Here is a 50,545-nt window from a genome sequence, read left to right on the forward strand (position 1 = left end):
GTGGCTGGGAGGATTAAGAGAGATGAACACAACTAGACCCTCAGGTCCTCAGGATCTGTGGTTGCTGAGGGGACGTGAAGAGCAAATGGGACAGGGTATGTGGCTCAGCTGGCCCCAGCTAGCCGGGTAAGCATTCCAAGGCCTGGGAATCAAAAAGGGCCTGAGGAATCCAGGAATGGGGTGGGGCAAGTGGGTGGCTGAGGGACTTGAGGCCAGCTAAGAAGCATGGACTATTTAAGGATCAAATGCAAGAGCGACTGACTACTTGTTCAAGCTTTGCTCTGACATTATTTCCATCAAAACTGTCAGGCGTTCTTGAAATTCTCTCTCTTCCCCTCCGTTTTATTAGGGCCAAACGGAGAGGACAGGCGACCGCCCCAGACGGGCCAGCCCGTCGTTCGCCGCTCGCGGCGCTCTATAGGGGGCGCTGCCCCGAGCCGGGCAGGAAGGAAAAGAAGGCGGCGCGAAAACGCGTTGGAACTTGGGCCCCGCCGCGGCCCGTAGCCGGCGTCTCCAACATGGCGGCCCCCCAAGATGTCCACGTCCGGATCTGCAACCAGGAGATCGTCAAGTTCGACCTGGAGGTGAAAGCGCTTATCCAGGTACCGGCCTCGGGCGCTGCGGCCTCCCCATCCCGCGGTGCTGGGCGCGGCTCCTCGGGGCTCCCTCGCGCCCTTCCCAGCGCGCCCGGCGCCTGCTCGCCACCCCCGCGCCGGTGGCGTCCCCGCGGGCAACCGCCGCCCCTCGTTGTGTTTTGTGAATGGAGAAATCGAGTAGCGAGCCCGAGGCGGACCGTGGCAAACCCACGGAAGGGCCGGGGGAAGGGCCGGCAGCGGGCACCAGGGGGCTTCGCCGAGCCGTTCGAGGGTCCTGGGCTGGGGAGCGCGAGCAGCCGACGTCTGGCGAGAGTGGAGCAGGAAGAAACCAAGAGCCTAAGCTGTTTCCCTTTGCGACAGGTGCCAGCAGACATCAGAGGTAGACTCAGGAGCCGGCGGCCCGCGGTGGCAGAGAGGGAAGGAGGGTCTGCCCAGTACCGCGCGCAGAGTGGTGCGGGGACGCGCGATTGAGTGAACCCCAGAACAAGAGGCGTGAGCAAGCGTTTAGGTGTCTCGAACTTCTGTTCTCCGACGTGTGATCTACAGAAGGCCGGGCCAATTTTAGAGGAAGAAATTTAGGGTTGGATTAACACAAATGAATCACCAGGGACTAGGCTCAGTGGTGGAGTGTGTGCTCAGCATGTGCAAGGCCCTCCGTTTGATCTGCAGCACCAAAAAAGAAAGAAAGAAGAAGTGACCTTTTCACGCTATCTGAATTGTGTACACCCCTCTTATACCCTTCTAGCATGTGGGTTCTTGTGGTTGCCAAGGAGAAAGAGTGGTTATAACTAGATGCATTGCACTCTTACCACGTTCCAGCTGCTCCATTAAGTGCTTTACACTGATATATGACCTCAAGGTGGGTACTGTGATGAGGATACTGAGGCACAGAGAACTTAAGTAACTTCTTAAGATTGCACAACCAATAAGTTCCCCCAGCCAGAATTTGCACATAATCTGGATCTAGAGTCTGCTTTAAAACCTGGCCCCAGTGATTCTGAATTTATTTTCAGAAACGAATTCTAAATCTACCCTTAAACATGTCTGTAAACACTGTGTCTTATAACAGATGGTTTGTAAAATGAGATCAAGTTAATCTTGTCATACTTTGCAGGAATTTAAGCATTCTGGTTTTCGAATTGGAAGGATCTAAAGTTACAGTATCACTTTCGGATGTCCATTCTTATTGGGCATGCAAGCTGCTTTATGTGTTCATACTGATTGGGCAATGCTTTGTTAAACTTAAGGGACTAATAATTAGGTCAGGGCATAGTTACGATTCTCTGTTCTTGATTTTTTTTTTTTTTTTTTTTTTTTTTTTTTGTGGTGCTGGGGATCAAATTCAGGGCCTTACACATGCTAGGCAAATGCTCCACTACTGAGCTATACCCCTAACCTACTCTCACATTATTTGTTCAACATTAATCTAAAGAGAGATGAGGAAAATGCGAGAGAGAATGGTTTTGCTTTTGTCACAGAGGGGAACAGCAGAAATGAGGATGAATTATAGTCAGGCCAACCTTAGTGGTCTGAGCCAGCTTTCTCACTGTACAGATGGTATGATTTCATTTCATTGCCACAGGAAAGGCCCATCATCTCTTCCATGTCTCCTAGGATATCCGAGACTGTTCTGGACCCTTAAGTGCACTCACCAAACTGAACACTGAAGTGAAAGAGAAGTTTCAGCAGCTGCGCCACAGAATACAGGTGAGGGCGGCTGCAGAACTGGGACGCGGAGAATGGGTCACAACAAGGGAGCTGTGTTCCCTCTAGCCTCTGCTTGAAAGCCGTCCAGGCCTTCAGACACCAGCTGGAGGGAGTGGTAAACATCTGGCCAGCTAGGTGACTGCTAAGCTGCTCCCCAGCGAGGGAGCAGTGAGTAACTTGAATGCAAATTGGAATTTTTCAACTTGAAAACCCTAAAGTCACTTCAACTATTTTCTCTTGTTTACTGCTCTCTCCAGCCCACTTGTTCTCCACCTCAGTCTGTCACCAGCCTCTCTTGCATGTGTCTTCCTGTTCCTGGAGTCCTGGGTCACATGTGCACATTAGGATACCTGCATTCAGGGCATGAGAAGGAACAGTTGGAGTAGCGTAGGCTTTCCACTGCCTGCCCCAGTGAGTGCCAGGGGAGTGGCGGGGTCTGCCCATCCCTGGTGACTCTGTAGGACCTGGTCTCGATGCCAGTGGTGAAGACTTGTGCTTTGTGTATGACGTCACCCAAAGCCAGCCAGCAGCTTTGTTGATGCTCAGCAGATGAAGACAGTCTGTTCCGAAGCTGGCAGAAAACCGGCCTGCTGGTTCGCAAAGCAACAGGGTGTTGTGTCCAATGTGGCCTTCCTGTGGGGGTCTCAAGAAGTTCAGTCCAAAATGTGTTGTTTTTTCCATAGAGTTACCTTTAGAATTTTAGCAGTCACTATACCTAGCTCATCTCTCTGTCTCCATCTCCAGCACTCATAATAACCATCTTAATTTTTGAAATATTGTTACTTTCACATGTTTTACATATGTGTGCATATGTGCATACAAGCTTACATAAAAAGTTTCTCAGTTATACCCACAGGTTACTATTTCCATTTGTTACTTATATATCTTTCCAGAATTTCTCTACTCAGATATTTAAAAAGACAAATGTATTTTCTTATTTCTTTTCCATTTCTCATTTAAAAATTGGACTAACTATAACACCACTTTTCTAAATTTACAATGTATATCTGAAGCCTTTCCACATCAGGAACTAGAGAGCTTCCTCAGTCTTTTTGTATAGCTGTGATTTTTTTTTTAGCCTTTTCTCTATCAAGGAGGATTGATTTGGATTGCTTCTACTTTTTTTTTTTCTTTCTAAGCTAATTTTTTCTTAAAAGGCCTTTCTTCAGCTCATCCACTATACCCACTACCTTCAACATGAGTATGTCCTTGTCCACGTAAGTATTTGCAGGCTTACCTAGTGTTTATTTCCTTCACTAATTTATATAAATTACCTCACTAATATATTTACGTATTTACTATGCTCCCTGCCCCCATTAGCTCCTCGGCACAGGTGTGTCTGCATCTGTCGAAGTGATAGGCACATAGCCAGTGAATGAATAACCCCACCCCAGTTCTAATCTGCATCCCTAAGCATGTACATGTTCTCTTCATACCTGGAATTATACAAGAGATTTCTGTTTGTTTGATGTTTTTTAGCTCTTGTGTCAATGTCTTTTTTGTGCATTTGCAACAAAATTGTGATACTAGAAGAGAAATGGTCATATATTATCAAAATACACTGTTCTACACGTAGTCGGTGTTGACTATGTGTCAATAAATGTCTGTGTGTTTGTCTTCAGATATATGGTTCTCAACCTGGAATTTGAGAATTACTCTACCCTCTTGCTTTTCTCCAGAACTGATGCTGGTTCTCTGACCAACTTCATGAGGAAATCATACTTTGCTCCCTCCCGTCCTCCCTGTGTCTCCTCTCTTCCTGTGCTTCCGTTCTTCCATTCAGTAATCGAGTGCCTATTATATGCCAGGCTTAAGGGATAAAGGTAGTGAACAGTACCAGACACAGTTTTGCTTTCAGTTTACATTCTACTAGGGAAATTTAAACAAATAATCATGCAAATAACTGATAATATTTACAAAAATTTTCGAATTCACAATTGATTATTTCTCCTTTTCTCTGCTTTAGCAGTATATGGGGAAATCAATTGGAAGGAATTTCTGAGCTACTGAAATAGTGAATACATGTTCCAAATTAGCATGTGCAAATAAGTATGTAAATAAATTAGTATACAGAGGAGCTTACAAAGAGGTTTTAGATCAATAGCTTGATTGAAACTGGAACTTGTTTCAATTTGTAAAGAAAACAGTGTGACTTGACATTTGAGGTATTGGGACATCCTTAATTACTGCGTGTGCTGTTCCGCTCTCTGAAGTTGGGGGGTCTGATACTGCTGGTTGGCCTGCTGCTCCCACTCAGGCTGCAGTGTGTGCTGCTGGTGGTGCTTCGGGCTGTGAGCCTCGCCTTCTGCGGACCTTACCTGGGAGGCTGCAGCCTGGTCCAGGGCAAGTCCCTCCAGGGGCTTTCTGCTTCTGCCTATCTCCGGGGATTAGCAAACCTGGGGGTGCTTTCTTTATTAATTTCTCTAAATTTGAACCCCAGATCAATGTGAGAGCAGCTCTCTGATTGTAAATGCTCAGGGGAGTCTTATACATCTCTATATAGAACCCCTAGTGCCCCCACCAAAAAGAAAAAAAGCAAGTGCCGTGATTTCATCTGATGGGCAGATGTTTTCCTAGACGTTTTGCCAAGGGTGTAGCCTTTCACGGGTCCTGGATCTGTGATGTTTCCAGTTCCGAGTCTCAGTCTCAGATGGCCTGAATCTTCATTTTTCTGTCCTTACATGAGCTTTCAAACTCTCCAACTCTTTGTAACCCATCTCTGGTGAACCCGAGCCAGTAGTTGGGACAGCATTTGGAAATGTGGCCATTTGAAATTCCTGTGCTGGGTGTGGGTCTGTGGCTCATCTTCTGTGCGTTCTCCCTTCCATCCCGGCCTGCCCTGGCTCCTAGGAGCGGGGCTGTCTCGGGCAGCGAGCCCTCTGGCTTGAGTTCACTACTCACTTTGACCCTAGGGATTTTCCTTATTTTTTGCAGCTTGGCTGTAAACTTAAAAAGATATGTTATTATATGTTCCCCATCCTCTCTAGGTATTCTGTTTTGAAGCGAGGACTTCAAGTGTCCTTTCGTGCCCTGCTAGGAAGAGAAGTCAGTGCTCTTCTGTTTTTGTGTTGATGTTAAAAATCATTTAACACAGAGCTGTTTTCTCCTTGAAGGAACTTGAGCAGTCGGCTAAGGAGCAAGACAAGGAGTCGGAGAAGCAGCTTCTACTGCAGGAAGTGGAGAATCACAAAAAGCAGATGCTGAGGTAGCAGGACCTGGCCTCACACCGGCCGCCTCCGGGTCTCTTGCTCTCATGAAGCTTATGCGAGTATTTGCCTCGTAAACCCAGGCCACGGTGCCTCAGCTGTGTGGTTTACACAGGGCCAAGTGTGCTCCCGGACCGGGACTCTCTGGTGGGGAGGGGAGGGAACAGTGAGCGGAGCTGTGCATGGTTCACAGAAGCACATTTAATGTCATGCTGTTTTTTATGTTTTTGAAACAAAATAAAACCCACGATTAATTTTGTAATATAGGGTCAATTTTATCCAAGAGAAATTGGTACTAGAAAAACCCCACTGGAAATGAATCTACTTAAGGGAACAAAATGTGGAAGGTTTGAAGGGGACGTTATCTGAAAACACTGACATGCAAAGATGTAAATGAGCTTGTTCCGTTCAACAGAATTGAATCTTAGTCCAGCTCTGTGCCAATCCTTGATTACAGAACTGCAACCGTGTGCTATTTTTTTAAATCATAACCTTTGTTCCTGTGTTTATTTATTTACGAGGTGCTGGGGTGACCCAGGGCCTCGTGTGCTAGGCAAGTGCTCTGCCCCTGACTACACCCCAGCCCTGAGCTGTCTTGATGTGAATGGAGGAGGAATAACTTCTGACCAGATGGTCTGAAGCGGCACCTCTCCCTTCTCATTTGACTTCTGTGCAGTAATCACAGGGGCTGTTCCTGCAGAGACCTGAGGGCTCCTCAGCTTTCCCAGGCCACCGGTCTTCGGGGCCTTCTCCCTGGAAGCCCTGCTGTGTCAGCGTTCCTGCAGGTTTCTCTGGGGCCCTGCTCCTTGGTGTTGTTTCTGAGTATTCCCCAGCAGTGTCCAGCTACGTGCCTGCGGGAAGGCGTTGGCTGGTGGACATGGGCCCGGGGAGGCTGACGTGAGTGCGCGGGGTTCTGGTGCTTGACACGTAGTGACTGCTTTGTGTCCTGTTACTTTTGCTTTCCTGTTCTACCAAGTAAACATAGCTCGTGAGCCCGGAATAGAGAGGCGCCTGTGTGAAGTTCAGCAAGCTACGCCAAACACCGCCAGCTTAGGACAGGCCCAGGCTGCGAGTGGCCATGCAGACTTGGAGGCCAGAAGGCTGCACCTGAGTGCATGCTGTTGGCCACTGTGGTTGGACAGTGCCTGGGCTGGCTTGTCACCCTGTGCGGCGAGTGTCTGCTCGCTTGTCTTCACCTGGAAGGGCAGGCACACCAGGGCCCTGCAGAACTCCTGCGAATGCTTTGAAGACGCAGTTGACGCAGGCATGAAATGGCGTGGCAGGTGCTGCGTGGGCATCCGAGAGCCCTCGGCAGACCTTGGGCGCGGAGGTGTTACTGGAAGCCACCCTGAGTTCACATGCTCTGCTGCGGTTTTGGATATTTCCAGGGGTTAGTACAGTTGACTTGAGCTGGTGCGTGAGAGTCCAGAGCACGGGTGTCATTCCCACAGGGGCACAGTTGAGATGCTAGGCAGGCGCTCTACCGCTGAGCTGTGTGCCCACTCGGCCCCACAGTTAGCTTTCCTGTGCTCTGTCAGTGAAGGCTGTCTTTCTGACCTCAGGGACTGTTCACTGGGTGTGAGTTGTAGCTCACACAGTAGGTTAGGCGAGATGTAACTAAATCATGTCACTGAGGCCCCTGCCGATGCAGTACGTCTGTGTTGTTGTTGACGGGTCTGTCGTCATGAAGAAGCGCGGTCTTGGAGACACACGGACGAAGCTGGGTCCTTGGTCTCTGCCTCCTGTGACAACATGCATTCACTGAGAGCCGAGGGGCAGAGACGGTCCTTCTAGGCTGGGCTGGGAAGATGTGTAGTAGGGGGCTGGGGCTGGGGCTCAGTGGCAGAGTTTGATGCTTAGCATCACATAAAAAAATAAAATAAAGGTATTGTGTTCATCTACAACTAAAAATATTTTAAAAAGAAACAAAAACGAAGTGTAGTAGGTTGGGGTTCTCAAGGAATGGCCGCACCAGGACACAGCAGTGCAGTACTGCCTTAGGTCACTTGATGGACCGGGGCCTTGCGTGCCCAGCTGGCGGGTGGAGGCGGCCCTGCTGTCTGAGGTGTCATGGGGCTGTAGACGGTGCCTGCAGATGGCACCATCCTGGAGACGGCCTCTGGGTCCAGAGGACCTGAGCTACATCAGTTCCCAGCGCAGCTGAGAGGCCGCAGTGGCAGGAGGTAGGGACAGACACCACACACCGCACTTGGAAGGATGGACCGCCGACGGCAGCGGCTAACAGCCTGTGGGGTCCAGGGCATCTCACACGGGCCCTTCTCTTCCAGCAATCAGACCTCGTGGAGGAAAGCCAATCTCACTTGCAAAATCGCCATCGACAACCTAGAGAAGGCAGAGCTTCTCCAGGGGGGAGACCCCCTGAGGCAAAGGTAACCCGCCTCTTGTCTTTCTGGGCTGGGGTAACAGTTGGCATGCTGTCTGACCCTCTGTGGGACAATGTTTGCGCTTAATGTATTATTAATGTAAGTAATATTTAAAGTATGAAAGAAGTATATGGTTATTTGTCGTAAACAAGTAAAATAAAGGAAACTCTCACTTGCTGATGAGCATAGCTGTGGTCGCGGCTCATAAACACTTGGTATACTGCCTCCCCTGTTATTTTTTCTTTCATATTTTTTACAAAGTCAGAATCGTACTATGTATAAAATTTAGCATCCTACACATCTTCCTTTTGTATTATAGCACAAAGACTTGTTTAAAAATAATGCAATAAACAGTGCCCGGTGTTCCATCGTTCACCAACCCGCTGTGGCTGAGTGTCTGGATTTTGAGTGTTGTATGCACTGCAACGTGGCGTCCTGGAGTGAGAGGCTTTGTCCACATTTGGGTGGTTCTTTGGAGGGATTGCCAGGGATGAGATGACTGTCCAGGCCCCTGTATGAACTGCAGCCTTCCTGCAGACGGCAGCGCTGACTGTTGCTGCCGGCACCGAGGGATCGTCTTCGACACCTGCTGATGTGATAGGCCAAGAACTGGGAGCTCCCTCTTGAGGGTGGCTTAGTTGACTTTCCTCCTCCCTCCTCTGGGCTTTTAGGAAAACCACCAAAGAGAGCCTGGCCCAGACGTCGAGTGTCATCACGGAGAGCCTCATGGGGATCAGCAGGATGATGTCACAGCAGGTGCAGCAGAGTGAGGAGGCCATGCAGACTCTAGGTAAGCCCAGCGCGGAGTGGGAGCTTCCCCAGGCTGCCTGCCCCACCACGTGTCCAGGGCTCCTCCACCTCAGCCCCCTGAAGCTTCCTGGCTTATGTGGCACCTTGCTCGTGAGGGGAGGTGACGTCTCGGCCCTGCCCTGGGGAGGTGCGCTGCCCCGGGCCCTCTGGGTTGCAGGTGCTGCGGACTGCCCCCAGGCACCGGCGCATCCACTGGAGGCATTTGGCACCCAGGCAGCACTGGGCAAGAGGCCTGGCATCGGCTCTCAGTGAGGGCTCGGTCCTGTGTGACCAGGCAGGCTTGGGAGTCGTGACTGCTGTCAGGACGCTCAGCCCCGTCTACAGCTGCGCTCCTGAGAGTTTCTGACTGAGTTCCTTTGCAGAGGTGCCAGTCAGAGGCTGCGGAACTCGGAAGGGGCACAGTAGACAAGGACAGCGAGCGTGGCGGTGTGGAGCCCCGGCCCCTTGCCTCGCTGCAGCCCGCCTTGTCACGTCCTGCTTGCTTTGAAGCCAACCCAGATGTCATCCACAAGTCTCTCAACTCTCCTCTCCAAAAAATAATACACCAGGGTCTCTGGGGAAAACAAATGCAGAACCACAGTGCCATCACTACCCAATATTATCTGTAAATCCCAACCATTTTATTTCTTCTTTTCACCTTTCAAACAGGAACAAAAAGAAAGCAAGCCTGTGTCCCAGAGCTCGCCTCGGGTGCTGGGCGCTGTTTGAGCACTGCGACCCAGGATGGACCAGGCCCTTGCCCCGTGGTGCACCATGGCGTGGGAGGGCTGGGAGCAGAACAGGGTGCAGGGGGAGCCGGGCCCAGCAGTGCTTCCGCCTGGGCGTTGCTACTCTGGCGGGGACGGGGCAGGCGCCGCTGAGGGCCTCCGGTGTGCAGAGGGGTCCCCTCGTGTGCGAGTGGTTCTTGGGCACGTTTTATAGGAGAAGTATCTAGTGAAGATGCTTCCTGCCCCTTATCATGACCGAAAGGCCTGTTAGGACCACAGTTCTGAAACAAGGCACGCTGGGATGGGGTCTGCAGCGGGATCGCGCGGGGGGCTGAGTTGGGGTGGCGGGTCCTGGGTGGAGGCAGGACAGCACTCCGGGATGCTCGTCGTCTGCTTCGGTGGCACGTCCAAATCCTCCAAAAATGAAGTGTATAAAAAGGAAGGCCTATCAAGGTTTACCTGTTTTTTTTTTTTTTGGTACCAGGGGTTGCACCCAGGGGTGCTCTGCCCCTAAGGCACATCTTCAGTTCTTATCCAGACTGGCCTCAGCCTCCTGAGTCACTGTGATTGTGTTGGTGTCCCCGGGCTGAGCAGTTTTCTCTTAAGTTCTTACCTGCATTTTTGAAAGAGGTGAAGAAAGAGGGCTGAGAGGGACTTTGTTCCCTGAGTATTTTTGCCTCTTATCTGTCATTTTCAAAATGCTGTTTCCTCTGATAATTTATTAGCTTAATTTGGTGAAAAGTTAAAACACGTGACTTGGTTAAAGGAAAAGTACCATCCTAGCGCTGCTGGATAGAAACGTAAGGGGAGCCAGGCATGAAACCTTAAGTGTTCTAGCAGGTACACGTATTCGGTAAAGAGAAGCGTGAAATTAATTCAAGTGACTTACTTCAGCCATTATATGTGAAATAGTCCCATGTCATCAGGCAATTAATAGTAAAATTATTGAAAAGTCACCACTCAGTATCCATGAGGGACTGGTCCAGGAACCCCATGGACATCAAGATCCGAGGATGCTCAGGTCCCTTCTGTAAAATGGCATCGTATTTGCAAACCCCCCCGCATGCCCCTGTGTGCTTTTCGGCATCGCTGATGACTTGTGATGCCTAGCACAGTGTGGGTGCCATGCAGGTAGCCATTACGCGGTGTCGTTCGGGGGAGCAGACAAGGAGGTCTCTTCGTGTTTACAGGTGCGTTTTTTCCACAAGTTTTCATTTGAGGTGGGTGGAAGCCCCGGGTGAGGAGCCTGTGGACGTGCTGGACTTGCCTTCCCTCCTGCTGTCTGCGACCATGCGTGTGTTCACACTTACAGATCTCAGTTGGGATCAGCCACATTTGTATGGTCAGGCGCCTGAGGGTGCTGCGGCTGCTGTGTGGTGGGAGCAAAAGGTGCCATCTGAGTAGACAGACAGAAACTGCAGCGCGTTCTCCTGAGAGGCCGGAGACCCCTGGCCTTCCTCCTCCGGGCCCTCCCCAGAGCCCACCTGGCTTCCCGTTTCTCGTGTCCCTGGCGCTGGCTCCTGCCCAGGCGCAGCAGCTCACGGCCCTGTCTGCCCTTGTGGCACTCATCAGTGGATGTTCCGAGGACGCCTTGCCAGGCTTTGCAGGAGAGACTGGCCAGGCGGACCTTCTCCCCGTTGTGGGGCCCACAGTCTGCACTCAGGACTCCTGGCTCAGGGAGCCGTGGTTATCCCCCAGGCTGGGGCACAAGTACAAGTGTTCGTTCCGTCTTGAGAGCTGCGGCCAGTGGCCCAGCACTGAAGGGCTGGTGCAGGGGGTGCTCTCGCCAGCACCCAGGCTGTCCTTGCCTTTGTGTGACCTGCAAAGAGCGGGTCTGACCTCAGGTGTCCTGGGGGCCACAGCTCACCGGTAGAAGGTACCAGTGCCCCCCGCCTGTGAGCAGCCTCACAGCACCTGTCCGTGGTCACCTGGTTGGTCTGGTGGCTGGCGGGTCTTGGCAGAGCCTGTCTGCTTTGGAGAGCTGAGTTTGGTGCTTAGCCAGCCCCTTGCTGCCCTTCTCCCTGCCTGTGTCCACCTTCTAGACCCCCGAGCAAACGCCATCAGCTGGCTGGGGCCTGGGAGGAGCCTTTCCTGCCAGGGCCTTGTTCCCTGCTCGCTGAGGGGCCGTGGTGGCCTGCCCTGGCTCAGCGCAGTATGTCATATTGGCAGCCAGCCAGCAGCAAGCCCCTGGTCACCTGCGCTGAACAGTCTGAGTCAGGCCCCTGCCTCTTGTGTTTCAGTCAACTCCTCCCGCACCATCCTGGACGCAAATGAAGAGTTTAAGTCCATGTCGGGCACCATCCAGCTGGGCCGGAAACTCATCACGAAGTACAACCGCCGGGAGCTGACCGACAAGCTCCTCATCTTCCTCGCGCTGGCCCTCTTTCTTGCTACGGTCCTGTACATCGTGAAAAAGCGCCTCTTTCCTTTTTTGTAATGTCTGAGGGGCCGGCTTTGGCTCTTCTTAGGCTCCTGTTTCAGAACCTTCTAGGCCGAGCTCCAGCCAGGCTGCCCGACTGAGCCAATCTCACCTGCTTCCGTGCTCAGTGGGTCAAGGAGACTCGGCTCCCGGCTGCCTGCGAGACACAGGGACTCAGGGCACTGCAGGTGACCACCCTGGGAGCACTCGGACCCACTCTGATGCCCCTCACTCATTGAGGCTTGATGCCCAGTCTGGTGGGGGACGAGCGAAGAGATGGGAAGAAGGTGACGTAAACTCCTGTCACTCCTTGAATAAACCTGACTTCTCAGCAGAACGCGGTGTCTGGTTTCAAGGGTTCCCCTGGGAGGTTTCTGCGCCTCCTCTCTGTCCTGCTTCTCAGACATGGAGTCACATCATCTGGTCACCTGCTCAGCAGACACGGGTGGGCAGCTGCGGCACGCTGCGACCTGACACTGCTGTCCTTACACAGGTTGGTGAGAGGCGTGGCTGCCCCCTGGAACGGCACGAGCGTCTGTAGGAGGGGTGCCAGCCTGTCCAGCGAGGCGGCTCCTGCTGACGTCTGAAAAGCTGGAGGTGCGGCTGTCTCCACCACAGCAGCCTGGCCGGCCCGGGCTGGGCAGTGACTGCCACCGGCTGACCCCTTTCTCTGAGATCCAGACCAGTGTAAGCAAGGGGAGAAGCCACTTGGACCTGAGTTCTGCCATGGCCGGGGGCAGAGCCCGGGCCTGGCCAGCCCTGGAGGGCCAGTGTCTTCTCGTGCAGGCGGCCTGGTCGGCCTCACTCTCGAAGTTCCCCTCCCCACACCCACAGCCCAGGGGGCCTGGAGCGGGCGTGGAGGAAGGAGGGTCAGGGAAGAGAACATGGATTTTGGACCTTGGTTGAAGCGCTTGGTGTTGAGTTTGGGGCTCTATTATTGAGTCGATACATGACCATGAGTGAGTTACCTTATGTAACAGCCTCAGTTTCCCCATTTTAAAGCAGGGTTGATCGTTCATATACACCTTGGTAGAGTCAATTGAGAATCAACAGATAACGTCAGGAAGCGGATGTAGACCCCTTTATGACTGGACCTCCTAAATGCTGCCACCCAGGGCTCTGGGCCCTCAAGTGTCCTACAGCACACAGCCCATGGGCTTCCGAGTAGGTTCCGAGTTGGTGTGTTGTGTGTTTCCGTGTTTTAGTTACTTGTGGTCAACCATGATCTGGAAATACTCGATGGAAAGTTCTGGAAATGAATTCGTAAGCTTTGAATTGCAGCTGTTCTGAGTGGCACGATGGACTCCGCCATTCTGCTCAGTCCTTCCCAGGATGTGAGTCGTCCCTTTGTCCAGCAGGCCTACCCCCTGCATGCTGCCCTCCCATTGGCCCCTTAACGACCTTCTCAGTTGGCAGATGACTGCTGGGGAGTCACAGTGCTGGCACGTGGGGCCTGTGCTGCTCAGCATCTCAGTGTCCACTAGGGGAAGAGCCCTCTGAGGGGCTCCTGTGTTGACCACTGAGATGGAAATGCACACTTTACATAGATCGTCCATAACTCCTGGCCCCAAAAGACATTCGGCACAAACCATAGACATGTGTCTCTGTGGGCCCTGTCTCCTGGAAGGAGGCCTGTGTGGCCAAACAGGCCACTCGGGGACTAGGGCCCTGCCCTGTCCCCTGGAGGAGCCAACATGGCGCGTGGGGCCTGGGCCCCCCCCTCCTCTCCTGTGTTCCGGGAGTGGGATGTCTGGGGTGAGACAGTTCTCCCGTGTCTTGAAACTCGCCTCTGTTCGCAGGGTCGTTTCCACTGTTCCCAGCTTGTAGTCTGCCACCCAGGCTAGTAACTGCCCACGCTAGGCTCCACCTTCAAGGTGCCCGGCAGCGCTACCTGCCAGCATATGAAGGACAGCGGTACACGCAGTGGGGACGGAGCAGCTTCCCTGTGACAGGTGCTCCATCTCCCACGTGAAGCTCTCTCCTCGGACCTTGGTGCACAGAGTCCAGCCCTTTCCCATCGCTCGCTGATGCTGACCTCCAGGTTGGCACTGGGTTCGGAGAGGGTCAAATCAAAGCTGAGGATAAAGCGCAGTGGGAAGTGCCTGCTCATTCCCGCTGGAGTGCAGCGATGGGCGGCGGATGGGGACCCCGGTCCAGTGCCTCGCTTCCCAGCTTCCGCTAGTCGTCAGGGTCCTTGCGGCGAGGGACGTGTGGCTCCGTCCTCCCGACATCGCTCCCTGTGACCTGTTACTCCTCCTTTACTTGTGGCCTGAACGTAGAGTCAGACTTGACCCTTTTGAAACGTCCTGTCCCACAGCCGGGCCAGGCTGGCTGTGCAGGAAGCCGCCCTCCCGCCACCAACCGTGAGGGGGCGGTGTCCGCATTTGCTCTGTCCAGAGCAGGTGCCGCTCTCCCTTGGCCCTTTGAAACACTCTTGGGGTTTTCTCTTCAGGTCTGGAGCTTACCCACGTGGTGGTTCTGGAGCAGGTTTCCCGAGAGGCTTCCGTCCTCCCGGTTGAGCAGGAAGGTGAGTTCGTCAAGGAATTAAAACAGCCCTCCCGGCAGCGGTCATTCAGGAGGTGTTTTCTGAGCACCTGCTGTTTGCCAGGCATTTGCGTTAGGGATACAGTGAACACAACAGAGTCCCTCTGTCTTCCCTCTTGTCTTACGAGATGTCGGGAGGGTGAGCGGATAATGCACACAGGAAGCCATGCATTGGGCTGGGAAATACAGTTGGTGCTCGGCATCCCTTGGGTTCAGCCAGTCTTGGGGTGCAGATGTGTCTGACTCATCATCCCCCAAACAATACGGCCTCGCTGTTTACACGCTCACACTGCCTTAGGTGCTGTAAGTCTCTAGAGACCATTTGAAGTGTACAGGAGGGGCCTGGGCTCTACGCAGGCACCATACCACTGTGTCTCAGGAACTTGAGCATCGTGGGGTTTGGTGTCCTCAGGGGTCCTGGAACTGACCCCTTTGAACACAGCGGACAACTAGTGCCTTCAGGGCAGGGGGAAGGCTAATGGGATATTTGGGACATGGGAATGGGGGTGGGTGTGCAATAAATGGGAAGAAGAGCAGTCAGGGATGGCTTTTTTTTAAACAAGAAAAAATTATTTAATTAAATTTCAGGTCTATGATCTCAATAATTATAAACGTGATCAAATAAAAACTTGAATACACACATTGATAGCAACACCCTTCGCAATCTCCAGAGGCCCACCAACTGCCAAGTGGAAGAACAAAATGGTGTATCTGCACCCAGTGGACACCTCCCAGCTCCAGGGAATCACGTCCAGTCCCTCGAAAACACTAGGCTCACAGAAGCCAGCAATCAAAGGCCACGTGTCCTGTGGTGCCATTTATGTGGAATATCCATAGAGACAGCTGGTTGTTGGTGGCCAGGGCCAGGCTGAGGGAGGAAACTGGAGTGACTTGAAGTGTGGGATTTTCTTTGGGGCTCATGAAAATGTTCTGGAAGCAGTGACGGCTGCGTGGTGTGAATGCACGAAGCATCGCTAATGGCAAATTTTATGTGTATTTTGCCACAAAAATCGTCGTGACTGTCTTGTTTATGGGAGAGCCTTTAAGAGGATTTGAATGGGATCTGAATGAAGCTTGGGGCAACATGCTCAGCTCAACGCCAGCCACAGACAAGGGCTGGATGGTTCCTCTGCTGTGTCTGGAGCAGCCAAATTCAGAGCCAGGCAGAAAGTGGGGGTTCCCAGGTCGGGAGAAGGGAGATCGGGGTTGCTGGCCGCTCGGCATCCAGGGTGAAGCTCACGTTTCTGGAGATCTGTTGAATAACGAACTTAGAACCACTGAACCATAAGCTTAAAAATGGTTTAGTTGGCCAATTTTATGTGACTGACCACCATTAAAACATCACCACCACCATCCACGCACCAGGGTGGCTCCATCAGGTGAGGTGGAGTGAGCACTGAAGGCAGGGGAGGTGGGCCGGGAGAGGGTCCTGCCGAGGCGGGCAGGGCCAGCAGAGGCTGAGGAGGTGTCACGGGCACCCCTGGGAATGGCAGGGAGGCCAGCATGGCCAGAGCAGAGTGCAAGGGCTCTGTGACCCCAGGCTGCCATCCTGAGGACACCGCCCCAACCCCCCCAGAAGTGGTGACCCTGTGGACACTGGCTCTTCCAGAAGCCGGCCGCCCTGTGGCTGCAGGTCTCCGGTTTCCTCCTGCTTCCTGGGACACTCCACTTGCGTTCATCTTTTCAGCCTCAAGTGCCGACTCAGCTCTGGTCCCCTCCCAAAGGCAAGGTGGTGAGCCCCGCTGCAGGGGAACCACGAGGGTTCCCATGCTAAGCGGCGGCTCCTCAGACCTTCTGGCATTCCTGAGGCCTGCCCTGGGGGTCCCGTGGGGCTCAGCATACACCATCCCAAAACCCGACTGGCAGCCAGAACACGTGGCCCCACAGCACGCTGCTGGGGTATTGGGCTGTTATGCTGAGGAACCTGGGGCCCAGGAGCAGCCCTGCAGAGCCCTGGGCACAAGGCCCTCCACGCACAGGACCATCCAAGCAGGACGTGTCGGCACAGAAGAGGCCACTCCTGACAATGCAACCACCTGCGACCTCACCCCAAGGGCTGTCACTTGCCTGTCCCCCTCCCCTCCCATGGCCTGCCCCACCCCAGAGCCCAGGCCCCCGACTCTCTGGAGCTCAGGATGCTGAACAGGGTCAGTCACCTTCTCCAGTCTCATAATCAAACATGGTTTCTCCCCTGGTCGTCTGCTTTACGTGTGTTTAATTCACAGCCCAAAGAACCTAGAGGGGGAGGGCAGCCATGCTTCCCCCCACTACCACCTCTTCCCTTCCCCAGGCCCGTCCGTCTCCTCGAAGCCTCATCCCCACCGAACGGGTCGCAAGACTGCGCTGTGAGCCCCGCGGCCTTGCCCTTGTCAAAGGCAGGCCAGGAACCCCGGGGGAGGTGCTTCCGCAGGGGCTGGCCGTGGAGATAGGTCTAAGGAAAAACGGTAGCTTTTTAAAACGAGAATTTTCAAAAAAGAGAGTGGAACAAGCCCTGTTTCTCGCTGGCTGGCGGTGGTCTTCCCGGCCTGCCGCGGTTGCCCAGGCTGCTTGTCTTCCCTAAGCAAGGGCAGAATAAAAATAGCCGTGGGCTAATCTAAGAGATAGCGCGGGAGTCGCGGTCGCGTTGTCAGGAATGAAGGCTGCAGCCCGGGCGCGGGGGTGTTATCACCCCGGTGTCCCAGCAGCAGGCCCCGCTCCACGCCGGCGGCCCCAGAGCCCACGGCATCCGGCATGGTATCGGCCAACTGCATCTTGATGGGTCTTTTAAAACGTGCCCTTCGGTGGCAGAGGGTTCCAATCACATTCTTCCTGGCCACAGGTCCCTGGGCAAGGGGTCGCCCTCTCTGTGTGGGTTCCTCATCTGCAACACAGGGACGGGGGACAGCTCTGACCGCAGAAGTGCTGGGGGATTCTGGCTTGAGCCTCCTCCCCAAGAGCTCACATGGTGCCTCTCAGTGTCCCCCACAGGTGACACATTCGTCATCAAACAGAAGCCAAGCAACCTGATTTTGGACTTGATTTTGGGAGCGTCAGGGCAGGGCTGTCGCGCTCCCTCAGATGCACAGGGCCGAGGGGACCAGCGGGCTGCAGACAGCCGACCTTCCCACGGGACAAGGGCAGGGCTGGCATCAGCTCCTGGGAAATGGTCTTCCTTTAAAAACTCTTCGACATCTTTGTTTTCCTTTCTGTTGTGTGGATGGGGGGCTGGCGGGCACCCCTCAGCCCTCCTCAAGCTGGGTTCCAGCACAGGTGTTCCTGGTTGGCAGGGGACGGCTCTCCCGGGGTCCTCCACCTCCATGTGGACAGGCTGCCCCCAGGACCTCCTCTCCCCATTCCACTAAGGTGCTGGTGTGCAACTGGGCCACACTGCGGATTCCTGAGGACTTCGTAGAAGAGGCCACTGCTCCGCAGAGCCAGCCGCCTGCAGACTGACCTGAGGCCAGATGGGTGCTCTGGAGAGTGTAAGTACCAAGAAGAGGTCCCAGGGGTCCCAGGGGAGCCCAAAGTGACATTCCTTTGAACCACTTAGAAAACGGTGGTCAAAATAAAATTAGTGACTACCTGTTATACATGGCACCAGGGGCAACATTTGACGAGGCATTTCAATTCAACATGTGACGTTGTTACCTTTCTTATTTTTATTTTTTTGAGATGAGGTTTTGCTGTGTTGCCCAGGCTGGTCTTGAACTGCTGGGTTCAAGGGCTGCTTCTGCCTCCCCTCCCCAGGGCTGGGACTACAGGTCCAGGCCACCGCGCCCGGCTCCACAGTAACAGGCTTGCTGTGTGCGAACCCTGTGCGGCATGTCGCCTAATCCAGGAACTCTACCCGGGAGGTAGGCTTGGGACAGCTGAGGCAACTGCGCCAGGAAAGTCAAGGAAGCCACGGAGGCAACGGCCAGAGCTGGTGGATCTGGGCTTCCATTCAAATCCAGGCAGGTGGGCCCGGAGTCCATAACGCTCTCACAGCTGAGAGCACGACCCAGGGCGCTGCGGGCCAGAGGGGCCGGCCTTCCCGAGGGGTCTGCCCACGGCCCCAGTGCACTGGGCGGTGGGAGCGGGCGGATGTCACAGGCCAGAGGGAACTCGCTGGCTCCCGCGATGCAGTCCAGGGGCAGCCGCGCGGCCTCCCATACCCAGGTCAGGAGCGTCATCTCAGCCCCGCTCCGCTCCACGCTGGCGCCACGGGCTCTCCGGGGGCGGGTCTCCACGCGCCAGCCCCGAACTCCCACCCACTTGGTTCGAGGCCCCACCAGAGGAAGCGTGCCTTCCCGGTGGCTGCGGGAAAGGCCTCCCGGTCCCGGCCGGACCCGATTGGCCAGGCCTGCGTCACGTGGCCAGCAAAGGGGTGGAGCTATCCCCGTAAGCCAAGCCCGGGGCGGGTGGCCGCGTGCTGGGAGCGAGGGCGCCCCGCGGGGCCGGCAGCTCTCCTCCGGGTCCGCGGGCGGCAGCGGGCGCCCTCGGTTCTAAGGCGCTGGGGGCGGGGCGTCCGCTGTCCGGGGGTCCCTTTCCGCCGACCCCGTCTGCGGGACTGACCACCGAGGCCCAGGGCGGACTTGGGTCAGGGCGGGGAGACAGCCGGTGGAGCCGCAGGACCACGGCTCATGCCCTCAGGCCAAGCAGGGAGTGCCTGCGAAGCCCCGTTCGTGTTTCTCTAGAAAACCCAGATAATTGAATTTGAGGGGGTAACTTGATTTTTAAGCGTTTGGTCCTAATTAACAAAAGACAAGGAAAAAAAAGGACCCCGCACAACTGCAGGCACCACCGTCTCGGGCAGGAGGCCCGCGGAGGCCGGTTTGGCCGTGTTCAGTGGACAGCAGGGTGCCCGGCCTTTTCGGTCTTGGGGTCGTTTATTTTCTTAAGAATTATTGAGAATTTCAAGGCATGTTTGATGATAGACTATTCACATTTACTCTTTTAAAGTTAAAACTGAAAAAAAATTAAGATTTATTAACATTGATAATGAACCAATTGCAATTTAACATAGATACCATGTTTTTAGTGAAATATCACTTTTGAAAAGAAAAAATTAGTGAAAACAAGGCATTGTTTTACGTTTTTTAAACATTTCTTTAATGTCTGAGTGAATAGAAGCATCTTGGATTCCCCATCTACTAATGCGTTTGACCTGTTACTATGGAAACCCAGGGTTTCTTGGCCACACTTTGAGAACTGCTGTCTAGTATCTCTTGGACAGGTTCCTCGGTGTGTGTGCAGATGTACGTGTAGACAGATAAACATACTCGAGTTGCTAAATAGTGACTGAAATAGCAATACTGGAAACAGTCCATCTATGGGGCGAATTAATTGGGGTGTACTTTTTCAATGGACCATTATGTGGAGGAACTGCAGGTGCCCACAGGCCCCAGTCCTGATCCGAGAGTCTTATTTGTGAAGTAAATTCTCACTGATGATTTTAAAACAGTTCCAAATCAAACGTAGTCTACTGTGTTCTATTTTAAACTCAGGATGATCTAATCTGAAGAGGTGAAATTCTCACTGAGCCCAGTGGGGCATTCCTGGGATCCTCCGTTTGCAGCCGTCTTCCAGGCGTATGTCGCCGTTTCCTTCCCTTTTTCCTGCCTTCCTTCCTCTGTCCTTCCTGCCTCCCTTTGTGGTGCGGGACCAGATGCTGCACCAGGGGGCTGCTCCGGCCCCTGGCCCCTGTGTTACGGTTTCAGTGGTAAAACCGCTCCACACCCCATGGTGCATCTGCAGTGCTCATTACGGAGTGCAAAGATGGGGAACCCAGGCAGGCTGGCTTCTGGACCTTGTCGTGGTGCCCGATCTTCTGATCCAAGGCCACTGCGCCAGGTGCCTCCTGTCTGGGGTCCCTCTTGGTGTCCTGCTGGGAGCCCACTGACGCGCAGGTGTGGCAGAATCAAAAACAGCACAACAGCCACTGATCCCAGCGTCACCTGACTGAAGTGGCATTAGTGTCCTCTGCTTTTCAAATTGGTTATGAGAGTAACTAGACTGTCCCGTCCATAAAATGGACACAAATATTCTGCCACATACAAAGGAAGAGGAAGTCCCATTTATAAGACCGTATTAGAACAGATGATTACTCATTAGAAGAGTGCCCAAGCAGCTGGTGCCGAAAATCACAGAATGGAACGTCTTCGCAAATAGTAACTTCTTAGCAGGGGAGTGTCGGGTAACAAAGACGCTCACAATTCAACGTTGGGCATTTATCCCAGGGAAATGAACCTTCATGTCCCCACAAATACCTGCACACAAACGTAGCAGCCGAAACCCGGTAACAGCTCATATCCTTCAAGGCTGAACAGGGGAACGCGCTCTGGGCATCCACACAAAGCACCAAGCTCTTGATCTGGGCAGCACCTCGGATGGGTCTGGAGCAGACAACGCTGAGCAAAGGCCTTCTCAAGAGGTCTCGAACCACGAGAGTCCATTTTCAGAGCATTCTCGAGAGGATGAAACTTCTGACACGGGGAAGAGATCAGTGCTGGCCAGGGCCGGGGCGGGGACGTGAATAGAAAGGGGCGCAGGAGGGAGCTCGCTGGCGAATGGGGCGGCGTCCTGGTTCCGGGGGCCACACAGACTTATCCACAGGAAGAACTTACAGACGACCCCCTCAGGACCCAGTGCGTGAGGGAGGAAGTGGGAGAGGTTGCTGGCGTGCACAGGGTCACACCCATGTCGAGTTCCGTGGCACGTGCCAGTCAGCAAGGATCCATCCTGAAGGTGGGTCGGGTGTGAAGGCCATGGAGCCCCTACACAACCAAGCTGGCCACAGACTCACTCGGAGAGGTAGTCTCCTGGGACCACCACTGTGTGGCCCATTGTTGACAGACACGTGTGGGGTGTGCCACTACGTGTAAGACCACTGGGGGAAGGGAGGGAGGGTACGGGGACACACATGTGCTAACTTTGCAACTTCCTGTGAGGCTATAATTATTTCCAGAAAAAAACCCATTTAAAAAAAAAAAAAACCCTACACATTAGGAGTTACTGCAGTGACTAGCAATTTAAAAAGAAGGTTTCTTGCCAGGATACTGGCTCTGCAGCACCTGAGCTCGATCCACTGGGTACAGCCAGGGGACACACACAGTGCAGGCCAGGGCTACTTACCCAGGTGCTCATGAGCCAGGTTTGTCTGATCCCCACAGAATCCATTCTCCCCCTTTTAGATTTTTGTTCCTTCTAGATATGCGTGACAGTAGAGTGTGCTTTGGCATCTTACACATACATGGAGTATAGCTTTTTCTAATTAGAATTTCATCCTTGTGGTTGAACATGATGTGGAGTTTCACTGGTGTGTATTCAAATCTGAGCATAGGAAAGTGACGTCCAACTCATCCTACGGTCTTTCCTCTTCCCATCTCCCTCCCTCCCTTCATTCCTCTTTGTTGAATCCAGTGAACTTCTATTCTCCCCTCGCCCTTATCGTGTGTTAGCATCTGCATATCAGAGAGAATATTTGGCCTTTGGTTTTTTGGGATTGGCTTATTCCACTTAGCATGGTAGTCTCCAGCTCCATCCATTTACCAGTGAATGCCATAACCTCATTCTTCTTTACGACTGAGTAATATTCCATTGTGTATATATGCATTGAATCCATTCCTGTTCCAGAACCCAGAAACATTCCAGAAATACCCACGGGTTGCAGGTGAGTAAAGGGCAGTGGGCATCATGAAGAGCCCCCTTCAAAATCTCTCACCAGCAGCAGTATCTGATCTATTTCTTCCCATTTCAGAACCCCACTTAGAAATTTGCTGGAGAGCAACAGCCCCTTCAGATCAAAAGCATGGCCAGCATTTCCTGAGCCCCTGCTACACCCCAGGTTGGGCCCAGGGAGCCTCCTCACACTCTGGCTTCATCCCCACAACAGCTCTGTGGAGTGGGCTGTCTGCACTTCACACCATGGGAGGGTGAGGATGCTGGTCCAGGGTCTTAGTCTGCTCTGACCAATGACCACAAAGTGGATAGCTTAAAGGACACCCAGGTGTGTCCCCCCATGGCCCTGGAGACCAGGAGCCGGAGTGGAGGTGAGGGCAGGGCTGTGCGCCCCAGACACACACAGGAAGGCCGAGAATCCTTCCTGCCTCGTCCTGCTTTCCTGGTGGTTCCAGGAGACCTGTGGCCGAGGCCGCACCCTGCAAAGTTCACATGTCTCCACGTGTCTCAGGTCTCCCTCTGTGCATCCCTTGTACGGACACCTGTCACTGGACTTAGGGTCCATCTGGATCATCCAGGGTGAGCCCATCTCAGAACCTTTAACTTAATTATGTCTGCAAGGACCCTCTTTCCAAATAAGGTCACACTCAGGTTCTGGGGAGCTGCTGTGAACAGCAGAGTGGCTAATCAGCAGCAGGGCCAGGACGTGAGGTCAGCAGACCCAGTGTCTGGAGGAAGGGGTGGGCACTGGGGGTGTGGTCCTGGCTAGCTGCCACCTCCAGAGCCACGTCCAGCAACGCACTGTGGGCTCGGGGATGGTTTCTAATGGTGGAAGCACAGTGCGGAGGGAGGGAGCGGCAGGAGCTCAGACCTGAACAGAGAAGGGACTGTGTTCCTGGACCCCAGGTCCCTCTGCACCCATCGCCTGCTCCTGCTTTCCGGGTGGTGACTGTGGTTCCTCTTGGCAGAGTGGCCCTTGCAGGCTCCCCTTCCCCAGAGCCCCCACATCTGGCCTCAAAGGTGACCTTACAAGGTGCGGACAATGCCCGGCTGTCTGTGCTCCGGGTGGTCACAAATCCGAGCAGGAGCCCAGATCTCAGCAGCCGGATTCCTGTGCTTAGGGCTGCTCAGTCCACCTTACGAAGCCCCGGCTGAGGTGTGCGCAGCAGAGCGCGGGGAGGGGAGACAGGAGGCAGGGTGGCCGGCGGGGACAGGGGAGGCGTCCTCCAGCTGTGAGTCCAGAGCTCCAGGTGGTGTCCAGCATCTCCCAGGGAACCTGGGGCTTCCAGGAGGATCACGCTGCCAGCCTCAGGGGTACCTTTGGTGGGTAGGAAAGGCTGTCCCTCGGAGGGCTTGTTAGTCAGCTTTTTTTGCTGCTGCGACTCAAAGACCCGAGCAGCACAGCTGTAGAGGAGGAAAGGTTTTTGTGGGTCCAGACAGCTGGCTCCACTCCTCGAGGCTCGAGGTGAGGCAGGACATCATGGCGGAAGAGTGTGGCAGAGGGAAGCCGCTCACAGGGTGATCGGGAAGCAGAGAGACCCCACCCTCCAGATGCAAAATACGCACCCCAAAGCCACGCCCCAGGGCCCACCTCCCAGCCACACAGTCGGTCCGTCAGGGAACCACTTCACTGAAGGGCTGAGGCTCTCACGACCCCCGTCATTTCTCCTCGGAAGCTTCTGGCATTGTCTCACCTGTGAGCTTTTGGGGGACACCTCACATCCACACCGTAACAGAAGGCCATTCGTCCTCAGGTTCATGACATGACCAGTGACCAGTGTGGCACCTTGGGTGACAGGATTTGGCCAGTTTGGGAGGAAAGTTCAGATGCCTTTGGAGAAGGCTGGAGCAGGCTGGGACCAGGCCACGCCAGTCAGGCGGGGCTCTCTGAACCCAGCGGAGGCCGCTGCTTCCTGCTGGTGCGGCACTTAGCTGTGCTGACTTCAGACACGGCTGCTGTCCTCTGCGTCCTTCCCCTGGAGCCTTGGAGGGCTCGGACTGTTTCAACCAAAGGGTCCCACAGAGGTGGCGCTGGCTGACTGCCCAGGTCAGGTCACGTCAGGCCGCGCAGCTGCTCGGCTTGGCTGGAGCGCCTGCCCTCTGAGAACTGAGCTGCTGCTTGAGGAGGCCGGCTCCCCAAGGCCGCCATGCTGGGAGGAAGCCCAAGCCACGGGGCGCGGCCACAGGAAGGCGCTGGCTCACGCTCCAAGGGTCCCTGACGCCAGGTGAGTGAAGAGGCCTCTGGATAATCCCAGCCCTCGGCACCCGGGTCTCTGCGGAGGCTGCAGCAGACTGGAGTGGGAAGGAGCATCGCGCTGCCCTGTCTGAGTCACCGACCTACGGAAGGCGGAGCAGCCGGCCGTCTCTGCAGCCGAGTTTGGGCGGGCTGGCGTAAGTGGAGAAGGGGAGCGATTCCTGAGAGCCCGGCCTGGGTGCCTTCTCCTGGCCCAGGTGCATAAACGCCGAGGGGAAGGGGCCTGATGAAGGAGAGGAGGCCGGGGCCAGGCTCGGCACCAGCCTGGACCAAACAGCAACGTTGGCCAAGGCGAGGGAAGAGTTTGGGGCCGCCCTGAGTCAAGCCACTGTCATCGGGCGACAGGAGGCACGGCTGTTGGAGTGGGACTGAGGGTCTTAAGTGAAGCAGGAGCCTCCTGCCCTGTGTCGTGCCAACTGGGAACCAGGCCATGGCTGGGTTCTGCTGGGTCGCCGGGAAGGATGCCCCAGAGGCCCCCCGATGGTACCCCACCTCGGGCCCCCAGGGAGGACTTCCTCGCGCCCACACGAGCTGTTCCAGGACCACACGGGGCTCTGGTCCTCCCCCTCTGGCTGGTGCCTCCTGCCAGCCTAGCTCCTGGGCTCCAGGTGTGCCCCAGCCCCAGCCCCAGCACCCAGCTGGCACATAGGAGCTGCTCGCTCAGCGCTTGGCCCCTGAATGAGCTGCGTGAATCCGTTTCCCACGGGGCTTGTGTTCCGGAGAACTGGTCCAGGGCCAAGGGATTTTGTTCACGTTGCTGCGTCTCTTTCTTTTACGGCTACGCACTCAACTGACATCAGCCTTTGAGCACGGTCATCAGCTGCTGGGGTCCCTGCAACCAGTACCGCAGGCCAGGTGGCTTAGGCAGGAACCTGTGTCTGCCGCTGCCGAGGCCTGAGGGCTGCAGTCAGGGGCCCAGGGCCCTGTCCCCGGGCTACAAGGAGAAGCCCCCAGCCTCCTCCAGCCCCCTCCAGCCCCCTCCAGCCCCCTCCAGCCTCCTCCAGCCCCCTCCAGCCCCCTCCAGCCCCCTCCAGCCCCCTCCAGCCCCCTCCAGCCTCCTCCAGCCTCCTCCAGCCTCCTCCAGCCCCCTCCAGCCCCCTCCAGCCCCCTCCAGCCTCCTCCAGCCCCCTCCAGCCTCCTCCAGCCTCCCGGATGTTGGCCATCCCTGCTGCTCCGGGGCTGGCGGCCGCCCCAGCCCCTGCCCCACACTCAGGTGGTCATCTTCCCCTGTGGCCTCACGTGAACCCCCCGCTGTGCTGCAGTCTGTGACCAACTTACCTTTCTATCAGGACACTGGTCATTTTGGATCAGGGCTCACCCCGTGACCTCATCCTAACTTAAGGTCACATTCCGAGGACTTCACTGTATCATCATGGGGACACAGTCCAACCCAGAAGAGCCGCCGTCACCTAGGTTCACCTGGAGACAAGGGTCTTCCCTGCTGCTGCCCAAGGTCTTCTGAGTCAGGGAGGGTGCTAGGCGTGCCCTGCGCCAGGCTGGGGCCTCGTGTGCCCCCTGCCCTGGGGCCGCTGCCACCTCTAAGGGCGTCCTTGCTTTCCGGGTCCTGCTGCACCTCCCAGGGGGCGGCACCCACCTTGACCGGGTGCCTGGCCCACCCAGGCAGGAAGGGCAGCTCCCCACGTGCAGCACCTGCACCCCCAGCCGCCAGCCGCTGGGATGGGGCCTGTCCTAGGGGCCACACCCTGGGACGCAGCGGGATGGTGGAGGGGGCGCCGGGAGGGAGCGAGGTTCTGAGAAAGGCCGGAGGGCAGGGACTGCAGCCAGGGCGGTGACGTGGAAAGCACTGGAAGGCCCACTTCGCAGAGACTCAACCGCCAGCCAGATGCTGCCTGAGCTGGCGGGAGACAGGCGCCGGGCGGCCGCAGAGCCGGGGAACAGTACAGCCAGCGCCCCTTTCCTTTCTTGGGCTCTGAACGCCGTCAAGGTGCCTAGGGACAGTGACGGGGCGAGGCCGTGTGCACCGGCAAGCCTGCAAGACCGCGGAGCGGCTCCAAGTCCCGCGGCAGCTGCCTTGGGGCTGCCTTGGCCTCGGCGGTCACGGTGGCCTTCCGGTGTGGCTGCGGCCGTCCCAGAGGTTCCGGAGGAAGCCCAAGCCACGGGGCGCGGCCACAGGAAGGCGCTGTGCAGGGGCTTCCCTCAGGGTCACGGCTGGTCAGTCCCCAGTCTGCACCTGCCCACAGCACCACCCGCCCTCTGCCTGCCAGGGAGTGTCCCTGGGAGGCCAGGGAGGGAGCTGGCCTTGGTCTGCGCCTCCCTGATCCTGCTCTGTGCGTCCCAGAGGGCCTGGTGGGGTCAGCGGCCAGGGAAGCAGCGGGCAGGGGACGTCAGGAGGATCCTGAGGGCGGAGGCCAGGAGGCCGGAGGCAGTGCTCTTTCCCGCACCCCGTGGTCTCTTCTGGAGAAGGCGCCTGCTCCCGGGCTCCCCAGACGGCAGGTCCCTCCTTACACCAGGGTCTCCTGTCAGCCCCAGGCTGCCTGCTCCCGCTGCAGGTGTGACCGGTCGTCCCCACCCCGTTGGAGACAGGAGGTGGGCACTGCTGGGCCAGACTGGGTGCCATTTAGGGGCAGAAGCAGCCTCAGGTGGGCAAGGCTCTGGCTGGAGAGAGACCCAGGTGACCCTGGCCCTCGCAGGTCAGCTGGGATCTGAGAAAACTGTGGAAAACCAACGAAGGGTCCAAGGATAAGACACCCTAGAAGAGGAGCTTGGCCTCTCGTGGGAACAGAGTCGGCATGAACTCTGAAGCGAGGCTGCCTGGTTCACGTTCTGGCTCCGACGACCGTCCTCACGGCCAGGGAAGCATGGCCGTATCACATCATGCTCACCCATTTATAGGCCTTTCCGTATCAGTCGGCAACGGCCACGATAATGCCGCATAACGAAGAGCACCACAGAACCTCAGTGGCACACGAGTTAACATGGGGCCAGCTGGGGATTGGTAGGGACAGGCTGAGCCGGGCTGGCAGGCCTCACTCCCGGCCTGTGCCCACCTCCTAGAGCCAGCAGGCCAGACATGCAGGAGCACAGGCCACTGCACATGCCACTCCAGCCTCTACCACCATGTTATTTGCTCTTTTCCACCCGTGAGATTGGAGAAAAGAGAATCTGTAATAATAAATATGCTGTAAAAAAAGGTGAGTCTACCACGTACCACACCTCAGGCTCCCTGGGCCCTGCTGACTGCGGACTCCCACCGCTTGGCAGGGGCTGCCCTGACCAGGTCCCCACAGACGCCACATCCGAAGTATCTCCTGAGCACCTGTCACGTGCAGGTGCTGGGCAGAGCCTGAGCTCGGTTTTCTCATGTGCCTTAACCCTGTGGTGTCCGTCCTAACGCTCCCACTTTGCAGATGAAAGGCCGAGGTGCACAGAAGTTAAGTCACGTGTCCCAGGGGACACGGCTGCAGAAGGGAGTCAGGACGCAGCCTGCGTGGTCTGCAGTCTGAGCCCCAGGTGTCACGTGAGTCACGGAGAAAGGCTGGCGCGGCGGGGGCGGGGGCGGGAGAGGCCTGGTGGAGGAAGCACCCTGAGCCCTGAGACTGGAGGCTGAGGCGGTCGAGCCGGCGTCCACCTGGGGAGCGTGCGATGCGGAGGGCGCGGCGTGTGCAAGGCCCCGGGGACGCGGCTGCCGGGGAGGCGAGGGACCGAGCCCTACTGGAGAGCCGCTTCCAAGGTCGATGGCCGAGGGTGAGCAGGGCCGTCCCCGGCCAAGGTGGCCACCCTCCTCTTCTGGAGCTCACATCAGGGGCATCGCCCTGGCGGGAGTGTGACCCGGAAGGTTGCGTGCGGGAGCTTGGTCCTCATTGTGGCCCCGGTGGCAGCTGGCGGACCTTGGAGAGGCGGGTCCGGGGGGAGGCACTTGCTGACCTTCCTGCTCCCTGGCTGTCCTAACCCCTTGGTCCACAGAGTCCTTTCCACATAACCAGCACCATGGCTGACTGAGAGCATAGGACTCAGGTGGAGGTGGGTGAACGGCAGGGGTAGCGGAGGTCTCTGGCCTCGCCTGTCCTCAGGTCCCCATGTCACTGCACGGTGTCTCCAGCCCCGTGAGCTCCGTGGAACTCATGGGGGCACTGGCCAGCGGCGCCAGCCCCGAGCCCAACGCAGGCCTCCTCTGCCGGTGCCCCCAAGGTCCACACTGTGTCCCGGCCTGTCCCCCCAGCCACGCAAGACCTGCAGATGCAGGGTAATGACGCCCTCGGGCAGCTCCCCAAAGGGCCACCGGCACCTCAGCTCCGCTGTCCACAAGCCAGACCTGGCGGCACCGGGGAAGGGCAAACGACAGCGTGGAGTCGCTGCCTCAAGGTCAGAGCAGGGACTTCCCCAGCGAGGCCCCTGTTCTCCACAGGGGAGGCGAGTCACCGAGGGGCGAGGCAGGCTTGGGAGCAGGCGCTGCCGTTCCAATCCCAGCTTAGAAACCCCTTGCTGTGCACCCACGGGACGTGGCTGAACCTCTCTGTGCCCTGACTTCCCCACGCAGAAAATGGGATGTTAGAAATGAGTTGAAGTGTTTAGAGGGTTGCCTGGTATGACCAAGGCGGTATTAATAAGCAACCGTACAGGATGACAGGAACAATCTTATGCCGAAGAACAAGCCTTAAGCATGATTCGGAAATCCTTAGAAATACTAAAAGCATTTGACAAATTTTATTAGGCTTCAGTAAAATCTAGCAAGGGACTGGAGTTGGGGCTCAGTGGTAGAGCACTTGCCTAGCATGTGTGAGGCACTGGGTTCGATTCTCAGCACCACATACAAATCAATCAATAAAATGAAGGTATTGTAGCCATCTATAACTAAAACTAGATTTTTTTAAAATCTAGCAGAGTTTTATCTAACAAAGTAGGCAAAATACACAACAGTGGAGTCATATAATTAACAAGCTAACATTCCATGCTTCTAATCCAAGGGGATAAAAAATAAACCGAAGGCACAAAAGAAGAAGTGGTTTATACAGAAAAACGCCTAAGTTAACCAAGGCCAGAGTAGGTCACTGACAGTGGTAAAGAGGGAACCGAGAGGAAAACACGTCGTGCCGGTTAGCGATTGCTGCGTAACAAATAATGCCAAGCACGGCTTAAACAACAGGCGCTTGCTGCTGCTTTTGAGTTCCAGGTACCTGGGCCTTTTTCTGGTGGGGCAGGGTCTGTGTGCCTGTGAGCTCCCCGCCAGCTCTACCGATCTTGGCTGGTGTCTGCCGTGTCGAGGGACCAGCTTGCTGGGGGCTGGACTGGATGTCTCCCTTCCCCTCTGTCAGGCCACCTCTGTCATGTCCTAATGACAGTGACAGGTTCCAAGACGGAGAGCAGAATCACCGAGGCCTCTTGAATGCTAGGCTCAAAACCGACACACTCGGGGCTGGGGAGATAGCTCAGTTGGTAGAGTGCTTGTCTTGCAAGCACAAGACCCTGGGTTCGATCCCCAGCACCCAAAAAAAAACAAACAAAAAAAAAAAAAAACAAAAAAAAACCCGACACACTCATCCCAGGACCCTGTGCCGGAGGGAGAAAGTCACAAGGCCAGCCCAGACTCCAGGGGAAGAAAGGCTATCCCCACGGCTCTCCTCCTTGCTCGGTCACATCATAAAGGGTGTGGGTCCAGGAACGGGGGTGAGGGAGGCCATTTACATCATCAGTCAAGCACAGATAGCAGGAGTTGGACTTTGCAGAGCGTCGTGAACTTCAGTGTGTCGATTCCTTACCAAACGCATGAGCTTATCAGATGAAGAGAAGCAGGAAGTCAGGGTGAGCCTGCAGCTGGGTTGCTGGGTGGACAGTTCTATTTTTTTTAAATTGTTGTAAAATACACAAACCATGGAATTTTCCATTTCAGCCACTTTTAGGCCCACGGCTCAGTGGCAGTGAGTACGTTCACATCCCACAGTCATCACTTCCACCCCTCTTTTTAATTTTCTCAGTCTGAAACTCTGTACCCAGTAAACAGTAACTGCCCCCCTCCAACCCTGGGAACCACCGCCCTATAGGAACTTTACTGCTGTAGGCACCTCACATAAATGGAACCATGTAATATTCGTCCTTTGGCATTTCACTTACTACACTTAGAATAGTGTCTCTAAGATTTGGCCATGTTGCAGCATGGCCAAAGGTTCCTTCCTTTTTGTGGCTGAATAATATTCCATTGTTTGCACACACCGTTTTTGTTTATTCTCTCTTCTATTAATGGACATTGAGTTGCTCCTGCCATTCGGCTATTGTAAGTAATGCTGCTATGATTCTGGGTGTACAGTAGCTACACTTTTGCTTCTTTTAGTTACGTACCCAGAAATGGGATTGCCAGATCATATAGTTATTCTTTTTCTTTTTTTGAACATTGCCATCCTGGTTACCACAGCAAATGCACCATTTCACATTCCCCGCTCTGTGGCTTTGATTTGCATGTCCCTCACTAGTGACATGAAGCACAGTTGCTATTGGCCACCTGTAAATCCTCCCTGGAGAAATGTCTATTCAAGTCCTTTGCCCAGTTTGAAATCAGGTTGTTGGGTTTGGTGGTTGTTGTTGACTTGTGGGAGTTCTTTACATATTCTGGACACCGATTTGTTCTCAGATATATGAGCTGCAAATGTTTCCTGCCTTCTGTGTACTGCCTTTCATTCTGCTGACATGTTCTTTATGAGTCTGATTTTGATGAAGTTCATCTTTTCCTTGGTTGCAACAGTTCCTTCTTAACTTGTCCCCTTTGTGTGCCTGCTGTCATTTTCTCTGCTAGCCTCGTTGTTTTTCTGGAATTGTTTCTGCAGAGTGGGGCCACTGTCCTGAGGGGCCTAGCTGTTGAAAACACCTGGCTTCCAACGGCTCCTGCTGCCCCTAGCTCAGCTCAGGACCAGTCTGTGATGTTTCTGGTTAAAACAGCAGCGTGTCTGGGCACGGGGTCTGATTGCTGGCGAGGCCTCACCTGCCGCCGCCCGGGGGGCTTGACCGGCACTTGACTCTGGACCACAGGCCCCAGAGGCTGCCAGATGAAAGAGCAGAGAGGATCAATTCCAGAATCTTGACCTCAGCCTCTGTGGGGACAGCTGGAGGACAGCCCCTGTCCCACCAGAGAAAGGTGGCCAGCCATCTGGTGGGGGCGCCGGGGGCACGGTTAGCTTCTCTTCTAAATGCGGTGCTTGAGCCAGACCCACGGGCTTTGAAGATGACTCTGCGGGAGCGACGGGCGGCAGCACTGTCAGGTTTGAAAGCAGCTTGCTCCAGGTGGCCCGGCCTCCTCTGTGAACACCGCCGAGGAGGGGCCTGCGTCCACCCTGCAAAGTGACCCCTCCAGCGAGCTCTGCACCTACTGAGAATAGGGCGGCACAGGGAGCAGATGGGCGGTTGGGCCTTTGAAGGCCCCAAGTAGTTTGGTATTGTTATCTTTTGATTTTCACCTGTGCGTCTTGTTTAATCTGAGGTCCTTCTTCCCGTCAGAGGACATCTAATTCTCCGCCCTGCCGCGGCATCGCCTGCTAGTCCATAAAATTCCATTACTGTAACAAAGTGCTGGAGGCTGGGTAACTTGTAAAGAAAAGAGGTTTATTTAGCTCATAGTTTTGGAGGCTGAAAGTCCACACAGCATGGTGTGGGTTCTGGTGAGGTGCCCCCTGGCCCCGTCACTTCAGGACAGACGTCACTGCAATGGCAAGAATGCAAACGAGAGTGACCGCATGGTGAGACCAGAGGCCAGTGGGCAACAGGAGTACCAGGAGAACCGTGTTCATTCCCTTCAGGGATCAGCCTCAAAGACCGAGGTCCACACTTATGCATTACCACCTGGGACCAAGCGTGCAGCACTCTATCCAAATCGTAGCCTGCTAGGTTACATCTATCCATTCGCTACACATTTACCGAGCAACTACTGTGTGCCAGGCAGTGGTGACCCGGAGTCAGCAGAGCCCTGTGGATGCAGGTGTGGGCTCTGGGGGCAGCTTTGCTGGGCGGTCCTGGCTCTGCTCCTTGTCCTCTGGGTCCTGTCCATGGCAGTGTCCTGTGGTGGCAGCATCTTAGGCTCCTTGCAAGGGCTGTGCATCCTGTGGTGTGTCGAGTGCCGCTGCTGAGCAAGATGAGTGAGGGGACACGTTCCCGCCGCCGTGTGCGTGACCTCGGGAGAGAGAACAGAGTCACATGCCTGTGACCCCAGCTCCCCCGGAGTCTGAAGCAGGAGGGTCACAAGTTCAAGGCCAGCCTCAGCAACTTAGTGAAACCGCACCTGGAAAGGGAGAGGGCTGGGGGCACGGCTCGGGGGTGGAGTGCCCCATTGAACCAGCGCCACGGAAACACGGATCATCCCAAAGAGCGAGCAACACGCGAACGCGCGGCCATGGCCCGTCACAGGGCGCGGGAGGCTCGGCTGGAACAGGCCTCGCGAGGTCCTCTCTGAGAAAGGGGCATTTAGGCCGAGTCCCGAGGGCAGCAGGGACGGCACCCTGTGGCGGAAGGGAGCTCTGCAGCGTGTCTGTGGAGGGTGACCAGTGGGCGCCGCGGCCAGTGCCCCTGCCCCCGAAGTCCATCCACACCTGAGCCCGGGGGCCCCTCCGCAGGGTCTTCCCGCTCCGCTGCGAGAGAGGAACCTGCGGACGGGATGGCGTCCTGCCCTGCGTCCTGCCCTGCGTCCTGCCTGGGCACTAGCGCGCAGTGGAGCCCCTCTGGTCGCGTGCTGCCTGTGGACCCGGCCGTGGGCTGCGTGCGTGGCCGCGGCCTTGCTGTATGAGACAAGTTGGTGACCGGAGCACGCAGGACCCGCTTCACAGTGGAGAAAAGAGGCTGGGCCACATGCCACCAGGAGGACGTGTGGGTGCTCGTGGCTGGTCCCCCGCCCACCACGTGGCCATGGGGACAGGTGGCCGGGGCCACGAAGGCGGACCCCACAGCAGGCTTCCTCCTGGCTCTTACCACGGCCTCCCTTGGGCACAGAGAGCAGGGCTGGCCAGGCCCAGGGTCAGCGGCCTGCCCTGGAAGACCCGCTGTGCGGGAGCCCCTGGGGAGCCCAGGAATCGGGTCGGTGGCACCTGGCTGGTGGCCAAGGTCAGGGGACGAAGAGCAAATACAGAGCCCTGAGCAGCCAGTGCTGAGTCCACGTTTTGCCAGGAACTGTTCCGGGCGCTGCGCGTCCAAGCCCCGTCCTCCCAGAGCTTCCTCGGCAGCTTAGGGACGAGGACCAGGAGCAGCGTGATTCCTGGGGGACGTGGCGATTTCCCGCCCCATCGCCCTGACCGCCGCCTGCTCACAGTTTCTGGACACCCCCACCCAGCCACCACCCACCCACTGTGTGTTTAGCTATTTGCTTTTAAACTCTGGTCTCGCTGGTCACTAGAGAAGCCAGGCTGGAGAAGTCCGGGTGTGCACTTCACGTCGCCTCAGATCTGATCGCTAGAGGACTCAGAAGCAGGTCCCGTGCGAACCTCTCCAGTTGCACCGGAGGAAGGAGGGCCTGTGCAGCACGCGGGGCCGGGAAGGGGACGCCCGTGCGAGGCTGAGACTCGCCCTGTCTCTCTCCACGCACACGGATCACATCGAGATGGATCGAAGACCCAGCGAGAAACTGGAAACCACGGAAGTATCTGGGGAAAATGGGAACATTCCGGGCATGGTAGAGACAGCAACTTCCTGCCTGGGGCACCCAAAGCCAGAACCCATAAAGGGGATCAGAGCCAACTCCAAGGCTGCACGGCAGAGGAGGCCACCAGCGGGGTGAGGACCGCAGAACGGGGAGACACGTGTGGCCGTTCACCCAGCGGAGGACTCACCCAGAACACGTGAAGAGCTCAAAACCCAAACGCAAAAGGCGTCCAATCAAAAGTGAGCAAAGCGTCCGATAGACACCTTGAAAGAAGTGCAAGTGACCAGCAGATACAGGACAGGTGCTCCAACTCTGCAGCCAGCAGGGAGACGCATCAGACCTCCGTGAGAGTCCACTCACCTGGGGTGGATGGCCCTCATCTAAAAAGGAGGAGGAACTGGGTGTGGCAGCTGGTGCCTGTAATTCCAGCCACTTGGGAGGTTGAGGCAGGAGGATTGCTTGAGGCTACAAGGCTGAGACCAGCCTGGGCAACATAGAGACCCCATCTCAAAAACAGACCCAAAATAGCAGATACTAGCAAGGAGGAGGAGGAGGGAACCCTCACCCACTGCTGTGGGGATGTAATGGAGCAGCCACTGTGGAAAGCGGTATGGAGCTTCCTACTATGTGGAAAGTGATTCCTACCCTGGGTATAAACCTGAAGGAAATGAAGTCAGCATACAAAAATGATATCGGAACACCTATGCTCATAAAAGCACAATTCACAAGGGCCAAGGTATGGAAACTGCCCAGGTGCCCGTCGGCAGATGAGGGGATAAAGAAAATCTGGTACATACACAATGGAGTATTATACACCCATAAAGAAAAAATGAAATCCTGTCATTTGCTGGAAAGTAGGAGGAACTGGAGGACTTCACGTTTAGTGAAATCAGCCAGACCCAAAGGCAAGTGTCATAAGTTTTGCCTCATGTGGAAACCGGCAAACAAACAGAAAACCATCTGAGAGCAGAGGAGAAACTCCAAGGGGTCAGGAAAGGGGGAGGTGGGGAGAGGGTAGGAGTGGGTAGTGGCACAACCCATGGCACCGGTGCCCACGTGGAAAGCACCCGGGAATCTCGTCGTGTGCACAATCAACAGGTGCTGAGGATTAGTAACGATAACGATCGGAAGCCTGCCTTCTGCAGGGGCGCACTACCAACACCCACCCTTTCCCTCCTGGCAAGTCTGACATCCGGGAACCTCTCTTGCCCTGCGAAGCCAGGCAAGCTGGGCCTGAACGAGCGGCGGTCCTAGCAGAGTCTCCGGTGGGTGTAAAGTTTGGGTCGCGTCAGCCAGACCCTCGGGATGGCTTTCTCGCCGCCTGCCCCCTGCCAGCCCCTGCCGCGGCCGCGTGACCCCCACACAGGGAGGCAGAGGTGCCGTCCTGGTTTTGAGGCGGCCCCTGCTCACCAGTCCCCCAGCTTCAGCGGCGCCTGCGCCCATCGGGGGCGCCGGGGATCTCCAAGGGGCACGGCCTCTAAGGGCCCGGATGCAGTGGGCTGAGTCCGGGAAGCCAGGACACGCAGCCCGAAGGATGAAATACTCCGCCTCGTGCGCAGAGCGTGTGCCCACGCGCGGGTCTGGCTGGTTTGCGTCCTGGCGGTCCTCCCGGACACGACTTGCCTTTTACTGCCTTTCCTGTTAAAATTTGCCTTGGGTGGGACCTCCTGATGCTAGGACTAAATCACAAAGCTCCCAGGACCCTGGGTTCAGCCCTCAGTGCGCACACACACACACACACACACAAAGTGGTAAGGGCCAAGGAAAAAGAGTCAAGTAGAAACAACTGGGGGCCGTGGGGGTGCCTTCTAAACAGGCGCCAGGGTGGACCTTGGGGTGAGGTGGCCTTTGAGTGAGATACTCGCCAGGCAGGGAAGTATTCCAAGTAGGCCTCGGGGTGGCTTCACCTTCCAGGCCACCGCCGCGGCTTCCAGAGGCCCTCTCCAGCCCGTCCCTCCCAGGGTCCAGGGGCCCTGAGGTTGGAGGCTGTGCCTGGAAACCTGACCCCAGGTTTCCCCCAGCCCCTCAGGAGCGGGTGCCTGTGAGGTCTGGGGCTCCACAAGCTGTGGTCCTCCGGCTTGCTAAGTGACGAGCGTCACCTGCTGCCCGCGCGGTTTTGCAGGCCTGGGCCTGGGGATCCCAGCTGTGGGCGCCATGGAAGCCGGGGCTGGGGTCTGTCCCAGCCTCAGCCGCAGCAGCTTGTGCCTTCGGGAGGCTTGGTGACTGCTGGGAGTGGTCTGAAGAGCCAGGGCTCTGGTGGAACCAGCTGGGCTCCAGCTCGGACCCCCCACTCCACACGACGGGAGGAGCCTGGGGAGGTGACGTCCTTGACTTGTCTGGGTTTCAGTTTCCTCTTGGAAAATGGCAGAAGGGGATTGGTTTGGCCCTGGCCGTGGCACAAAGGAAGTGTCAACAGATGTTGGGCAATAATCCCTGCTGGTGCCCGTGCAGCTGTGGGTCGGGGCAGGGTGGGAGCCCACGGTGGCTCTGGGTGACCCGCCTGTCAGGCCTTTCCACTGCCCACTGAACTCTGGAGTCAGCTGTCCTCTGGGAAGCAGCGGCACGGGCCCAGAGGGACAGACCACCAGCCAGGGCCCCAGCTGCCTGTGCCTTCCTGGCTGATCTCATCAGTGCGGATGAGCCCGGCACATGGGGATCTTCCAGGAGTTGGGAGCTAATGCCACCACTGTGCTTTAACCCATTGATCAACATGTCCTGGTGACCGTTCCTTGCCAGCCCTGAGCTGGACATGGAATGGGCCGGGTGCTCTCAGGCTCTGCAGCTGGGGTACCTAGATTTGAAACCAAGTGCTGGTACTGACTGGCTGTATGACCTTGGGCAGGTCACTCCCCCTCTCTGGGTCGAAGGTGAATTCTTCAGTTGTTTCCTCTGCTGAACTCAGAGGTGTAAGAGGATTAACCGAGTTCATCTGTCGAGTGCTCAGGCCAGCGCTTGGCAGGAGGTACATTTTGTGAGTAATCTGTAGATGAAATCCAGGGCACAGGCCCCTTTCCTTGGGACACCAGTCGAGTAGGGTGATCAGCAAGAAGTGGGGGCCTTGAGTTGTGGTCTCCAGCACAGGTGGCAGAGCCTGAATGTCCCAAGGTGGAGGTAAGGAGACAGGGAAGGAGACGGAGGTGGCACCAGGAAGCAGAGCCCAGCAGGATGGGCTGCTTCTCAGGTTCCTGGAAGGTTCCTGCAGGTTTAGAGCCTCAGGTTCAAATACAAGCATTTAGATACAGTCGACTTAAGAAGAAATCTAACCAGAGGACAGGCGCTCTTCTGATTTGGCAAAACCTGCACGGCAGATAGGGAATGATGGGGAGCTGGTGCAGAGGCGGGGGAGGGGCGGCGGTGGCCGGTCTCCCTTTTGGGATCGCTCGCCAGGTCATCTGCACACAGGGTGCGAGGGGCGAGCGGAGGGAACCACTTCAACTAGGCCAGGGGCCTTTAAAAAACATCGCTCTTCATTTCTGCTTATTCCAAAACTTATTTTGATTTTTTTTGATTTTTTCAAAAATCAGCAAAAACCGATCCGTGTGTCCCTGGCGCTCCCGACCTACGGAGCCCGCACCACCGGACCCGAATGCTTTCCCACCTCCGCCTCGCTTCTCCTCTTTTCCATTTTTCCGTCCTGCTTCAGTTTCCTCGCCCCGATTGCGCCGTTCCTATAATAATTGGTAAACAGCACCGCTCCAATCGGCGGCCGGCGGGAGCACCGCTGCATGGTCCGGTTGCCGCTGACCCTTCCCCGCCGCGCGCTTTGGCTCCCGCTGCCAGGCCTTGGAGGAGAGCCTGGGCCGGGACTCGGGGCTCCGGAGCTGAGCCGGCCAAGGCAGCCGGCGCCGCCCCCAGCGCAGCTCAGCTGCAGAGTGCGGCGGGCGAGGCCGAGGTTCTCAGCCCGCCGGCGAGAGCCCGGGCCGCTCGGTGCTGCGGCTGGGGCCGGGTCCCCGGCATCCCGGCTGGACACTCGCCCCTCCTCTGCCCGCTCCGCTCTCCAGGCGGGGCTCGGCGTCCGCCGGGCCTGGGCCTCGCACAGGGACTCTCCGGCTTCTACCATGGGCGCGACCTCTGCGGTCTGCGAATGAGAATGGGTTCTAACGGGTTCTAAAAGCAGAGTCTTTGTAAAGCGATGTGAACCGCGGCGGACTTTGGCTGTCCTTCCGTAAACGCCAGCCAATCACTGCGATCCCCTTTTGAGCGCAGGAGACCCTGGAGTCACTCACCTGGTCCCTGGAAATAGGGTAACAAAGAGAAGGGTATCCTGGAATAAATCCTCCCGGGGCTGGGGATGGAGCTCAGCGGTAGAGCGCCTGAGTGGGGGCCCAGGGTTCCATCCCAGCAGCACAAAAGGTGCAGGTGATGGAGTATGGCCGTTAAGTGGAAGAAATTTTGCTTCTAATGTCATTGCAAGACAAAAGTCACCTGAAGTAGGTGAAAGCAGCTCGCGGGTATGCGGGACCCGGAGGATCTGATTAGGAGTGCGCCTGTGCATGACCGAGGTAGGCTGTCTGCATGGGCTGCGCGGGAGCCGACTGGTAGGAGAGCCCCCACCAGCCTAAGCGCTGGTCTGGTGACCTGGCAGGGCCTGTGTCCCCCTCCATGAGACTCTGTGCTCATCAAAGCACAGAGAAGCAGAGAGCTCTGTGCTCACCACCTTGAGGGACTAGGATCATTGGTCCAGCAGGCTGAATGTCTGTCTTGGGCTGAACATCCCGGGCTACCTGTGGACATGCCAGCCTGGCCTGGGCCTTGTAACAGCGGATGCAGGGCTGGTGACTCCTAGCTAAGCCTTGGGCACAGCCCTTCCCTTTGCTTCCCAAAGCCCAGTCCATCTCAAGTGCCCCTTTATCCAATCTGGCATCCCATTTAGCACAGTTGAGGGCTGGGCTCCTAGTAAGTGGCAGCACTTGCTCAGATCTTACCCTCTTCCTGTGGGGGGGCTGCGCTTACCCAAAGACATGACCCTGCAGGCACTGGCAGAGCTCTTGGGTCCCCAGAGGCATCAGGACAGCTCCTGGTCCTCCAGACCTGGCCAGGGGCTCTTCCTGGTGTCAGGGACACAGGGAGCAGCGCTGTCCCTGGACTCCACTGGCAATACTTTGCTGCTTCTGAAAGCTCTTGGCCTCATGCCCTGATGCCCACACAGCCAGCCCAGCGCTTTCCAAATGAAATATCAAAAACAAACAAACCCGCTTATCCAGTGGGTACACAAAACACCAGCTCCCTCTTTCCTTTTTATGAAGCTGGAATTAGTTCCTGGAATTAGCTGGGGATAGAGAATTTGGAGGTCAGGTCTGAGACCCCAGGGACTCAAGAGGCCAGGGCGAGGAGCTAGGTGTTCTCTTTATCCTCACATACACACCACAACCACTAATGGGCAGTAGGCGAATCCTCCCGCCAGCAAGTTTTTATCTCGATTTCCTCGAGTCTCAGTTTTCTCAGCTGTAAAACTGGTACAATGATAGCATTTTATGGAAATTGTACTAACTGAGGTGAAATTAGTTAAATGTCCTAGGGAAACACAGGGGCCAGGTTCAGGCACAGGGTCTTCCCGGATCATGTGAATTCTTGTGATCTGGCCACAGCTGGAGGTGAGCACTGTTTGGTTCCAGGGTCTGTGCTCAGCCTAGCTGGGCAACTGTTGAGGTACAATTCCATTAGGAGTATCTTCCAGAAGGAACAGGGCCAGGGCCTTGGCTCTTGGTTTTCGCATCCTGGAACAGGCCAAGGCATTCTTTTAGGTAGGACCAGTCATGGTGCTGTTCCATAGCATTTAATGGCGAGTACCTGAAAACAGTGCCTCACACATACTAGGATTCAAGGCCATGTGGTTCTGGGCCAGCCTAGCCCCATCAGTCACTAAAGGGAAAGAATCTAAGGCTAGCTCCATTGATTCTGGCTAATTTATTGGAGGCAAGTCATTAAACCTCTGCAGGTTACAGCCGCTAAGCTTTAAACACAGGATTTCTCTTGGATTATATGAGACAATCCTAGAAAGTCTTGATAAGGGACCCAGCAAGCCTGACCCTGGGATCCTCTGGCTGTCTCAACCTTCAGAAAGTCCGTGCTGAACGGGCGCAAGCTGGAAAGAAGTACACGGGCCGGGTCAGCGCACTCACTTTAATGGGAAGGGGATTCTCATTTCTTACAGCGAGAGGTAAAAACATAAATACGGGTGGGTGGGTGGGCAGCGGCAAGGCAGCAAGGTCCCAGGCTCCCGGCCCAGGCTCGGAGAAAAGCCGCGGGATCTTAGGCCCGCGCGCCCGAGCTCTCGGTCCCAAATCGCTGGTTTTCGGTCAGTCAGAGGTGCCCGTGGGTGCTCAGCGGGCACAGCCCGGGCAGTAACCTACACACCAGACTGCGCGATCGCTCACCGCAGGCTGCGCAAACGCGCTTCGGGACAAGGTATATAAGGCGGAAAAAGTTCAAACCCCCCAGCAGGAGTAAATGTGAAATCCACGGACGCAGGGTTTTGGCGGGAGCCCGTCCTCCCCCGAGAGTCGATTCCCTTCTCCTGAGGTGGGATCGGCGGGGTCCCTTCCCTACCAGGCTCGAATACCGTGCAGGGTGGACACTCCCGAGTTACCCTGCGGCACCCCGGGACTCTGCACAGCGTTCAAGTCCCCGACGCCGAAGCTCACGAAGTTGCCGTTGGCTGCAGCCGAGGCGGGCTGCGCCGCGGGGGACGCAGCGGGGTAAGCGGCGGCGCAGCTGTAACCGGGGCTGCAGGCCGCGCCGCCATAGCTGGGGTAGGCGGGGTAGGCGTTATAGCCGTAGGCGTTGAGGCCCACGCCGTAGGCAGGCGCGTAGGGCGCCGAGTCCCCCAGGCATGGCTTGCCGTCGCGCACCAGCACGGGCACCGCGATCCTGCGGGCAGGCGGCGGCGGCGGCGGGGGCAGCCCCACCAGCTCCAGAGTCTGGTCCTGTCGTTGCCGCTTGCACTTGTAGCGCCGGTTCTGGAACCAGATTTTGACCTGCGTAGACGTGAGCTTCAGCACGCTGGCCAGCTGGTCGCGCTCCGGAGCGGACAGGTACCGCTGCTGCTTGAAGCGCCGCTCCAACTCATAGACCTGCGCTTGCGAAAAGAGCACGCGCGGCTTCCTCCGCCGCCGCGCCCGGGGACGCTCCGCGCTGTCTGCCTCCGGCTTCTCCAGCTCCACCACTTTCTGCAGCGCGCACAGCTCTGAGCGGGAACAGAGAGCAGAAAGATCAGGGCGGCCTGAACCCGGGAGAACCAGAAGGTAACGGGCTTTCGCGGGTACCACCCTGTCCTGCCAGGAGCGACAACTTGGCACTGGGCTCCAGGGACACCGAGCGATTTTCCCTCGACAGTAGTTAAGCATTTGTCGAAAGCTTAAGTGCCAGGGACGGCCCTAGGCGCTGGAGAACAGAAGAGTCTGCCCTGGGCAGTTCACAGACAGGGAGGGGGTTAAGATTTCAGACTGCCAAGAAAAAAATAAAAATAAAAATAAAAGCGGGTCGTGCTCTGGGGTGACTTGTGTTACTCTGGTTGGAGGCCAGAAGGCTCACCCTCATCACTTCATCTCAAAATTAAGGAACCAAAGAAACAAGGCCAAGAAGTGCAGGTTCGGTAATCGAAGGCTCCTGGTGGCCTCCTCAGCGTTTGCCCAATGCCCAAACTGGGGAGGGTTGGCAGGGGGACCTTGCAACCAGCTCTGCCCGCTTTCTCAAGCCGGATTCAGTTGGCAATCAATTCTAATCGCCCACAGAGGTCCCCTGGCCTTCTGTCTGCTCCCGGACAGTGCTTTCCTGGCTCACAGCCCCGGCCTCCCATCCCCTCGCGGGCGGCTCCCGCTGGGCGCTGACCCGAAGTTGGGCCGGGGTCTCCCTTGCTTGCGCCTTTCTGTGATCAGATCCCGATTCCATGGGATGTCCTGCGAGCGAATCGGTCACTTTCCACAGCCGCCTCCTCCCGTGCCATCAGTGGCGGGGCATTTTCTAACATTGTCCAGGACACAACCTCTCTGCCCTGGCCCAGTCCGCAAACTGTGCTGGAAAAATAAAACTGAAGCAGATTCCGGAGGGTCCGCAGCACCCCATTTGAAAATCAAGGCCCTTGCTCCCAAAGACTGTGGCCCTTGGCACAAAGGAGGAGAGGCCACACTTGGGGCTCCGTGGGCTGCAGTGGCCAGGACCCTCTCCAACTGTGGGAACTTCCATTTCTGTTTAGCACTCCCCCAGAGTCTGAAAAGACCCGGATACCCAAAGCGACATTACAACCCCTGGCACAGAGATCCTGCTTCTCGCTTTGTTCTACCACAAACTGATCGCTTAACTTCCTAACCCATCCAAGAGCAGGGCCGCGCCGCCCGGGGCTTTGTTAGGCCGAAAACCCCCACGTTTTTTGGTCTCTTGTTTCTGAGCCTCTCAATCCGGCATTTCCTCTAAACTTAGCATTGGTCGCAGGGACCCTCGCGACAACCTAGCATCTCACACCGGGACTTCCCTGCGTGCAGCCCTTGGCCCGAGCGCGCGCTCCTCCTCGGGCCTGGGTTCCTGGGCGGAGAGGTCGGGATGAACGCGACCTGAGAGGGGAACGGGGCTGCTGTTTTCTCCCTACCTTTCTTATCCGCTCGAGGGTCCTTGGCCGGGTCGGGGTCGCCGTAGGCACGCGGATAGAAGGTGGGGGCGGCGGGGAAAGCAGGCGGGCACTTGGGGGGCGAAGTCGCGGGGCCCAGCTCGGCGCGCAGCTCGGGGAGGCCGGCCGCCGCCTCGGGCCGGGAGTAGGCCTCGGGCTTGAAGGCGGCCAGCATGCAGGAGGCGGGCGCCAGGGTGGCCTCCAGGCGCGCCGAGAGCTCCCCGGCGGCCAGGCTGCGCTGCTGCTGCTCCAGGTTCAGGATGTCTTTGACCGAGAACGGCGTGGGCGTGAGCGCGGGGCTGGGGAACATGGTGGCCGCGCCAGTCTCACAGCGCCAGGTGGGCGGCAGAGAGTGGCGCTGCCCGCGGCCCCAGGCAGCCTCCCTGCATGGTGCCCGCCGCCCACCGCCTGCGCACGGTCTTCCTGCTCTGGCTGTGGCCGGGCGGCAGGTAGCGTTGAGCACAAGGGGTAGGAGAGGCGGGACCAGGCCGGAGGAGGGGGATTCAGCTTGCCATTGGGCCAGGGGCCTCGATGACAGGAGCGACGGGCAGTTTCGTGTCACCTAATATAGTCATACGGCTAGGGAAAAAAAAAAAAAAAATCCTGCTCGGTTTTTTTAAAGGGGCCACGACGCATTTGGAACTCTTTCCTTTTGCTCCTGCAGCCTGAGATTGTTCTACATTAGCCTGAAAAAACCAGACATGGGCAAGGACCTCATTCTCCTTGGAGTTGGGCTTCTGGGCCAGTCCGGGTAGATCTGGAATTTGGGGGAAAATGGCACTCTGGACTGAAGGGCAGAGGGAAGGGTGGGGCGAGAAGTTAGGGGAGAAGGGTTATTCCAGGGGCTTTCGCACTTGATTGCAGAAGGTGCGCCTGGTTGGGAAGAGTCTGAATAAGGAGACAGGGCTGTTCTGGGGTGATGGCGGGAGGAGGAGATTCTGGAAATGTGGAGGTTTGCTCAGTTTCACACACACACTCATGTCACAGTGGTCCCCCTTCCCCAGAATCCCAGGTCCTCTGAACTCCTGGGTGAGTCACACCTTAAGAAAATTCAAGGTGGGTAATTTGGATATAAGAGGCCACACGATAGAGCACAACTCCAGGGGACGCCATTGAGGCCAGTACCCTCCCAGGGCAATGACTCACCCCTGGATAATGAAACAAATCCTCACTCCCAGCTGGAAGGGGCTCTCTGGGGCCACAGCAAGACCACCAGTCCCGCTTCCCTTTTTCCTCTGCCCTCCCTGCCCAGCAGAAGGCCCTCCAGTCTCTGTCATTGTGAGTCCCCCTGGGCCCCAGAGAGGCCAGTGTTTCTTTTTTTTTTTTTTTTTCTTTCTTTTTTAAAGCTATTGTATTATTTATTTATTTATTTAGCGTGATGCTGAAGATGGAACCCGGGGCCTCACACATACTAGGCAAGTGCTCCACCACTGAGCCACAGCCCAGCCGGGAGGCCAGGATTTCTCTCCCAATCATCTGGGCTGTGCTCTGAGTGGGGCTCCCTGACTTCAGGGCCAGGCAGCGTGGGGGACAGGACAAGTGAGATGGTCATTTTTAGTCCAGGGTGAGTAAAGCAGGTTGCTTCTGTCCAACAAATCTGCCAGGGTTTCAGGAGAGCAAATTAAGTTGCCAGATCCTGGGCCCTGGGCCTCCTTCCCATGAGACCGCACTCCTCAGGAGAGCTGGGTAGACTCTGGGCCTTCATCCCCAGACCCCAGTCTAGAATGCTGACAGGGCGCTTTATTTTTCCTTGTTTCCGAGAGGGTCAGAGCAGATGGAGGGGCCAGGTTAAGGACAGTGCCTTCCCTCCCCGGTGGAGTTGGTGAGGCTTGTCAGGGGAAAGGCCTTGGTTTCCCACCACCCAGGCTAGTGCAGGGGACACGCGGACCTGCAGAGGAGACGCTGAGGCCTCAGCTCCTGGCCATGCAGCGCCCAAGATGAGCTAAAGACTCCGCTTTCAACTCCGCCAGAATGCTCGCAGAATCGCAGAGGAACCATGCAAAGTGCAGGGGCAACAGGACGTCTGACTGGCACGTGAATGTTGGGTGCTCAAGTGGGGCGTGGGATGGTGAGCCGTCGGACAGCACCGCCGAGGGGCCAGGTGACATCTAGCGCTGGCCTGGTCATGTTCCTTCCCACCTCTCATCAAATCCAAACTCCCAAGGCCTGCAGCCTTGGAGCCACGGCGAAGGAAGGCGCAGTCCCGCGCCTCAGGCTTCTCGGCGCCAGTCCCAGGCCGGGCCGCAGCCAGGGATGTCGCAGGCTCCGGGATGGGGAGCGGGGTCTGCGCAGAATGCCTTTCCCCAGTGCGGGCTCTCCGGCCCCAGGAACACGTCTTGTCCCCCCACCGCACACCCCTGCTTCTCCCTCCACGGACCTGCGACCTCCTTTTTTCTTCTTTCCTTGTCCGAAACTCACCTAGCTTGGGGGCCCGCCGCCTCGCCTTTGAAGACAGTTTTTGGGGAGAGGGAGAGGATGCCTATCGCTAAGGCGGTGACGTCTGGCAAACGAGCCACATCCGATTCAATTAAACGTCTCGCTGAAAAGAGCTGGGAGCGAGGGTCCTGGGAGCGCTGTTAAGTGAATCCGCGGCCCGGCGGCTCGCGATGACAGTTTGAAAGATTAGCGTGGGCCGACGCCTGAAATATTACCGTTTAATGGGGGACATAGAGGCTGCATCCGGGATCCCTGTTTTGAGCATTTTTAAAAAATAAGAGCTGGTCCTGGAGAATGAAAAAATTAGCATTTCCTTTGCAGAGAAGATTTATCACCTATTTTCAGATATAGGGGTTCCCAGAGTAGACAGATAGATCTGTGGGTTAGTGTCAAGAAAAAGGAAGGAAAGAAGACCTGCCCTATTTGGAGAAAAATCTGACTCTTCCACCCTTACATCCTCTGCAAATCTGGAAGTAGGTTCTCTTGTCTGCAGAAAGGCCCTGAAGTTCGGGGAGGGAGGAAACCGGGCAAAACAGGATAAAAGCTGTTCAAAAGCAAAATCAGACGACCTTGCTTTGCAGTCTTGGCTGTTTCTAAGCGAGTCCAAAACCCAATTTTTTTTCTTTAAAGAGAAGTCTCAATGGCTGGGAGTGGGGTGGGACGAAATTTGATTCTCCAACCCCCACCCGGACGCTTCTTTCTTCCCAAGGGCGGCTGGCCCAACCTGGCCGTGTCTCTAGCCGCCCTCTGACCAGCCTAGCAGGACAAACAAACAGCCCTCAGCTAAGAGAAAGACAGAGACGAGGGACCGAAAAGCTGTGCATCCATTTCGTTGTCTTTTAGAGACTTGGTGCTTTAAGATGAGTGACGTTCCAGGGTGGCTCGAGCGCATTCTGCGCAAATAAATTATTATTAATTGAAAAGCGAACGGGACGGCTCGAGTCGGTCCCCCTTTCCTGCAATCAGCGGGGCCGGCCGCAAAAGGTATATATGATTAATTGAAAGATAAGCTGGAACTATCGCCGGGAATGTCATTAATGCGCCGGGGAGACGTCCACTGGAGACAGGCGGCGTTATCCGCGGCTTTATCTTCAACAACGCCTCGCTCTCGGCCGCGCCGGGGAAACAGATGGGGGTTCTGTCTGGGACGCTCGCCCCGTGTTTACATTTTGGGAAGAATCGCAACTCGTGGGAGCCCCGGCGGCCCCCTGATAAATGAACATTAGCACTTTTTCGGACTACTGTATCAACAAAGGGGCTGCGGCGCGGCAATAATTGGCGAGAAAGCAAACAGAGGGCGGAGAGCGCGACTCTGCTCTTCGTCCGGCTGATGGATGAGCCGGGCGGCCGCGGCCGGCTCCCGGCCTCCGCCTGGGCTCCCGGCCCGGCCGCCGCGCCCCTCCGCGCCCCTCCGCGCCCCTCCGCGCCCCTCCGCGCCCCTCCGCGCCCTGGCTTCCTTCCCGGCCCGGGTTGCGGGGGCGGGGTTGGTGCCCAGCGGCTTCCAGGACGACAGATCTTCGCTGCCCAGGGATGCACCGCAGGCGGGGGCACAGCCGGGACCAAGTCCTCCTTCTGCAGTTTCTTGAGAGCCCATTGGGTTCCACACGCGCCCTCACACGTGCCGTGGACCCTCTTCTTCCGATTGCTTGGCGGAAGGGAATGAGGCTCAGAGAGGTGGAATGACTTGCTGGAGGTCACACAGACCTCCTGTCGGTGTCAGTGTCGGGATGTCAGGATTCCAACACAGACCGGACTCCAGAAGTGGAACCGGTTTCCTTCCTTGCACGTCGCTGCTCCTATTGATTGGAGGGGAAGCAGGACGACCCCTGCCCAGGCAGCCAGAGAAGAGGACTAGGGCTGTTGGAGTTGAGACGCTGGGTCTCCCCAAACCGTCACAGTCCAGGGAGACTTCCTGGACAGAGGGAGGGAGGGAGAGGAATTTAAGATGCCCCCAGCTCACTTTCCCCTCCTCACCCTCCTCTTTTGGGATCAGCTCTACTGAAATATAATTCACACACCTTACTATCCGCCCACTTACAGTGTACAATTCAGTGATTTTCAGTATATTCACAGAGTTGTGCAACCATCCCCACAGTCGATTTTAGAATATTACCACAGCCCTCCAAAGAAATCTGGGACCATTTCTCATCACCCCTGCCCTCCCCACCTTTGTTAGGCACCACTAGTCTATCTCCTGCCTATATGGAGTTGCCTATTCTGGATATTTCATATAAACAGAATCATTTGCTCTGTGCCCTTTTGTATCTGACATCTTTCACTTAGCCTACTGTTTTCAAGGGTTATCCATGTACCAGCATGTATCAGCACTCTTCCTCTTAATGGCTGAATCATATTCCACTGTATAGATATGCCGCATTTTATGTATCCATCCATCATTTAATGGACATTGGGTTGTTTCCACTTTTGCTATTGTGAACATTCTCCCAGCTCACTTCTCCTCTACAATCTAAACCCTCAGAGGCCCTGGGCTGGCCCTTCTCCCCCTCTTCCCATAACTAGCTTCCTCAAGGCTGGCTTCATAGGTATGAAATCTGTGTACTTGCACAGGGTCTGAGCTTGCTTTAGTGTTCTGTTCTTGTTGCCTTGAAATTTGTAATATTTTTTGAACAAGAGACTTCTCATTTTCATTTTGCACTGAGTCCACAATTGAGATATCCTGCTTTTTAGGTCCTCTGGGAAGAGTCCTGGAAACACCAACTCCAGGTCCTCAAGTCCCTAGTGTCTGACTTTTGGCTTCCTTTTCCCCAGGATATAGCTCCTGCTGGTCAACTGGGGTCAAAGGCAGGAAGTCTCAGGAGCTGATTTAAAGGCTATCTGTGCAAAGTGGCTTAGCCAGAGGAAGGACCTAGAGCCACCAGAGGGAAGAGCCAGGTCCACCTGGCAAGTGTGTGTGTGTGTGTCTAAGAGGAGGTCAGAACTTCTGTCCACCATTGGTGCTTGGCCATTTTCTCCACTCCATCACCCACATGACTGGGTGCCCAGCAAGCACCTGGTGCAGAGGTGCCCAGCCCCAAACACTGGGGCCCGAGGGAGGCTGAGCTGGACTGTGAGCCAGTACTGCACACGGTCCCACCTTGCTCACCAAGCAGCTAACTTCCCCCTTTTCCTCTCAAGCCCCCCATTTTGTGCTTGATCTTTGAGGGTGTTAGGTGTACCTTGGTCTCTTTCCAGCTGTACTTTTCTGGGACACATTGCATGTTGTTACCTGGACTCACTTGAACAGCTAGGAGACATAGAGAGGAATGTTGGTGGTCATCGAATATATAAAATAAAGCAAGAAATAGGTCCCTGCCAACTGTAGTATTAGGTTATTTAGCAGAGGGTGGGGGACGGGGCCCATACGGCAATGCACCTTCAAACTAGGGTGAAAACGAGGATGTCAGCAAAAGGGAAAGGTAAAGGATTATTCTTGTGATAAATGCACTTACAAATTTAAATCTAAAAATGAAGTATAAAATTTCCATACATGATTAAGATAATCATTTTGGAGGATTTGTATATTTTGGATGAAGAAAAAAAAAAAAGACTTATAGACCACACAAGATTGTAAAAACTTTCACACAGAAAAAAAAAAAAAAAAAAAGAATCATAGAGAACATAACACAAAGATAAAATGCTAGAAATACATGACAAGAGAGAATGTCCATCATATGGAAAAAGTTCCTATAAATCAATAAAAACATGACTCACAGAATTGAAAAAAAAATGGTCAAGAGCAGCTGGACTTGCTGGAAAAATGAAAGAAAAAAGAAATAAAAATAAAGAACTTGCAAATTAAAACACGAGAGGTAAATCGTTTCACTGATCAGATTGTTGAAGATCAAAAAGTTTGATATTCCCAGCAGCACAAAAAGAAAAAAGTAAAAAGAAAAGAAGAGAAAAAGGAAAAGAAAAAAGCAAAATGAATGAAATGAGGAAAAAAATTCATTTGGGGCTGGGCATGTAGCTCAGTGGTAGAAGACTTGCCTCCGGCATAAGGCCTGGAGTTCCATCCCCAGGAATTACTCTGCCTGCTCACCTTGTCTATTGTTGATTGGATGGGTAAGTTGGTAAACCTCTTTGGAGCAATTTGGTACTGTCAAAATTTAAAATGCAAAAGTCCTTCCAACAAATATTTTCACTTCTAGGACTAGTCACTTCTAGGTATATTCTGTAGGTATACACACATGTACACACAAAAAATTTTCAGTACTGTTTCCCATATTTTTTAACAATGAAAATATTTAAAAAACAATGCAATACATCCACCAGGGAACTGGTTAAAAAAATTGTGTTGCAACAATACCAGCAGCCATAGGAGCTAATTAGATTCACTTATGCACGTTCTTATGGATACACTTTGGGATATGTCAAAGAGCAAACCAAGATGCGGAAATTTAAAAACCGTATTTTGAATATGGGCACACGCACATATGATCTATGGAGTTGTTTGTTTGATTGTTGTTGTTTTTCCTTTGTGGTGCTGGGGAGTCAGCTCTCTTCCGGAGCTGCATTTCCAGCTGGAATTTCTTTTTAAAGGGTAAACAAGCTGGTGCGGGAAGCGTCTGGGGAAGAGAACTTGGAAAGTCCTCAGGAATAAAACATGGCATTTTACAGAATAATTTTTTAGGGAACTTTCCTTTTCACTTTTAGGGCAGTGGAAATATCTAGGCCAGAATCCCCTGAGGCATTTGTTAAAAATGCAAATTTTCCTCATTCTGGAAGTTCAAAATCAAAGGTGCTGTGGTTGGTGACCCGCAACCCAATCCGCCATCCAATCAAATCCCCACAAAGGGACGGAAACCGGTGGTAGGAAGACTGGGCAGGGTGGTCAGCAGAGCCCCAGACATGGGCGTGAGGTGGCCCGTCCAGCGTTTTCTGGAACGAGACCTCAGTGGTCCCGGCTGCGTAGGGCGAAGTTGCCCGCAAGACTTTGCTCCCTTCTTAGCGGCCTCGCCCCAAGTCTTGGGGTCACGGGGGATGCAGCTCCCCAATGCACTCCGCGCACTGTCTTGCGGGTCCCTGTGAGCCGCACCATGAGGCTGGCCCTGCCCGCGGCCCATGGCGGAGTCTGGCGGCTCCCGGTTGCCCTGGCGCCGGCCTCGGGCCTACTGTCCAGACTTCTCCTGAGAGGAGCCTCCAAATGCACTCCGGAATCCAAACCAGACCTGGGATGGCCTGAAAAGATGGAAGTGACGAGTCCCAATCTTGGGTGACAGGGCCGGTACCCAGAAGTATTTCGTACCTTGCCCCCACCCCCACGGGGAGAACCTTTACAGCCGCTGGACCCAGACTGCGGCCACGCAGGGAGGTGGCCCCCGCGGTCCCTGAAGCTCCGATGGACGCAGGCTTCAGGCCTCTCTGGCTACCAGGGCCCCTTCCGTTCGGGCGACCCCCTTCCATCCCCGGGAGAGAGCGCAAGGTCACAGCAGCGCGCAGGCCACCAAGTCTTTGCTCCAAGCGGGATTGTGCCGCTGGCGGAGCGGCCGGGAGCGGCGACCCAGAGCGCTCTTGCTCACGCCCCTGAGATCTTGCATCGCTCTCCCCTGTGCCCCACCCCCCGCGGCCCTCGGGGAGACAGAGCCACGCACACCACATGTAACCACCCGGAAAGCTCTGGGTCCTTTTTTTTTTTTTTTTTTTTTTTTTTTTTGGTGGTGTTCAACATATG

The 50,545-nt window shown here is 55.7% G+C and overlaps 2 protein-coding genes across 5 annotated transcripts; one reads left to right on the forward strand and one right to left on the reverse strand.

Moving 5' to 3' along the window:
• Nucleotides 1-494: 494 nt before the first annotated feature.
• Nucleotides 495-13,190, forward strand: Bnip1 (BCL2 interacting protein 1). Of its 3 annotated transcripts, XR_007109176.1 has the most exons (7): nucleotides 495-602; nucleotides 2,211-2,303; nucleotides 5,417-5,508; nucleotides 7,798-7,899; nucleotides 8,565-8,683; nucleotides 11,651-12,017; nucleotides 12,323-13,190. XR_007109176.1 is itself a non-coding variant. In XM_047556539.1 (6 exons), exons 1-6 carry the CDS (start codon nucleotides 519-521, stop codon nucleotides 11,845-11,847), a joined length of 687 nt encoding a protein of 228 aa, XP_047412495.1. In that variant the 5' UTR covers nucleotides 495-518; the 3' UTR covers nucleotides 11,848-12,163. The 3 variants fall into 3 exon arrangements, 2 of the variants coding, with proteins under 2 accessions (XP_047412495.1, XP_047412496.1); XM_047556539.1 differs by lacking the exon at nucleotides 12,323-13,190 and having other exon boundaries at nucleotides 11,651-12,163; XM_047556540.1 differs by lacking the exons at nucleotides 11,651-12,017; nucleotides 12,323-13,190 and adding an exon at nucleotides 8,861-11,644.
• A 26,755-nt stretch (nucleotides 13,191-39,945) lies between these two features.
• On the reverse strand, nucleotides 39,946-42,954 carry Nkx2-5 (NK2 homeobox 5). 2 transcript variants are annotated; one of them, XM_047556254.1, is made up of 2 exons: nucleotides 42,421-42,946; nucleotides 39,946-41,022 (listed from the first exon to the last, which is right to left on the reverse strand). In XM_047556254.1, exons 1-2 carry the CDS (start codon nucleotides 42,746-42,748, stop codon nucleotides 40,382-40,384), a joined length of 969 nt encoding a protein of 322 aa, XP_047412210.1. In that variant the 5' UTR covers nucleotides 42,749-42,946; the 3' UTR covers nucleotides 39,946-40,381. The 2 variants fall into 2 exon arrangements, with proteins under 2 accessions (XP_047412210.1, XP_047412212.1); XM_047556256.1 differs by lacking the exon at nucleotides 39,946-41,022 and adding an exon at nucleotides 41,673-41,851 and having other exon boundaries at nucleotides 42,421-42,954.
• Nucleotides 42,955-50,545: the final 7,591 nt, after the last annotated feature.

The sequence above is a fragment of the Sciurus carolinensis genome, chromosome 6, assembly GCF_902686445.1.
Source record: "Sciurus carolinensis chromosome 6, mSciCar1.2, whole genome shotgun sequence".
NCBI lineage: Eukaryota > Metazoa > Chordata > Mammalia > Rodentia > Sciuridae > Sciurus > Sciurus carolinensis.

Excerpts from the sequence above, each read along its gene's own strand:
- Bnip1 (XM_047556539.1), top strand. The coding sequence starts at position 519 with ATGGCGGCCCCCCAAGATGTCCACGTCCGGATCTGCAACCAGGAGATC. Across the intron at positions 2,304-5,416 it reads AGCTGCGCCACAGAATACAG|GAACTTGAGCAGTCGGCTAA; the intron begins GTGAGGGCGGCT and ends TTCTCCTTGAAG. Across the intron at positions 8,684-11,650 it reads GGAGGCCATGCAGACTCTAG|TCAACTCCTCCCGCACCATC; the intron begins GTAAGCCCAGCG and ends CTTGTGTTTCAG.
- Nkx2-5 (XM_047556254.1), bottom strand. The coding sequence starts at position 42,748 with ATGTTCCCCAGCCCCGCGCTCACGCCCACGCCGTTCTCGGTCAAAGAC. Across the intron at positions 41,023-42,420 it reads CCCTCGAGCGGATAAGAAAG|AGCTGTGCGCGCTGCAGAAA; the intron begins GTAGGGAGAAAA and ends GTTCCCGCTCAG.